At 37.7% G+C, this 68,399-nt stretch overlaps 6 protein-coding genes and 1 long non-coding RNA gene across 16 annotated transcripts; 4 read left to right on the plus strand and 3 right to left on the minus strand.

Annotated features, from left to right (window-relative positions):
- The first annotated feature begins 664 nt into the window (after nucleotides 1-664).
- On the plus strand, nucleotides 665-18,665 carry LOC137959199 (sodium/hydrogen exchanger 8). 7 transcript variants are annotated; one of them, XM_068806559.1, is made up of 25 exons: nucleotides 665-675; nucleotides 770-892; nucleotides 1,086-1,333; nucleotides 3,240-3,290; nucleotides 3,408-3,499; nucleotides 3,897-3,974; nucleotides 4,050-4,207; nucleotides 4,407-4,508; nucleotides 4,604-4,721; nucleotides 6,236-6,288; nucleotides 6,516-6,581; nucleotides 6,913-6,957; nucleotides 8,669-8,724; nucleotides 10,970-11,154; nucleotides 11,394-11,447; nucleotides 11,688-11,795; nucleotides 12,482-12,713; nucleotides 13,037-13,339; nucleotides 14,457-14,554; nucleotides 14,668-14,799; nucleotides 14,901-15,119; nucleotides 15,213-15,416; nucleotides 16,480-16,744; nucleotides 17,758-18,059; nucleotides 18,145-18,665. In XM_068806559.1, the coding sequence occupies exons 3-25, from the start codon at nucleotides 1,141-1,143 to the stop codon at nucleotides 18,469-18,471; spliced, it is 3,441 nt and encodes a 1,146-aa protein (XP_068662660.1). In that variant the 5' UTR covers nucleotides 665-675; nucleotides 770-892; nucleotides 1,086-1,140; the 3' UTR covers nucleotides 18,472-18,665. The 7 variants fall into 7 exon arrangements, with proteins under 7 accessions (XP_068662660.1, XP_068662659.1, XP_068662664.1 ...); XM_068806558.1 differs by lacking the exon at nucleotides 665-675 and having other exon boundaries at nucleotides 695-892; XM_068806563.1 differs by lacking the exon at nucleotides 665-675 and having other exon boundaries at nucleotides 695-892; nucleotides 18,148-18,665.
- Nucleotides 18,666-19,763: 1,098 nt separating this feature from the next.
- LOC137960607 (uncharacterized) lies at nucleotides 19,764-24,003 on the plus strand. Of its 2 annotated transcripts, none has more exons than XM_068808267.1 (10): nucleotides 19,764-20,225; nucleotides 20,317-21,096; nucleotides 21,254-21,437; nucleotides 21,531-21,735; nucleotides 21,852-21,942; nucleotides 22,060-22,205; nucleotides 22,305-22,551; nucleotides 22,656-22,943; nucleotides 23,035-23,236; nucleotides 23,352-24,003. In XM_068808267.1, exons 2-10 carry the CDS (start codon nucleotides 21,085-21,087, stop codon nucleotides 23,834-23,836), a joined length of 1,860 nt encoding a protein of 619 aa, XP_068664368.1. In that variant the 5' UTR covers nucleotides 19,764-20,225; nucleotides 20,317-21,084; the 3' UTR covers nucleotides 23,837-24,003. The 2 variants fall into 2 exon arrangements, with proteins under 2 accessions (XP_068664368.1, XP_068664369.1); XM_068808268.1 differs by having other exon boundaries at nucleotides 21,282-21,437.
- Nucleotides 24,004-24,302: 299 nt separating this feature from the next.
- On the plus strand, nucleotides 24,303-25,391 carry LOC137959938 (uncharacterized). The gene is made up of 3 exons (XR_011114095.1): nucleotides 24,303-24,385; nucleotides 24,511-24,989; nucleotides 25,323-25,391. It is a non-coding gene; the product is annotated as an uncharacterized lncRNA (long non-coding RNA).
- LOC137959937 (protein XRI1-like) lies at nucleotides 25,294-27,200 on the minus strand. Its single transcript, XM_068807363.1, has 5 exons — nucleotides 26,948-27,200; nucleotides 26,696-26,844; nucleotides 26,528-26,597; nucleotides 26,014-26,202; nucleotides 25,294-25,925 (listed from the first exon to the last, which is right to left on the minus strand). Exons 1-5 carry the CDS (start codon nucleotides 27,030-27,032, stop codon nucleotides 25,657-25,659), a joined length of 762 nt encoding a protein of 253 aa, XP_068663464.1. The 5' UTR covers nucleotides 27,033-27,200; the 3' UTR covers nucleotides 25,294-25,656.
- A 2,182-nt stretch (nucleotides 27,201-29,382) lies between these two features.
- Nucleotides 29,383-34,686, minus strand: LOC137960098 (probable potassium transporter 17). 2 transcript variants are annotated; one of them, XM_068807578.1, is made up of 10 exons: nucleotides 34,658-34,686; nucleotides 34,420-34,526; nucleotides 34,149-34,292; nucleotides 33,108-33,330; nucleotides 32,188-32,436; nucleotides 31,772-31,822; nucleotides 31,428-31,688; nucleotides 31,274-31,326; nucleotides 30,815-31,184; nucleotides 29,383-30,551 (listed from the first exon to the last, which is right to left on the minus strand). In XM_068807578.1, the coding sequence occupies exons 3-10, from the start codon at nucleotides 34,260-34,262 to the stop codon at nucleotides 29,698-29,700; spliced, it is 2,175 nt and encodes a 724-aa protein (XP_068663679.1). In that variant the 5' UTR covers nucleotides 34,263-34,292; nucleotides 34,420-34,526; nucleotides 34,658-34,686; the 3' UTR covers nucleotides 29,383-29,697. The 2 variants fall into 2 exon arrangements, with proteins under 2 accessions (XP_068663679.1, XP_068663680.1); XM_068807579.1 differs by lacking the exons at nucleotides 34,149-34,292; nucleotides 34,420-34,526; nucleotides 34,658-34,686 and having other exon boundaries at nucleotides 32,956-33,168.
- A 7,459-nt stretch (nucleotides 34,687-42,145) lies between these two features.
- Nucleotides 42,146-43,440, plus strand: LOC137960299 (protein XRI1-like). Of its 2 annotated transcripts, none has more exons than XM_068807878.1 (5): nucleotides 42,146-42,269; nucleotides 42,390-42,541; nucleotides 42,619-42,706; nucleotides 42,802-42,978; nucleotides 43,058-43,440. In XM_068807878.1, exons 1-5 carry the CDS (start codon nucleotides 42,179-42,181, stop codon nucleotides 43,339-43,341), a joined length of 792 nt encoding a protein of 263 aa, XP_068663979.1. In that variant the 5' UTR covers nucleotides 42,146-42,178; the 3' UTR covers nucleotides 43,342-43,440. The 2 variants fall into 2 exon arrangements, with proteins under 2 accessions (XP_068663979.1, XP_068663980.1); XM_068807879.1 differs by having other exon boundaries at nucleotides 42,167-42,269; nucleotides 42,380-42,541.
- A 10,241-nt stretch (nucleotides 43,441-53,681) lies between these two features.
- On the minus strand, nucleotides 53,682-55,088 carry LOC137960569 (transcription factor MYB52-like). The gene is made up of 3 exons (XM_068808225.1): nucleotides 54,753-55,088; nucleotides 54,168-54,593; nucleotides 53,682-54,058 (listed from the first exon to the last, which is right to left on the minus strand). Exons 1-3 carry the CDS (start codon nucleotides 54,865-54,867, stop codon nucleotides 53,880-53,882), a joined length of 720 nt encoding a protein of 239 aa, XP_068664326.1. The 5' UTR covers nucleotides 54,868-55,088; the 3' UTR covers nucleotides 53,682-53,879.
- Between the last annotated feature and the right edge of the window lie 13,311 nt (nucleotides 55,089-68,399).

A 68,399-nucleotide genomic window follows, 5' to 3' on the forward strand; every position in this document is an offset into this window, starting at 1 on the left:
TACTTTATTTTTATATAATTAATTAATTAGTTAAAAAATTTAAATTACTTATTAATTTATCACAAAATTAAAATCTATATTAATTTATTAATAAAAAAATTAAGTACAACTATCTTAAGAGTTAGTAGATTAACTTTATATAATAAAATATCGTTTTATATAAATTATTGATGGTTAATATTATATTTAATTACTAGTTTAGGAGTGAAAATTTAGATATTACAAATATAAAATTTTGATTAAATAATTTAATATTATAAAAGTAAGCATTTTAAAATTATTGTATACATATATAAATATATATTAATTAATATTATTTTTTATTTTTTTAATAATTTATCACAAATAAAATTATTTTTTAGTTTATTAATAAAAAAGTTAAGTTTGATGCTCCTAGGTAATTTAAAGCCCTCTCATTATGCAGCAGTAGAGTTTTAAGGTGTTCTTTTCTTTCTTTTTTAGTTTGATTATTTTTGTGCTTAGTTGAAGATTCCATAGAGACGATCTGATCTCTTATTTCTGTCTTTTTCTTTTTCAGTGAGCTGTTCGAGACAACTGGTTTCAGCTTCATTCAGATTTAAAAACGAATTTCCTTGTCCAACTATTCGCTTTCAAAGCCCCCACGATATTGTCATCTTCTTGATTAGTTTTCGATGGTTTATTTTGAAAGCTGAGGTGATTGTATCTCATCGACTAATCCATTTCCCTTCCTCTCCAATAGTCACACATGTTCGGTATTTGATTACCTTTTACGTAACTGCTGACACAGATAATCTCATCAACATCTACTTCGTTTAGAAAATCCCCGTCGCAGCGTTGGTCGGCCAGCTGTCCCATCCGCTTCACGTCGATCCTTATTCCGAGTTGTAAACCAGTGATCGCGCCTCCTTTGGTTCTCTTTTACCTCGATCTCGTGTTAAAAAATATTTCTGATCCTTTCGAAAATTTCTTTTACTTCAGAGCGCACCTGCGCGTGCTTTCGGCTTCTCTGAAGCTGCACTCGACTGTTTTTTCTTTTTAAATTTATTGCTGTCTCTGTTTATGATTCGGTTTCTTCTCTTCTTCTGCCTCTCATACTATTTCAGTGGAATTTTCTGAGGACTGCTCTCCAGAGTGAGGATTTTGAGCAACTTCAAGTAAATGACGGCGGTTGTGGAAGGCCCGTTCCCCAACGACGTTACCCGGGAGGAGGAGTCTGCCGATCCTCAGGATGCGGTAATCTTCGTTGGAGTTTGTTTGGCCCTTGGAATTGCATCCAGGCATTTACTTCGCGGCTCCAGAGTCCCTTACACGGTTGCCTTGCTCGTGCTTGGTGTCGCCCTTGGATCTATCGGTTCGTTTTTCATTTTTTATCTTTTTTCTTCTTCGTTTATTTTTTTTATTATTATTTTGTTTATTTGATTGTAAGAATTTTAGATCAACCGGTTCGTTTCATGTCACGGTGTTTTTGCTGGCTCGGAACTGCTTACTTTAAGCCGAACTGGTAATTGTGAGGTGGGCTGAGTCTCATTTTTCAGTCAGTAACCACGAAATTTCATTGCCATTGTTAAGTTGTTGCTGATTAGAGCTAATTACCATCTGCTTGTTATGTTGTTTCGTTCTAAGTTGGTCCTAAAAAATCTATCTGATGCAATAAGTAAGTAATTATGCCAAAAGAGAAATGGAGGTAATGGTACTGGTGAACAGTAACTTAATAAATTCAAGCACTGAAAAGATGAGCTACTTCGTAATCATTTTCTTGGCCAAGTTGCAAAATGGATGAAGTACTTCACTATTTCCTTCAGACGGCATGAAAAGAGTAGTACTCTTACCTTCTCAGGCTTACTGAACAAGACTGCTTCCCTGTGTTGGAATTTCTTGCCTTAACTGGTCTTTGAGTTTTTAGAAAATAAAGGTTAGGTGAGCTGGTTATATAAGACAATTCTATTAAATATAGGCTCAGTTCGTTGGATGGGAAAACTTTCTTCTGCACAGAGAGATTGGCAAACACAAAGAAATAAATGGAATACCTTTATCAGCTGCTTAATATTTCTTGCTCTCATGTAAATTGAAAGGCAAAATTTTGTGCTATTTCCAAAGTGAAGGGATCAGTATACAACTGTTCTCCTATCTTTCTTTTAGGCTTTGTTGCTGGTTTATGTCTGTTCTGTTTCTTATTTCTTTTTAATTTTCTTAAAATAAATTTCTGATTTAAATTAAGTAATTGTGTCTATCCAAAGAAAATGGCCCTTGATCTGGAGAATATCTGCTAGAACTGCACCAACATTGACCACAGCTTCTTGGCCTTCCTGAATTAGTTTCTTCTAGAAGCTGACTAAAGAAAATGCATAATGTGTATTAAAACTATGATTGCACAGTATTTTCTAAAGTGCAGCTTGTCTGACGATATGAAGTATCATTTCTACTCATTGAGACATGCTGATCACATTGTATGTCTTCTTTCATGATGTTTTGGAGTTATTCTCTGACTTTGTTCAATCCATCATTCGATGTTAAATTAAACATGTTTCTGTGGATATACACATTCTTACTGTCTTCTTGTTTAGCTTGTGAGGGTTAACCACTCTCTTGTTGAAATAGTACAATTGTTCTGTACATTTTGGTTTAAGACCTGAACATCGATTACCTCTATGTCAAAAACCAAAATTATGCTATTCCTTACTGAAGACAGGAAAGGTATTACTTACTAGAGAATTAGTCCAAGGAAGTACTTTGAGAATTGGCTTTTCTTTGACTTCTCTTTTTATAACTCCTATGGTGTCGTAATGTTCTGATTGTACTGTGTATGATGTAGCTAGATCTATACTGTGAAAGTTAGAGAATTTTGTGCACAGTTGCTAGAATATTTGCTATCTGCTTCTGCAAGACTTGGTTGTAGAACAGTACGATTTGAAGATTGACTCCATTTCTTACCTACATAACGTTTTGATCTTTACATTGGCATGCATCACAGTTTTATCGTCTTATGTTTTTCACTGCTCCTTGGTTGGCTTACTGAAGGCTTAACTGATTCCTGGGTGTTTACATTTATGTGGTTGAATGCTGAGGTTCATTCTAGTGACACCGGTGCTATAGCTTGAGTACTAAAATTAATTAAAAGAAAGATATCTAGAGCTTCTTTATTATACTTCAGATGGACATCAAAAAGTAAAAAATAAAAAAAATCTTTTTTTTTCTTTTGGTGGTTTTGTTTTCTTCTTTGAATTGTTATTTAACAGTTCTTGTTGTTAATTTTTCAGAGTATGGTACAAGTCATGGATTGGGAAGGTTGGGAGCTGGGGTTCGGCTGTGTATGTTTCTCGTTCATGTTTTATTTGAAAATCATGTATATTATTTCCTTAATTGTAAAAATGTCTTTTCGTTCATTTATATATAAATCTTACATTTTCTGAGGTGCTAACTTACAGGGGCAAACATAAATCCGGATCTCTTACTTTGTGTCTTTCTTCCTGCTCTTCTTTTTGAAAGCTCCTTTGCCCTGGAAGTGCATCAGATAAAGGTTTATCTTCTCATTCTCATTCAACTGCTTCTTGGCTACCTCTAAATCCGTCCTGTTTTTCTTCTTCTGTTTCACATAGTCCTGGGTATAAATATACTACCCATGTCAATAAATGTTAAAAAGGACCAATATGCACTGATTTTCAGTTTTCATGCATATGTATTTGGGAATACTGCAATGCATTATCACTAGGTCTACAAGTTTCTCTGTGTGTTCTATGATCTCACCACATAAACATATTAATCGTATTTGGGAACTTTTCTAGTGTGACATGTCTTGATGTCATGCATGATCATTTTCAAGAATGGAGTAAAGGAATATACCTATAGCACATACATTTTCTTTGATGCTTGATCCAACCTCATCTTTCTTACTGCAAGCCTTTGTATTTGTGTAGAGGTGTTTTGCACAAATGGTAATACTAGCTGGGCCTGGTGTTCTCATATCAACCTTCTGTCTTGGAACTGCTGTAAAGGTATCTTGGGCTTATGTGACATATTCAAGTTACTTTCTGCACTTGGTTATAATTCTGTGAATGAGTATATTGCAGCTTGCTTTCCCATACAATTGGAATTGGAAAACATCCTTACTACTCGGAGGACTTCTTAGTGCCACTGACCCTGTTGCTGTTGTGGCCTTGTTGAAAGATCTTGGAGCAAGCAAAAAATTGAGCACAATAATTGAAGGAGAATCTCTGATGAATGATGGGTATATTTACTTTAACATAATGACATTATCTTTGGTAATCTGTACTGCATCACAAGAACATGGCCTTTATCTGCTCGTATCTGTATTTTTGTCCTTTGAAGAGGGGTGGAGGTGGTAGGACATTAAGGATATGATGATCATATTATCTGCTCAAATTTGGTGTTCATCTAAAGAGTTCAATTCTAATTTTCTTTCCTAGGACTGCTATTGTGGTATATCAGCTGTTCTACCGGATGGTGCTTGGAGAACATTTTAATGCTGGAGACATAATCATGTTTCTATCAAAAGTTTCACTGGGAGCGTATGTACCACTACCTTTTGTTTCTTTCCTCTGTTTTTTGGCATCTTTATGAGTTTGAATGATGGGTTGCATGATGAAATTCTTTCTTTGTTCAGTGTGGCTGTTGGCCTGGCTTTGGCATTGATATCTATCTTGTGGTTGGGGTTTATTTTCAATGACACTGTGATAGAGATTTCACTTACACTTGCTGTGAGCTACATAGCTTATTTCACTGTAAGATCCTATCCCAGATCATTTTTTTAGCCTATAATATGTATTGCATGGTGCCTTTTGTATTTTGATGTGTGCAGCAATTATATAAAACTTCCTGATACACATTTAAATTTGCTGAATTACAAGATTTTCTGGTCCTATGACTTATGTTTTGTTGGAGTATTATCAGAGTCATTAGGAGTCCCCACTTGGCAGGGTCGAGTTTTCCCATGTTGGGAGAGTAGGTGAGGACACCACTCGTGTACCATCTATTACATGAATCTACACCAGAAGACATTCATCCACGGCGAGACCCACCACATTGTGGTTGGGTACCAAGGCATTTAGGATAATTACATGCTATTTTATTTATTTTTATTTTGTATGTCCTTAGGAGTAATTATTTTAATTAATCAAGGGCATTTTTGTCATCAGGGGCGTTTTGGTTATTTTGAAATGGCAACTAGGGTTTATGATTTCTATTTAAACTTGTAATGTTTTGAAATCAGACATTGAATAGTGAATTTGAGGAATTTTCTTCCCCCCATTTCTCTTGGCTCCCCTTTATTCTTCCTCTTCTTCTTCTTCTCCTTCTACTACTTTTCTCTCTTCACCCTCACTGCAACGGACCTTTGTTCACCGTCAAGTTGTTTTTGATTTGTGTCAAGCTGGACATCTATGATCTATTTACCCAACTTGAAGGAGAGTGTTTGTGCTATAGAAGAGTTCCCATTGGAGTAGGAAGTTGTCTCGATAACTAGATTTGATGTAAACTCTGAGATCTTGACGTAAACAGATCGAACCCGACTAAGACAAGGAATGTGGGATTATATGATTTTATGTTAAATGTTTTGAGGGTCAAAATGATGATAAAAGGAAAAAAAAAGATGATTGACCTCTCTTCTACAACTAGTGTTTCTTCGTAATCTCTGTTTCTCTCACTGTCAGTCTCTCTCTCTCTCTCCCTCTTAAGTGAATTCTCCACCCTTAGGACCCCTGTCATTGTTGAGGGAGATTCTCTTCTGGTTATTGGCTGGTTTTGGGATAGATGTTCTCCTCCTTGAATACTTTGGATGATTCATGATGAAATGGTTTATTTGTGAAGATCTTGAGTTAGTTTGATGATATAGTTAGAAGTCCTTAAGAGGGTTGCTGACTCCTTAGCTAGGATATGTGTTTCTCCTTCTCACTTTGTTGAGGGCAGCACTTATCCCATTGACTGAATAGAAATTTTTTGTAATTTTGTTTTGTAAGCCAGGCTTGGCCTTTGTTTTTTCTTTTTTGCTGACTGTTTTAGTCATGGTTGGTTTCTCTTTGTAAATTTTATATTCTCTCCTCATCTCTCCTCTTCACTGTTCTGCTCTCTTCCTCTTGTCTCTTCCCTGCTTCTCCACTGTGGGACTCTAGAATTCAACAGTTCCCATGATTTATTGTTCTCTTTTTATCTGTTTTATACTCTTGTTAAAATAGGTTTACTTGGAGTTATTTGAATTCTTTTTCTTTTCTTCTAATGAAATATTTTCCTTTTGTGATAGGCTCAAAATGTGGCAGAGGTGTCAGGTGTGTTGTCTGTCATGACTCTGGGGATGTAAGTTATATTGGTCTTGGTGAGGTTCCCGTTAGTTGGGTCTATCTTTTCAACCGTTATTTTCCCTTTCCTTTCTGTAACTTTTATTTCTTGACTTGTATGATTCTTTCTGATAATGATGAGAAATGAATCATTAAGAGAGGACAGGCTATTATAATCCTTATTTTTCACTTTTCTTCATCTGGAGATCATATCTATCTGATCTTTTCACATTGCACTTTGCACAGGTTTTATGCAACAGTTGCTAGAACAGCTTTTAAGGGTGAAAGTCAACAAAGCTTGCATTATTTCTGGTATTAATACTATAATATTTTTTTATCACAAATATAAATGAAGAATCTATTCATGTGCTATATTTGATACCTTACTTCCAAAATGTACTATATTTTGTATTGTGAAGATCACCCCGTGAAAAATTATGTTAACTACTTTTTCAAAAACTATATTGTTGATAAGTTCCATGTTACTCTCTTTTTTTTAAGAACCGTGAAATTCATCAAGAAAGAGAACTAGTCAAAGATTTACGTGAAAGTTTCATTAGCATATTTGTTAGGCTTCTATATGAGAACTATTTCTGATCTTTTAGTGGTTCTAATAGATATCTGTCACTTGTTTCTTGCTCAGGGAAATGGTCACTTATATTGCAAATACTCTAATTTTCATCTTAAGGTTGGTATGTGATTGGAATTGCAATTATTTTGCTTGAATCTGAATGACTCTGTAGTGCATCTTATTCAACTGCTGCTTATATTTTTCTTTACACATGGCATTATATGAAGAGGGTATTTGACCTGACGAGGGTGCAGAATGTAGAAATTCATTAAAGACAGTAATTCACCATGTCGTTTGTTTGCACCGATTATCACACTAACATAGTTTTTATGAGAAAAAGTTGCATATGGACGCATCTGCTGTTTTTTAGTTGGTTAGGTAACATGGAGTCAACCCCAGATTGTGTCATTTCTTATTTCTTATCTTTCCAGGATTCTTGAACTTGGTTTTGTATAGTAAGAAAGTGACATTAAATTTCTCTAGCAAGGAAGTCACTGGAGTTTGTGATTATATTAATTAGAGCTTACCAAAATTAAAGTACTTTGAAAAGCACTTTATTCGGCTTTAGACCAGCTTGGCTATTTTGTAGATACAAGGAAACTGTTTTAGGAAATGTTGAAATGTGACTCTTTCTGTACTACTATCTGCTGATCTTTGCAAAATCTGTGGAGGAAATGTCCATTTTGCATTCTTTTTCCTTTATATATTATGTTAGCTTGCTGTCTTCTCTCTCTCTCTCTCTCTCTCTCTTGGGCATCTGGTGTGCCATGCTGGGTGACCCACAAGACACTTGCAGACATGTGCACACATGCTGGGTGCTACTGTCTTATGCAAGTAATTTGTGGGAAACCAAGTGGCGATTAAACATTAAAAGAAGCCTTATAATGAGTGAAGGCCACTGAACCTGTCAGATTACCATTTTATAACTATCATCATTTAGCAAACATTATAAAACAAGTGCATAAATTTTATCCCTGATATTCTTTTGTTCGATAAGATAACATTCAATTTGATCATCTATTTATTTTTTACTTTTTTCCCCAAACAAGGACTTCAAGTTTCAAAGTACTTTGAAAGGACCTAAATTTGGGTTTTTATTTGCCCAAAAGAGGCACTGTGGTTTCAAGTTTCATAGTCAAATAATGGCTTCTTTCATTGTTGACCAGATGGAGTTTTTTTTTTTTTTTGAACTTGTGAAAGTTTTATTAATGGTTCAAAGTCAGTAAATACTAGGAGGGAGAAAGATCAGCCCTCAGAGGGAATGGAGGTCCTGAATACAGTGCCTGAATGGGGAATCCCCTCCTTGGCAAACTTATCAGTTGAGCCATTAGCAACATGCAACATATGCTGCCAAGAAATCTGAAAGGGTCTGCAAATGGCTTTGACTTCATCAAATATGTGTCTAATGACCTGATGGGTTTATGTTTGTGAGAACAGCAGATGATACCCATATTTAAGGATCTTCATTTTATAGAAATGCCATCATTTTATTTTAATTTCTTCACCTAGTTGAGGAAAAAGATTTATTTCCTATTCAATTAAACTTGTATTTAAAAATTGTTTATATTACATATTTATACAATTTTAACCTGCTGTTGACTGCTAAGGTACAGAATCATGTGTTCCATTAGTGACACTCATAGAGAGCCTAACTTGACCTATTCTACAAAATAGATCGAACTTTTGTCCCTTTCTGTAATACTTTGAAACTAAGGGCTCTGCCTTTCAAAGAAAAAATAAAATGAGGCCTCTATTTGGAAAGAAAACCTATTGTTTATTCTATAATTGAATTGAGCATGCAGTAATGACTATTATCTTTTTTTGGCAGTGGAATTGTTATAGCTGAAGGGGTTCTTCACAGTGACAAGCATTTCAAGAGTGACGGTGCGTCTATTTTAAACAAAATGTTAATGTGAGAACAGATCTACACCTACTGAGGCACCATTCTTTGTGAAGATGGCTTATAGGTTGTAGTGGTTAGATGGTTCAAAAATAGAAGTTATAGATGTTGGATGGTTGAAAAATAAAAGTTATAGTGGTTGATTGTCTGCTTATCTGCATAGAATTGATTGAAAGGAAATATAGCAATAGGATAGTCCAAATTCAGTTAGTCCTACTGAAACTGTCATCGTAGCATTGTTACAGCTATATTTTGGATGAGTATAATAATTGTCCTCCTCTTTTGCCACTTTGTTGTGAGTTTGCCCAATGTCATAAACGTAAGAAAAGGAAAATGGAAGAATTTAGTTGGTAAGACAAAAGCTATCAATTATGTAAGTTCTGGGTATAGTGAATCAACCTGCTTATATCTTACTTGCATATAGTGCTTCATGAGGACACATGTATCCCCCGCACCGTGAGGTCTATCCTCTAACCAACATTAGAATATGTACAGACTTGCTTATTCAAGTAACCTGAGCAGCTGGGTTATGGCTGAGTTTGGCATGAACTTTGTGTGGCTAACCACCCAAACTAACAAAGGGGAATAGCTGGGAATAGCCACATAACTAAGTTTCCAATTAAAAGTCAGCTATGGATTATCTAATAAAAGTGACTTACTAACATAATACTTTCCTTGGAATAAAAAAACTAATTAATGTTCCATTTTGTCTTTCTAAACCAGGCATAGAGGATTTTTAAATTTTTTTGTCAATGAAAACATAGAGAAAATTTCAGCAACTAATTTAGGACAGACTTACTAAAGATGGACTTACTAAGATTTGACTTGTTGAATATTGTACCTGTGGGGTATTTTAGACTTTTTATAATGTGTCACTTGTGTTGATATAGAAGGGGGGCAGAGGGGTTGAACTGGATCCTAACTTGTCCCTATCTTCTTGTACATCAACGCTCCCTTCTTTTGCTCTTGTCTTCTTTCTCTCGCTTTCTCACGCTAAAAACAACATACAAAACTTCTTGTAGCTATCAATCTACTAAAATAAAACTTTCTAACTAAAGGTTTTCCCGAATTTAAATGACCTAAGAAACTATTACTGGCTTCAAAGAGCAACTTTCCCATTGTTTGACTTTCCGAAAATAGGAATTCTGAGCAGCTTTCTTCCCTTTCCTTGAGTAAGTTATCCCATAGAATTATCTGTTATATCTACTTCAGTTTTTTTGTTAAAATTTTTTATTTTTATTTTCGTTAAATATAACCAAGAAAAACAGGATGCATTAAGAAAACTCCCAATGGAGAGAAAAACAAGTTGTGACTGAGTATAATCACATGCTGATATGCATTAAAATAAAACAAGAAAAAAATAGATATTGTTAAGGAATAGTCTGAGAAAAAGGCTTCCTAAGGTGGCTAGTCATTTTGGGATAGGGCCTTGGACCTAATTTAACATGGTATCAGAGTCAGGTTCTCATATGTGGGCCTGCACCTAAAAACTATCTACTTGTAGAGTCCCAAAAGAGGGCCTACACCTAAACTATCCACTTGTAGAGCCACAGAAGAGGTCTTACACCTAAGCTGCCTACTCCTAAGTTATCCACTTGTAGAGCCACAAAAAGAGGGTCTACACGTGAGGGAGAGTGTTAAGGAATAGTCCCACATGGATTAATGAGTACAAAGATCTTGAGTTTATTAGTTGGGAAAGAGGTTTCCTAAGTTGGCTAGTCATTTTGGGATAGGCCTTGGACCCAATTTCACATGGTATCAGAGCAGATACTCATATGTGGGCCTGCACCTAAACACTATCTACTTGTAGAGCCACAAAAGAGGGCCTACACCTAAACTATCCACTTGTAGAGCCACAAAAAGAGGGTCTACATGTAAGGGGGAGTGTTAAGGAATAGTCCGAGAAAGAGGCTTCCTAAGGTGGCTAGTCATTTTGGGACAGGGCCTTGGACCCAATTTAACAGATATCATAGAAACAAAAAGTGGCAGTGGACTCTCAAAGAGAGAGGAAGGTGCTGACACCAAGGTGTTGGCGGGAAGCACCCTCCCAAACCAAGGAGATGGTGATGTTGTCAACACATTTAAGGATGTGCAACCAAACAGTAGATAAAGGGTTACACATGTTCTTAATTTCCATGTGCAGGAATCTGATTGAACTTGTGGAAAGGCTGCTAGTTATGAATATAAGGTGAGTTTGTAAGTTTTGGTTGTTTTTGTTTTTTCCTTCAGGGACTTCATGGTGCTACCTCATGCTTCTCTATGTCCTAGTTGTAATATCTCGGACCATAGTTGTAGGAGCATTATATCCTGCTCTGCGTTATTGTGGATATGGGTTAGAGTGGAAAGAGGCTGTTATTCTCGTGTGGTCTGGTTTACGTGGGGCAGTGGCTTTATCTCTATCATTATCTGTTAAGGTAAGTTGTGTTTCTCCTATGGATGAGTTAACTCAAACTGTTTATATTTTTTGTTATTTTCAAGATATTCATCCAGGCCTATCTTGGCCATGAAGATGATTTTTCAATCTAGTAATTTTCTAAGGCCAACTCAAGGTTCTTTTATTATTTCAAGTGAGTAATAAACAAAATTAAAAATTATAATATTGAATTTTCTTTTATTTAATATATTTTACCTTTTCCTTTTTTTTTATTCACAGCGTTCTAGCAGTAAACTGAGTCCATATTATCTTCAACAAGATATCGGAACACTGGTATGTAACTTGTTGTAAGTAAGAATTCAGGGATTTCTTGACTTTCATGAAATTCAAAGCCTATCAAAAGACAAAAGGCGGAGAGATTGGTGTATTTTATGTGCCTGTGGGGCCAATTGATAGGTACTTGTAGGGGAGTAGTTAGGGGGCCTGACAGGCACATGACAATGAGTGAGATTTATGAATGCAGTCAGTTGTTTATCCTGGGTGTAATAGTTGAAACTAACTACTTTTTTGCAGTTTGTTTTCTTCACAGGTGGAATTGTATTCTTGACCCTCATTATAAATGGATCAACTACACAGTTTGTCCTCCATTTTTTTGGTATGGACAAGTTATCAGCAGCTAAGGTTAGCTTATGTCTTCTAGTCTTACCTGGAGGAAAACTTGAGATAAAAATTTTATGAAGACATCCTATTTTAATGTCCAAGTTATCATTATAGGCAAAATTTCTTATTATGATCAATGGATTTCAAGGGTGTCGATGATCTAAATGAGATTCACTAGTTAAAGGCTAACACTGAGTACGGCATGATTGAGTATGCTCAATAGGAACAGTGATACAACACTTTCCCTTATGGCATCTGCAACACTTTAAATGATTAACGTATTGCAATAATTCAGTGTGATTCATACCTTTAACATATCAGCAACTAAATTGAAACTTTTTTCACCTATTTGTCCTCTTCTAGTTATTCTGCTATTCACTCTACATATTTCTCATTATGCTTTGAAGAAAACTATTATTTCCTTAGGTTTTGCTTTTCATCAAGCTTACATGTCCCTTAATGTGCAATAAAATGCCATCCAGGAGAAAACTGCAACAATTTCAAATATCTTTTGGCCATTATTAGAATGATAGAGAAGAATCATATCAATCCTGTTGTAAGTCAATTACATGAAATACCAATATGTCAATTAATATATGAGAATTGCGGTTCTGCTCCATCTGCTCAAAGTATTTTGTTCACTTCAATATTGTAATAACTACGTGTCATCTTTATAGATAAATTAAATTCATTGGATGCAAGTGCAGATGCGCATATTGGATTACACAAAGCATGAAATGTTAGATAAGGCATTAGAGGCATTTGGAGATCTTGGAGATGATGAAGAGCTTGGCCCTGCTGATTGGCCTACTGTGAAAAGGTATATCAATTGTTTAAATAACTTGGAAGGAGGGCAGGTGCATCCGCACGACACGGCGGAAAATGAGAACCATCGGCATTCTATGAATTTAACAGACATCCGAGAGCGTCTTTTAAATGGTAACTATAGTAATTGCTCTTTAGTTATTTTAAATTTTAGCCGTTTAGAGCTTTTTGTCTTTGATTTGGTTTTGTTATTCTAGTTCTATTTTTTTATGCTTGATAGTCCAGTTTGATTTTGTTCATATTTAATATTCTAGTTTAACTTTTTATACTTAATATTCTAGTTTTATTTATTTTATTTTTGTTCTTTTTTTTAGTATTAATATTGCTATTATTGAGGGAGAGGGGAAGTGATAATAATTATGAACTTAAGCTGACGGATATGGCATGTTAAACTGAGGGAGATATGGTTTGTTAAATTGACATGGTTGTTGCTTTAGGTGTTCAAGCGGCTTATTGGGTTATGCTTGAGGAAGGAAGGATAAACCAGACTACAGCAATTTTATTGATGCAATCAGTTGATGAAGCAATGGATTTGGTACCTGATGAGCCTTTAAGTGACTGGAAAGGGTTAAAATCCCATGTTCATTTCCCAAGCTACTATAGATTTCTTCAAATGAGCTTTTGTCCACCAAAGCTGGTAACATATTTTACGGTGGAAAGGTTGGAATCTGCTTGCTATATATGTGCAGCATTTTTGAGGGCTCATCGGATGGCAAGGAGGCAATTACATGAGTTTATCGGTATTAGATCTTCTGGGGCATCTTTGATTATCATTATAACCAGTAGTTTATTAAAAGCATCATGGTCATTTATGTTTATTTACTTAGTGAAATCATGTTTCTTGAGTTTGAGGAAAGAATGTTATATAGATGCATTATGTGCTTCTATGTTTACCAGTACTTTCTTTCATGAACCTTACATTGTAATATTTGGATTTGCATGTTAGGAAATTAGATTTATTTTCTGATGGTAGCTAAGCTTCACATTTTCTTCCTTTTGTACAGTGGTTTAGTAGTGTCCGCTGAGCCTAAGGCTGGTTTTTCACTATGGATAATATATGTAGTTGTCCATCTCATTGCATGGGTTCTTCATTGATAAAATAACAGATTTAAAAGATACTATTATCTTGTATTTGCTACTTGTATTTCTTTTTTAATTACTGTTTTCAGGATTATTGTAACTTGCTGTAAATCAGTTATTCCATCCTTCATGGTATCAGAGCTTTGGGTTTCAACTGCATTTTGAGGAGACTTTCTTTCTTCTTTTCTACAAATGGCTTCCTCTGCAACCTACGTCTACACCTTCTGGTGCTGATGTGAACAACTAAAAATCTTATTTAGAATTTTCCTGCAGAGGCGGATCTGCTGGTGAAAAGAGGAGGAAAAAAGTGTGGGAGCCTATATACCAATCTTCTTTTATCAAAGACATCTGGATTCCACTCAACTCTTGTTTTTTCTTGTGCCCATGGTTTTTCCTTCCCAACGCCTCACATATCTCTACTTTTCAATGTTTGAGTTGGTAATTTGTACTCGAATAGTGCAATTCTTTTATCAATCTGCAGAACGGAATAGGAAGAGATGTTTGCTTTTCAAGCATAAAGAGATTGGTTAGACATGGTCATATTTATGTATAATGAATGCCTATATGAAATTTTAGTCAAAGTTTTCAAGTAAACAAATTTAAACATCTCCTTATGCACGTTCATATTGAGCTTCTAAGAGGTTTCTGGCAACACTGTTGTTATTGTCTTCAAAAACAAAAAGAAAAAAAAAGAAAGAAAAGTTATTTTACTCGTTTATAAAATGCCACTTCTCCTGTTGGGTTTCTTCTAAAGTTTTTCCCCTCATTTGTGTACAGGAAATAGTGAAATTGCTGCTATTGCCATTCGTGAAAGTGAAGCAGAGGGAGAAGAAGCCAGAAAATTTCTAGAAGATGTTCGTGTCACTTTCCCTCAGGTTAGGCCTGTTCTTGTATCTTTTCTGTTGGAATTGATTCTCTATAGAGAAGGTGGTTTTATCTGATATAGTTGAATGGTTACTGTATCACAAAAAATATGTCCTCCTTTCAGGTTCTAAGGGTTGTGAAGACAAGACAAGTAACCTACTCTATCCTAAAACATCTGAGTGAGTATGTACAAAATCTTGAGAAGTTGGGTTTATTGGAGGAGAAAGAAGTCTCTCATCTTCATGATGCTGTACTAGTATGTTGATGTTTTCATATACTGTATGGTGTTTATTTCAGCAGACTTCTCAAATATGAGGATTTTATTAACACTATCTATTGTTGTACTTTGCATGGCAGACTGATCTGAAAAGGCTTCTAAGAAACCCTCCTTTGGTCAAGATGCCAAAAATCAGAGATATGTTGAGTGTCCATCCTCTGTTGGGAGCACTTCCTCCTGAGTTTCGAGAGCCTCTTGAAGGCTCTACTAAAGAAACAATGAAGTTACGAGGAGTTACGCTTTTTAGGGAGGGCTCAAAGCCTACTGGAATTTGGCTTATTTCAAATGGTGTGGTTAGGGTAAGTTTTCAGTGTGGCTAAACCATGAGCAGCTCTCTTGATGTAGACCTTCACTTACAAAATGAATAATGTTTGTCTTACCGTTTTATGCAGTGGTCAAGCAAAATCCTGAGTAGCAGGCACTCTTTGCATCCAATTTTTTCACATGGAAGTACTCTTGGCCTTTATGAAGTTTTACTTGGAAAGCCTTATGTTTGTGACATTGTCACAGATTCTGTTGTCCACTGTTTCTTCATTGAAACTGAAAAGATATTATCATCTCTCAGATCGCCTGAAGTTGAAGAGTTTTTGTGGCAGGTATGGATAATGACCACTGCAGGATCATCCTTCCACTTGAAGAGATTCAGTGAGACTGTTAGTGTAAACTTTGAGCTTGATCATTATACCATGAAACTCAGCTTTAGTAGAATCACAATGACTAAAAGGAAAACCACCTGACAGTCGCAAACCACAGTGTTCCCTCTAGCAAACTTAGGAAAACATCTGGGATTGAGCTCAAGTAACTCTGAGGAGACAAATGATGAAGGGCTCCATCCTTGTACTAGAAAGAGAAGCTGTAATTATAATAGAGCTGGCTAGATGAGTGAACTCCTGAAATTGACTAGCTCAAAAGAGGGTAGGATCATATCTTTCTCAATTACACCACTTTTGAATGACTTTTTCCTGCTAATGTTTTCTTGTCCAAGTGCCTCTTTTGGAAGTATCTGATAAAAGTTGAACAGTTTTTTTTGTTTTCAAGAGGTGACGTATCTGAGAAGTATCAATGTTCTTAAAAGTCTCATAAAAGGGTAACATCCTTATTTTCCACTAGAATTTAAACAAAAAAGTCCTATTTGAAATACAACTTGTTGATGGTTGGGTCTGGAAATGTGTCATCTAAAAGGGTCGTATTTGAAAATTATAATTTCATCCATTACAGTATTTGCTTCAACCAAGAGAGGCAGAAATGGAGCACTTAAGGCTACTAAATAATTTTTGTAAGCAGACTAACCAATTGATTACGTTTTGAGTAATGAAAGAATGCATCCTAAATTACTTCATTGTTTATGTACAATAGTTCCTTTTTGTAGATTTTAATAAAACACCAGAGACTTTTAAGTTTCATAGCCCTTTCAGTCTTTTGTTTCTTATTTTTTGATATTCATACTTTTTATTTTCTTATTACTAGTAGTTTATCGGCTGTATACATTTGTTTACATTTAACTCTTCATCTTCTTTTGAGAGAGATCAGGAGGGAAGTTTGACAGCCCTCCTTTTTTTCCCGGATGTTTGAATTTTAGCAGCATAGCAATTTCAATCTCTTAAACTGGTTATATTCCTCCATTGATTTTCTGGTTATGACTCAGCTTTCCATTTACAGGAAGCTGCCATAGTGGTAGCAAAACTCTTGCTTCCTCAAATATTTGAGAAAATGACAATGCAAGAACTAAGGACTATGATTGTTGAAGGGTCATCAATGACAACATATTTAAGCGGAGAAATAATAGAAATACCGGCCCATGCAATTGGTGTTCTATTAGAAGGTTTTATCGAGGCTGTAAATCACAAGGAGGACCTAATATCATCTCCAGCTGCATTATTGTCTTCACATACAGAAATTAGCTTTTGGAGCGTATCATCTTCAGGTAATATAACGAGTTTAGGGTTAAACATGTAGTTCCTTTTCATATTACATTTATATGTTCCAGTCCAAAGTAAGAGTTTTGAGCAGAGGTGTTCTCTCTCTCTCTCTCTCTCTCTCTCTCTCTCTCTCTGCCAGTTCTTCCTTGATAAACTGATGAAACAGATAGCCAGTTCTTCCAAGATAAACTGATGTAACAGTTCTTCAACTTTTATTCTTAGAGAACTAGCCTAAAACTGGAGCACATACTATAACCATAACTGTTTTCCTAGGTTCTGTAACTTATGTTCATAGTACTGACTGATTATTTCACATGCATTTCTCTTCCTATGTCTTCAAGATCGAAATCTATTTCAGTAATAAAAAGCCCCATCATTCAGTAATGATGAATTACTATATTTACATGTCCTTTTTCTCACAGGTCACTTTAGAATAATTGCAAGTTATATAAGCAGGTCTTTCCTCTCTTCCCATCTATTTCTCTTCTTCCACATCCCCTCTTTCTCTCTCGCTTCCTGCTTCAGTCTAACCTACTGAGGGTTCTCTAAGTTTTACTGTATCTCCAGGATATTTCATGTAACAAGAACAAATGAAATTTAAACCACGAAATCTAAATGTAATTGCTAAATTAGACATTGGGTGCAAGCAGCTTACATGAACCATGTACATATTATGATTACTTTAACCATCAAGAAAAGTTTGATTTGTGAATTAGCACATTATATTGACTATATTTCAGTTTGTGTCAGTAGGTCTAGTCACATGAATTGGATTCTTAGTTGTCTCAGCAGGGGAAAGGGATTGTATCAGACTGATGCAATGCATAATTGCATGTCATAACTAGATGTATTTAGCACGGTACTTGAAATAGTGACTGCGCTGAAAATGGGTGTTCTTCTATGCTGCGTTCTACAATTCCTTGTGAAATGTGGGGTTTTGATGATATCATCATAATCAGTTGCCATAGTGCCATATAACCTACTAGATAATGTGAAACTTGCTATTGGTTGCTCACAGGTGAAAATGCCGCAGTTTTCTGTCATCAAGGATCCTCATATCAGGTTCAAACAAGGGCTAGAGTGATCCTTTTTTATACGAGTCTATTTGAGGCCACTGGGGGACTCCAACGAAGAAAATCAGCTTCCTGGTTGTCACACTCAGTTGACCTCCCAAAGCCTCACAGTAGAGAACATATTGGTTTAATGAGTTGGCCTCAAAGCTTCAACAGTGCACGACTACATCAGACCTCGAGCAAAAATGAAATTCCAGGCAACAGCTTGTCGCAACGCGCTATGCAACTGAGCATCTATGGAAGCATGGTATCCGCACCCTCAATATTTTACCTATTGGTTGGTTTTGTTTCTATCACTTCTGAAATTTAATTTCGTATTTCTTCTGATTCAGCAGATAGGGGACAAGCCATCACACAGTCTTTCATATCCAAGAAGTTATCCAAATGATTCTCGCGCCGATCCATCACACAGTCTTTCATATCCAAGAATTTTACAAAAAAACATGGGCGACCTCCCACTTATGTCTGCTCGGTCCGAGGGAGAAGCTACTTTTCACAAAAGCTTAAGAGCAGGCGGGTTCACCCAACCAGAATCCAATATTCCTCCTGTACCGACAAGACAGAGAAAAGCATCACGTCCTGATGATTACTCAAGTGAGGAATCGGGAGATGAACTCATTGTGCGCATTGACTCTCCGAGCAGACTTTCTTTCCGCTAGATGTCTGGAAATTCATTTCCATCACCGCAGCAAGGATCTTGATATCTGTGCAGCTTTGTGTTTAAATGGAGGAGCTTGAATCTGATCTGAGGTCTTTTGAAAAGCCAAGAATGATTTTAAAAAATGACTGCTCTGGGATGCTGTATTTTGAAGATGCTCTGTTTTCAAATATCGTATCTTAGTCCCAACAAAAACAGTTAAGACGAGAGAGAAATATAAATACTTCCCATAATTTTAAATTTTAACTAAGATCAAACTATAAATATTAAAATGGGGTCTTCTCCTTTAGGCATTGGAAAAGAAGAATAAAATAGGAGAAGGATGGGGAGAGGCCTTCCCCTTAATCCTAGAAATTAGAGCAAATAAGACCAAACGAAAATTATTTTTCTCAATCTCTGTTGTCATTATGAGATGGGCTTTTCTTCGAAAGGGTGCTGGGCCCGTTTTGGAATAAATGTTCACGCGACACGTCGTGCATTATGAGATGGCTTTCCTGCTTTTTGGCCTACGAGTTGAAAAGCTGGCTTTCTGTCGCTTTAATTGCCTTTCTTCTCTTTCAGTCGTTTTGATCGTTCTTTACTTTTTTATCGGTTTTTCAGGCGGAGGCATTCATCAGACTTTTCCGGCAACAAAGAGAGGCGCCGATGTAGAGATGCCATCAGATACCCAATCGAATTTGTTGTAAATTCCAGTGATAACAGCCTCTTTCTTTTGGTTCCGGGTTCCTTTTCAGTTTATCTAAATCTGTTGGCTGCCTGGTGCATTGAGCGAATTTTGAGATGGGTTTAGTGACTTCGATCGTCAGATACAGGAAGAAGATTATTATCCCATTTCTTGTTTCAGTGACCAGTGATGTGTTTGGAATTTTGTTCTGGTTTGCTGGCGTGATGAGAGGAAAGCTCACTGTGCTTTTATGTTCAAATGAGGAAAAGTGTCTGGATATTTTACTGAAGGCTGAAGTCAGTGCACCCATAGTGCTTGGTACGGGATCAGGGATGACTCCGTTGACGTCGACTCGGTGGCTCTACCATTTTGTTACGGACGCTTTCGCAATTCCATTTAGTTTGAGCCCAGCACTCGTTGCCGTCTCCCGAATTTTGCCAGTTCTTTTGGCGTAGTCGCTTATTACCTTTCTGTGAGGCAGCGCCAGAAATAAAAGTTTGTTCTCTCATTTTTCTTCTTTCAAGGACCCTTGGGGAAGATGATCTTGGGATTACAGGGTTGTCCTCCTCCCAGTCACCCTTCAGGCTACCCCTTTGTCGCCAAAGGGTAACTTCTAGCAGACTAACGATGTCCAGTGGCTGTTCATCAGCTGAAATCTACATATCGTTAATCTTTCTCAAGTTGAGGGGGTTGTGTCCCTCTGCTCCTGATCACCAGTGTCCTCAAAAACGACTTGGGCTTTCAGGCAAAATCCGTCTCTAGCCTCTGCCTATCTACTTCCAGTAACTTACTCGAATTCTGAGGAAAATGGTGATCTCGGACTGGGAAGGGTCGATCGAATCGGATATCCGGCGGGTGCTGACTACAAGGAAAGCGTCTGCGACGCGATCAGCGTGGGCATCGACATGGTCATGGTCCCGCACAAATATGAGTTATTCATCTCTGACTTGACGGATCTAGTCTTATCCGGGCGGGTCTCCATGGAGAGAATCGATGATGCTGTGAGGAGAATTCTCAGACTCAAGTTCGCGTCAGGAGTGTTTGATCACCCCTTTGCCGATAGATCACTCTTCCTCTTCGTCGGCTGTGAGGTGGGAATACGATTCTTTTCTCTTAAACAAAAACGATCGATTGAAACAAGAAAATTCAATCGGCAATTCTGGGAATGTTCTGTTTTTGCAGGAACACGGGGAATTGGCAAGAGAAGCAGTGAGAAAGAGCCTCGTGTTGTTGAAGAATGGCAAGAGAGACGGCGAGCCCCCTGCTGTCATTGAGCAAAAACGCCCCCAGGACAACATAGGGTATCAGCGTGCAATAACAAGCCCCCAGGACAACATAGGGTTTACTAATTGAATATGCAAATTGAAATATTCAAGTCGGTTTTAACTCGATCCTAGAACTTCAAGAATGGTAACCCAGAAGTGGTTCTAGCTAGGTGAACCTAATTCAACCAGTTAATTCGCTCCAGGATCTAAAAAACTGCTCTCCCAAATATAAATTTGCACTGAGCAGTATACAATACGAATCGTGATTAACAGACCTCAATAGGAATCCCATGCTTGTCTCACAATTATATTTTCATACAAATCTGTGTAAAGAGACATTTCGTTTATTAATTGAGGGCTGGCGGATGAAACAACAGGTGACTATATGTTTTCTTGAATTTTTTTCTACACTTTTTGATAAAATCTTTCCTTAACAGAGAAGTGAATTTTCTTTTACTTGTTCTTTCCGGCTTTTAGATTAAAAAAAGTGATGAGTTTGTTTTGTCATCTTGCAGCAACGACTTGGATTTATTAACTCAGTAGGCGATCTGCAACTTCTGTAAAACAATTTCAGTAGATTGACCAATTAAACTAATCTTCTGCTCAGTGCATCTGAAGAAGACGACAGAGATGGCAGATATTTTTTTCCTTGGACAAAAGGAAAGATTTGTTGTTGCTGTCAATTATGAGTAATTGGGTAAGCGAAGATTTCTTTTTTTGTTTCCCCCATTTTCAATAAATGGAGACATTAGGTTTCATTAAGACAAGGGCAAGCAATCGAAAGTCGAGTTGCGGAAAACGGAGCTGCCTCCCCATTTTGTTGTTTTATTCTTCTTCATCTTCGTCTTGTCAAGCTCTGTCAATCGATGGCTCAAAACCCAGATGGAGATGCTCTTCCTTACAAGAACTCTCAAGTTTCTATCGAGGCTCGGGTCTCAGACCTCCTGTCTAGAATGACATTGGCCGAAAAGATCGGCCAAATGACTCAAATTGATCGAACCGTCGCCGCCACCAACGTTGTCCACGACCTTTTCATTGGTATTCGGCATCTTTTTCCCTGCTCTTATGAAGAAATCTTCAGTAAAACGCCAACAAAAGGAATTATTTGTCTTGTGGCGTTTTCTTGACCAGGGAGTGTGTTGAATGGTGGGGATAGCGCGCTGCCTCCCTCTGCAACTCCATCAGACTGGGCGGACATGATCGACGGCTTTCAGCGCACGGCCTTGTCTACTCGACTTGGAATTCCCATAATTTATGGAGCAGATGCTGTTCATGGCTGTAGCAATGCTTATGGTACTACTGTTTTCCCTCACAATATCGGCCTTGGTGCTGCGAGGTAGCACACTATCGTTAATCTTTTCTTTAGAATGTTTGGTGCTCTGTCATTCGTCTCTCTTTGAATGCCCTTGTTTTCCCTTAAATTTGTTAATCAAAAACTTTTCGGTGGTTTAGGGATGAGGATTTGATTGTGAGAATAGGAAAGGCGACGGCATTGGAGACTCGCGCCACTGGAATTCACTACGCTTTCGCTCCTTGCATAGCCGTAAGGATGATTGCTCAAGCTCTATCTTCTTTCTGTTTTTCATCTCTTTGATGAATCAAATTTCTTTACAATAATTCCATGCGACTCTGGTTATCTTCATTGATGCTCATTTTGCAGGTAAGTCGAGACCCCAGATGGGGACGGTGCTATGAGAGTTATAGTGAATCCCCTGATATTGTTCAAAGCTTGGGGAAGATAATCTTGGGATTACAGGGTTATCCTCCTCTAGATCACCCTTCAGGCTGCCCATTTGTCGCCGAAGGGTAATTTTTTAACAGAATAATGATGTCCGGAGTCGGTAAATTAGCTGAAATCAATATCTCATCCATAGGAAGTTTAGCGGCTTGTGTTTCCTGAAACAGAGGTAAACATGTCATTGCCTGCGTCAAGCACTTCGCCGGTGATGGAGGGACAGAGGGAGGAGTCAACGAATACAATACGGTGGCGAGCCAATACGACTTCTTCAATATTCACATCCGGCCATATCTTGACGCCATCAAAATGGGAGTCTCCACTGTCATGATTTCCTACTCGAGCTGGAATGGTGTCAAGATGCACGCCCACAAGCTCATGATCTCCACTGTCCTCAAAAACGACTTGGGCTTCCAGGCAAAATCCGTCTCTAGCCTCTGTCCATCTGCTTCCAATCACTTATGGATTACTGGAACAACCGAATTCTGAGAAAAGCATGTTGTGTGGTGCTGCGGTTGCAGGGAATGGTGATCTCGGACTGGGAAGGGGTCGATCGAATCAGATATCCGGCGGGTACTGACTACAAGGAAAGCGTCTGCGACGCGATCAGCGCGGGCATCGACATGGTCATGGTCCCGCACAAATATGAGTTGTTCATCCCTGACTTGACGGATCTAGTCTTATCCGGGCGGGTCTCCATGGAGAGAATCGATGATGCTGTGAGGAGAATTCTCAGACTCAAGTTCGCGTCAGGAGTGTTTGATCACCCCTTCGCCGATAGATCTCTCTTCCCCTTCATCGGCTGCGAGGTGGGAATACGATTCTTTTCTCTTAAACAAAAACGATCGATTGAAACAAGAAAATTGAATCGGCAATTCTGGGCGTTTACTGTTTTTGCAGGAACACAGGGAATTGGCAAGAGAAGCAGTGAGAAAGAGCCTGGTGTTGTTGAAGAACGGCAAGAGAGACGGCGAGCCCCTGCTGCCATTGAGCAAAAATGCCCCCAAGATTCTAGTGGCGGGAACCCACGCAGACAACATCGGTTATCAGTGTGGCGGATGGACCATCACTTGGACCGGTATCCCGGGAAGTATCACCCTCGGTAAGTAAAACTCCAAGAGCAGACAAAAACACCAAATCGGAGAAGAAGAAGAGCAAGGATTTTTCGAATCCTTTTCAGGGAAATAATACGTAGAATTGCTGCTACCATGTTTCAGGCACGAGCATCCTTGAAGGAATCAGAAGTGCAGTCAGCAAAGAGACCGAAGTTATATTCGAAGAGAATCCCAACGACCATTTCTGGGAAGAAAACCGAGACATCTCCTACGCAATAGTGGTGGTAGGCGAGGAGCCGTATGTGGAAACGAAGGGCGACAATTCGGAGCTGTTGATCCCACTCGGAGGCGCGGAGATCATTCAAAGGGTCTGCAGTAAGGCCAGAAAATGCCTGGTGATAATTGTATCAGGGAGGCCAATGGTGATAGAGCCGTATGTGGAGGTCATGGATGCCTTGGTTGCGGCCTGGCTCCCCGGAAGCGAAGCAGGCAAAGGGGTCTCAGATGTTATCTTCGGCGACTATAATTTTGAAGGAAAGCTTCCGAGGACGTGGTTTCGTCGGGTGGATCAGTTGCCCATGAACGTGGGAGACGCACATTACGACCCCTTGTTTCCCTTTGGGTTTGGCCTCCAGATGGATCTTTGATCCCAAAAGGGCTGCACCGATTCCTTTCTCCCAGTTTGCTTTTGTATTGTCAAATTCAGAGTCTCTTATTTGAGACTGTCGATTTGATATGACTTCAAGGGAATAGACTGCAATAATAATAGCTATTCAATGGTGGATGGTCTCCACCTCCCTCCCATCTCATACATGAAACTCTACTTGCCCCTCCATTAGGTCTAATAAACCTCTGAATCGAGAATTAATCGAAACCCGACTGATCAACTGGATGTTACTAGTCCCTCAGTTAAACCCGATCAGTTCAGTTTGAATAACAAGTGATGTGGAAAACCTTCCCCGTCTCTTTCAATGCCGGTGGATGGTCCCTTTCCTAGCTCTCTGTCTGTACAAGAGAGGTTGGGAGAGACAGGCCGAGTGTCCTTCGATCGTCTACTCGTAAGAAGAGATTAATTTAGAAAAAATCGGTCGGAGATTCTATCCCTTTGGCCGTGATCTCCCTTTGCCCCACCATTTTCAATAGAGCGCGCGAGGACTTTAACACATCTTTCCAAATTAGTAGCATTGGATCCCATGGTAGACCTGTTTAACGAATTAGTATTATTCTTCTTTACTCTCTTTCCGTTTCATTCATTAACAAATTAACTTTTCTTCTTCTTTTCTCTTGTTCTTCCCTGTTGTTTGCTTTCCCACATTTGTAGAAATCGGTGTAGATCGAACCAGAGACGCAGGTAATATGGAGGAAGAAGAAGGTCCGGCTACCCAATTCAGGAAGAAGGCGCTGGGGGACCACGGAGCTCAGAAGCGGAAAAAGGAAAATGACCAGCTCCAGAAGAATCTGGGGAAAGCATGCGTCGCGATTCCGGTGACAAAAAGAGAAGCGAAAAGACAGCAGAGAGGGTCCTCTTGTGATTCTGATTCCCTTTTTTGCAGCAACCGAAGAGCCTGTCATACCCTCTTCCCACCCACTGTCATCTTCTCCATTAACACATCTCACGAGATCAGACGGAGGAGGAAGACGGTCATCCCGCCACCTGCTGCCTCAATTCGCACGTACACGTTCCTGCCAAGTTCCCTCTAGTGCTGGTACGATTGCAGCTGTAAAAACTTGTCTGCAGCATTCCTCACAGTCATCGCTGCCAACCACTCCAGAAACTGAGACCTGCAGCCAATTGATTAGGTAATCAAACAATTCGTTTGTTTTTCCAATTCCATTACTGATGAACGCTTTCGTAAACTCGGTATGGGTTTCGGATCAAGTGGGACAACCGACGACCCAACCATGACTTTATGTTTCAGAGCTGTTCTTCTGTATTTCGTTCTGCTCTGTCTCTCGTGCTTCGATTTCCTGCTTGGATTCAGAACCTGGTCGAGGTGAGTGGAACGAAGTAATCCATTTTGGATTAAGTAACAATAGTGGTTGGCGAGACCATAGACTTTTATCTAAATACTCGATTTAAAAATTTTATTTACTTAAATAAGGACTTTTCAAACTCATTTATCAAACTACCAGGTGATATACAGATGATCTTTCGAGCTCCATCCGTCTTCTTCTCTCTTGAATTAATTGTCTACGCTGGACAACCAATGTGGTGGGTCACTGTCCCATGTCTTTCAGACATAATTTCAAATTACAGTGGAGATGAAGAAACTTCAGCAATCGTGGTGGACCATAACCCCCATCATCTCGCAACTCTGCCTCAAAAATTTACAGTCAAAATAGCAGCTCAGGGACGTACAACACTCATGCTTGCAGACAAATGGTGACAAACTGAAACAGTACCAGATATTAATTATTCCCTCTACATATATTTACATAGAACACACAGCCACAGAGCTGAAGATCCTCAACCTCTTGTCCTGATAATGGTGATTGTACCATTGCCATGCGTGTGAACTCTGGTAAGCGCGACAACGGACTTGCCGGAGAGGCCAGGGCCGTCGGGAGAACAGAACGGCAGGCATGCGAATTCCCCTATAGGATGACGAACAGGTCGGTTTGGCCGACGAAGGATTCGTGCGTTTATCTCGTTGAGGGTCACGTCCCCTTCCACCCCTCCTGGCTTCACCCACGCAAATGGGTACACGATCTTCTTTCGACGACGGTCAGGGTTTTCTGTGTGGAGACGATATTAAGGAAATCTTCAGCTGAGGTGGGAAAATTCAGCGAAAGCAGTAGTTTGTGGTAAGAGAACACTACTGACCAGAAGATAATGGCGGGTCTGCTGAATCTGTTGACGGTGCTTTTTCGTCTTTATCTCCGGTCAATGAGCTCTTTTTGGAAGAAGATAAGCAAGAAATGTTCTCTTCTTCTTCTATCTTCGGCGTTGCCGCTGTGACTGGCGTTTTGACGACGTCGATTATGCTGCTGAAGGAGGAATTCGGAGAGTCGTCTGTGATTCGAACAGTATGGAAAGGTCTAAGATTTCGATAACTAAGGATCAATTAAAGAGCAAGGTTAATTTTCAGACTGAAATTATAAACTAATCAAATGCCGGAGATTATCAAAAGCTGAGAGGAGCGTAACTTCGTCATTTGAGTCATGCAATAGCTGCAGCAACTCGGAGATCTCTTAACTTCGTCAGAATTATACTTCAGACCAAGATCTTCGGATGATATTCAGTATTCTTAATTATGATAAGCTTAATCAAACACAAACAAAACAAAGGCTTGTGTAAATCAGAACAAACAGATCCATATTTCTCATCAAGTCGGTACCTTCAAAATTACGTGAAAGTATACTATAATTCGCAAGTGCGTCTTCTGTGTAGTTCAGATTCCAGCAGCTCTGATAGGAAAGAAAGAAACAGAATCGTCAGAGCGACTACACATATGAAACTCAAAGAAAACCTTACAATGTTTTTCAAACAGGGAGAGCAAATTTACTTGAAGAAACTCATCTGGGTCATCCACCGTTTGATCATCTTGAAACAACTGAACCCTTCTACGCTTGCAAGGACTGCTCCACTCAGTTACAGCATCCTGAAGATATCCACTGGTCGAGTCCGAGTCCAACAATGGCGGATTCTGCAAAACTGAAACAAGAAAAAATGGATTAGTTCCAGCAATCTCGTCTCGTCCTCAACACACAAACAAACAAACAAACAAACAAAAAACAGTAAAGAAAGATTCAAGTACCAAAAGACATATCCGCGTTGAAAACTCCAAACGGGTGAAGATCCCAACCGAGAGAAAATGCGAACTGATTGTCGCCGCACTCCATGGCTGCTAGTGGGAGATCTTTGCTCAAACAGAGAGACACGAAATCCGTATATATAACCGGGAATCAAATTATCAATCAATCGATGCCAGAGAGAAAGAAATAAATAATTACAAAAGGTGACATTTCGAGTCTTTCTCGTGATTCGCTGAAGAGATTTTAGGCTTCTTTTTGCATTAAAAAATGACCCACTTCAAGAACAAGCGCTGGCTTCTGCAACGGTGCCTTTATCTTTCCACGCTCGGGCCCACCTTCTGTTGACATGATTAGCCCGATCGAGATCAACGGATGCGGTCAGGATTAAAAGGAGAAGGCCGTGATCGACAGGAAATTCAAAACGTTTCGCCTTTTTTAGCCCTTTTTCCCTGGGCCAGGTGGGCGCTGTCGCTGTAGGTGGATCTTCCATTCTAACAAACATTTTGGCTTCTTTTGGGTACAGTTGACAATATTATTTGTGGGCCTCCTCTGATTACTCAAATGGAGAAGGGCCCATCCGGCCTGGTAATTTGGGCCCCGCTCCGAGCCCCAAATCCTGGAGTGACATTCCGTACCGTCGTCGTTTTGGTCCCGGCTTGCCGACACGCACCAGCCATACGATGTTCCGCCGTGGCTGTGGAAGTCTGACGTGGGAGGCATCGAAGTGCCTACTATTGGTCTCGTGATCGGCGCCTTGACTCTGGGGTGAAAATGGATTAAAATATTTGTCGTTCAAAGGGGGCAGAGAAAGTGTTCGAAGAAAATCCTGAAAGAAGACGAAGTGGACGAAGGAGAGTGCGGCGACGTTGGGTGCGGGTGGGGGACGAGCGCTGTGTGCTTGCTTGCGCAGAGACCGACACAATAATGGCAAATGATATGTCGGAAGGATCCATTCCGCAACCGCGAGAGACGATAATTTCGCCTTGCTCACGGTCGTACAGCGTCGTTGTTAGCTTTTCTTTTTTCTTCTTTTCTTCTCTGACTGTAGACCACGGAGTGAGGACTGTCATTCGAGGGAGAAAGGGAACAACATATTAAAGCATGGTTGAATGCCGAATTCATCCAGAGTTGACACACGACATCGGAAAGTGGAAGTAGTGACATTTTTTCTTCTGTTGATGGTGTCAACTCTGCGACTTTGCGAGAGGGTGGGTGTAAGCAACATCTGGCTAAGTCAGATTCATTCTAAACATTTTATATTGTTTTCGAAGTTCAGAGTTTCAAACTTAATTTTCTAGTTTTTATAGAATGATCATTTGAGTAAAATATGGAGTAGTATTTGCAATTCTCACGTAGCTATCAAGCTTCGTGAACCAGAGATGGTGGGATGTGCCGACAGCCTTTCCTGCTCGCAATTCACTTTTTTCTGGGGCTTCGGGAGCACTGCCTTTTTCCGTCTTCGTTTTCACCAACCCTGCAAAAGAGAAGCGCTGGAAGAAGAAAAAGCGAAGCCATGACGCAGGTCCGCTTTTGCTGGGCTATTTGCTTAAATCTACTGAATCATCAAAGCAATTCTCAGGACCTAATTCGACAAATTTCAAAACTTCCTCTGAAACATTTCTCGGTAACATTTTGGCTCTGCTGGATATCCTTAAATTAAGAAATCCGGGATGATAGAACATGGCCAGGCAGCTATCATGGTAACGTGACTTGCCAACTTTACATTCAGATTTCATCTTGGTCAAATTGAATCCCAGAGTCTTGAGTTTAAAACATGGCTGCTTGAAGTCTGGGAAAGGACCTATCAGCTTTGCATGTCCTAGTTCTAGGCTTGGTCGATTAATAACAGTCACTAGTTCCATCCATCGGTGCCAGCTATTGTGAGAAAGATCTACCCTACACCATTATCATTCAAACATGCCCACCAACTGTGCAAGTTCAATTTAAAAGCAGGTAGCAGAAATAAAGGTTTTGGGAGGTACAAAACCCATATCTTGGAAAGTTACAAGGATCTATCAGTGTCCTCAGAGGGTTTTCTATCATGAAATCTCAGGTCCAAGCCTCACTAGGCCTTTTGGGTTTCAGGTATAGAGAGACATTGTAACAGAGAGACCAAACAAAAGCATGTACAAAGCACAGATAGAAGATAAAGATGGTAAATGTAAGGTCCAACATATTCATTATTAACCTGTTTCAATGATAAGAGTACTAATGGAGTCTCTACCAACATCCAAATTCAGCCAAACATGCACAGTTAAATGCATATAACTTTACATGATCGCATTTCGTAGTTCTAACAAACCATCCAGCTATTTTCAAATAAGAATGCCGCTCCAGCCAGAGAGCATATGACATCTACATGAATGGAATGACTGACGATATTAAACATAAAAGCGCTCCACAATTGAAGAAACTTAATGAACATCAGCCACTATCATCATAGAAATACTTGGGTACTCATAAGACACCAAGATAATATCATAACCTCATCTAACAAATAAATCAGTGTTCAATAATGTAATTACAACTGTACTAACTCTTTTATGACTAAAAGATTGTGTCGTATGTCAACATTGGCTGAAACATGGGATCATGTGAACATAACACAGACACAGGATATTTTCTCTTGATCCATGTCTTAGCTAATGCACATACTGCTATACTTGACCAAACATCAACAGTAAACAAAATTTCCAAATTTTTGTGCAACTAGTTGCTGTATACAAGAACTTGGGGCATGCCCTTGTTGCCGTCATGCCTCATAAAGCATTCCTACCTCTATACGCTGCTGAAGAGGGATTCCCAAAGCAGGCAGAGCTGGCCTACAATTACTGTGAAGAACTTCATAAAATCCAAGAAAAGTCTTGTCAAACAAGCTGGCGTTTTTACCAATATGAAATCTTGTCTTTCCCCGAACATGCACCACTCCCACTCCCTTGGCCTTCTCCAATTCAGATATCTCCGGATCCACAGACAGAGAAAGGGATGATAGCCCATCTGAGGTAGTTTGAATGTGAGCCCGTAAAGCATCAGTAACTTGAGCTACAAAGTTGTCTCCTTCAAGATTCAGTGAATCAGCATATCCATACCGGATGACACACCCATACACCCCTCTAAGACCCAACCTTTTCACAACAATCCTGTCATGTAATGCAACTTTGGCCACCAACAAGAACCTAAGTGTTGTGAATATTGTGACTTCATGCAGAGATCGCATGTTTTTTATGTAATGTCCAAGTACTGGGGTTAGACCATTCTGTATGTTAGTGTAGAAGAAACATAGTCCAGGCACTCTCTGTATTTCAGGTTGCGCCAGAAGGGCCCCAAGGCACTCAATGGTTATTTTATGCTTCATTTCATACTCTACCTTTTTTTGCCTTCCATAGTACCATCCGAACATGATGAAGGTGAGTATCATTGAAATAGCAAAAGGTAGCCATCCACCCTCGGGAATTTTGGTGAAGACTGCACTTACATATAGCCCTTCCAAAACAAAGAAAACAATAAAGTAAAGCCCCACCAAAAGAAGTGGTGTCTTCCATATTATTATCATGACAAGTGTTAGCAGAAGGGTTGTAATAAGCATCACAAGGATGACAACAACTCCTGCAAATGAGATACTGATAACTAGTTAGAAAAATCCTCAAGCATAATTATAAGAAAAACATCTTTTACAGTATTTTTCTGCAGCACTTATTGCAAAAACACCCACTCTGGTAGACAGATAGGATCCTTTACTGGTACTTATACCACATGAATTTCTTAGAAAGCAGTATAGCATGGTCCTACAACCACAGAGCTAGATGTTTGCCCCTTATATTTTCTTTAAGAGAACAGTCCACAAATAGAAGTTAATCAAGTTGGCATACCAAAAGCATTTCCAATATCTTTTCCATCTCCAAAGCCTAGTACAACAGCAACACACAAACCCATGAGGATGAGATTAACTTCAGGAGAGTACACCTGGCCTTCTTTAGAGGAGGATGTGTGCACCACCTTAACACGAGGAAAATAACCAAAGACTACTGATTGCTTGATCACAGAAAAAGTGGCTGATATTAGTGACTGGCTCGCCACAATAGCTGCCAGTGTTGCTACAATGAACATTGGCCAGTAGACAGAATTTGGTACAAATTTGTAAAATCCATCACCGTAATCATTAAGGTTCTTTATCAGATATGCTGTCTGCCCCGCATAAGTGAGAACCAATGATGGGTATATCATAAACATGAATGCTATCTGCCACAGAAAACTAATATGAAAACCAAGCCCTACGTGATAATTATCTGGGAACAATGGAGTAGATGTATATCTAGGCAAATTCACACCTGAATTGATATCCTATTGAAGTGGCCAAGATCGGCAAACATTGCTTCGGAACCTGACAATATGGTGTTGGAAGTGGTATAGAGGTCATTAATATGCCAACCTGACAGTACTTAAACATGATTGTGGTAATAACATATTCTGCAGGTGAAATACCTGTAATGCACAAGACCGTTCCACCTAGCAATAGCCACCCTTCCTTTTGATTTTGCAGAAAGAATTGGTAAATGTAATGAGGTGACACTGCCTTGAATACACTTGGATAGTACTGCACAATACTATATACGCCAATGATTGGAGTGGTGAGAGTCCAAATAGCCATGATTGGAGAGAAAAGAAAACTCACTCGTGATGTCCCAAATTTTTGCATTAAAAATAAAACTATCAGAACCACAGCTGAAAGAACTTCAACAACAGCTGCAAGTTTTAGACATTGGGAATCAACAAAACTACACAATTCCACTTCATATAAAGAAGAAGATATCGATCCCAGTGCTTACATTTACTGATGGAAGGAATAGGTCCCTTCAGTCCATCCATTGCTGATAAAACTGTGAAGCAAGATAACTGGTTAAAGCCAGTACAACTTAAAACTTCTAGAATTACTTTATTCGACATGTACTCCTTTAAAATTATATATATACATACAGAGGGGCACCCACAGATTAGTATTGGCACAATTACCAGCTTACATCACTGAAAGTTCTAATTTTGTGCTATCTATATAACATAGCACTGAGCATGCATTTTGACAGTTGTTCCATAACAAAAAGAAAGATTTTTTAACAAATACATATGGTTGAGCACATTAGAAAATGCCCATAAATGCGGGAAATTTGGCATTTATATCTGAAACTATTTAATTGGGCACCAAACTGTTCATGAAACTGAAATTATGAAGGAGGTAATAACATACCTGAGATTGCAGGTGTAAGGATGCCATCTCCAATTAGCATACACATCCCTAACATTGCAACAAAAAGCAAAGCTCTTCTCGCAAAAATACTTTTTTCAATGACCTTCCCCAATTTACTAGGTGACCCAGTCCCATTACAATGACCAGAATGTTGATGGTTCAACAGGTGGTCTACACTTCTTGTTGAACTTGAAAGAATTCCAACGTTTGCATTTCTACATAGTAATGAGTACATAGCAAAGGTACCACCTGTATTTAGTGTTTGAAATGGCCATAAGCAACCAAGCAGAAGGCTAAATAAAAGTTTCAACAATGACAACAAAATTACAGAGATGTTTACTAGTGATTAAACAGAACTATTTATACTCTTTTTTTTAGAACTATTTATTCTCATTCAGAAGCACTGCATTACACTCCAGTAACAAGAATAAAAAGACAGAACAAAAGTAACAAGAATGTCTAAATAATCAAAACAGTTGAAGCAAAGAGCTTATCTTTTTCTTTTTTGACTTCAGTATTCATAATAAGAAATTATGCAGTTAATTTCGAGAGGCTCCATTAAAAAAATAAAAAATAAAAAATAAAAGGCTCAATTTGAACAACATTGCACCCCTTGCTCTGCAAGACATTATATTTCAGAGGTGTGCAAAATTACACCCTTTACAAGCAACGTCCCAATTGACTGTACAGCAAGCAAAAATGCTAAACTGACCGGAAGTCAGAAACGGTAAAATCATAGAAACAAACGTTACAAACTCAAGTACTCACCATCACCAAGCAATGGTCAAACGGCGGAGTGGGGTTAACACGATTCAAATGAAAATTTACTGGACCTTGAGAACCTTGGACAGACAGGAAGAGGGCAAACCAAGTCACATGAGGGAGTAAAAAAAATAAAATGGCATCTGTGAAAGATATACCTTCTCCTTGATCATCGGCCTTGAGGGCTATGCCTACATACTTGACCCCACCGATAAGAGTAAGAGTCCAAAACATGATACTGTAAATCCCCAAGTAATCATTCTCGGATGGAAATTTCAAGTTCATTGATGGATAAACGTAAAGTGGAGAAGTAACCAAACCACCAAAAACGACCCCTAGAGTCTTGTAAGAAAGAACAATCGTCCTCCAGCCACCATGTTTCTGTACAAGGCCAGAGTAGAACAAAATCTCAGGTTCATGACAAAATCGAAACATGAAAGATTAAAGAATGACTAGACATACGAGACAAAAATGTAGAAAGGGGATATCCGACAACCATTTTTCAACGTAAATGACAATTCAGAAAACTGGATAGTGGATTCAGTACCACGAAGTATAAATTATAAAAGTAAATTTATAAATTTTAACCGAAGAAAAAGTCAACAATATAAATAAAATTCAGGGGAAAGTTTAAGGGGAGATATCTGGGAATTCAAATTAGAAGATCGAAACATTCATTCCAGAATGAGTTCAGAAACAAAATTCAGGGGAAAGTTTAAGGGGAGATATCTGGGAATTCAAATTAGAAGATCAAAACATTCATTCCAGAATGAGTTCAGAAACTCCAGTCAACACTGTATACAAAGGGACGGACTTAAGAAACAAAACAATTGTTTGCATTTTCAACAAACATTCGTCTGCCGTGCCTAAACAAAATAGAACAGAAACGAAATCAGCAAAACGTAAACCATGGCCCATGTTTCCAATAAATAGTAACAAATGCAAGAAATGGTTCGAAAGCCACAATCCAAAACAAAAGTGAGAGGGACAAACAATGCCCATATCCCCATCCGGGCTCCACCAACATCGATATGAAAAAGGTAACCAAATGAATCGGAAAGCTCCCAATAACCAGCACCAGTTCGATTGAAATGAGAAAAAGGGATATACCCCCGCATCAATGAGAAAACAAACCGCATTACCGAAACTCTAAAAACACAAAAGGCATCACGAAGATACGGTACAATGGCTCTACCGACCTTTTCATCAGAGGATAAACCAGGCATGGAGTCGGCACTGGGAAAGCTCTCAAGGTCGATTACAGAGGGAGAAATTGGCTCTTTGGAGGAAGAGAAATCAGCAACTCCTGCCATTAGACCTCTCCGGCTTCTGCACACTCCGCTCTGCAACTTATAGAAATAACAAATTCATAATACTGACGAAGATGGCGCGATTTATAAGTTTATAACGCAGGGGTTATAAAAGAGAAGCATGTCCACAGAACCAACTTCCTCTCCAGTAGAAATTCACCACGTGGCAGACATAGTGGCTGGAGCCGTGCGGTGAACGATTGATCGATGATCTTCTCCACTTTCTGGGTGATTGGCGGAAGTTTTATCGCCGTTCATGCGTCATTCCTGGGGAAGTAGAAAGCGTGGAAAGAAAAGAGAAAAGATCGATCACAGGAAATACCGCTGTAGTGAGTAAACGCGGCGTCACATACACTGGATGAGAAAGAGAGTGATTCTCCTCGATAAAGAGTGCTTACTCTTTTCGTTCCTGCTCAATCGAACCGAGATTAATTCTGAAGCAGAATCTGATGGTCTTTTTCAGAAGGATGATGAAAGCATGGAAAAAGGAAGCAGGAAGTAAGTTGCGAGCAAGGTAAGAACTGCTGATAGAATGGAGTCTCGCGTATGGACTAGTCCAACTCATGAATCTTCAATTTTGGCGACTCTGAGCTCGTTGTTGAGTCTGGTTATGATCACATGGGTCTCTCTCTCACTCTCTCATCCAATTTTTATTTACGTACATAAAATATGATTATTTGTGTGTAGTCCCTTAATTTTCAAATTTATTATTTTCATCGTCTTATATTTAAATTTATTAATTGATCCAAACAAAAGCACTAAAAATGGCAACTAGGGATGGATTTCTCAAAAAACAAAAAAACTCTTATATCGAATAAGATATCGTAATTTTAAAAAAAAAAAATTTACTAAAGTAGCTATTTTGCATCACATTCTTGTACCAATAAAAATTTTCATTACGATAACATTGTGGCACGAATTTAATCATTTGCCACCATTTAGAAGGTTATTTACCTACATAAATCTACAAATTTTGGTAATTTCCATGAACACCAAAGAATTCATGAAATTAGTTAAATACTCATTGCCTTGAAATATCATTAAAAATTATATATTTATGCCCTTAATTACCATCAATTCACTCTAATTTTGACATAAATAGCTTATTCCTATTGGATCTCATCCCTTCATCGGCCTAGTTAACATAATTGCAATATCTAAGTTAGGGTCAAGATTCGATTAGCTAAGCTCAGGAGTTTGCCAGTTCGACGAATAAATTGGTATACTTAATTTAATTAACCAGGTAGCATACCTAGAAGAAAGCAATCACCCAAAAGAGGGGGATGGAGAGGGAGAGGGGTGCAAATAAATTGGTATAATTAATGTAATTAACCAGGTCCCATACCTAAAAGAAAGCGATCACCTGAAAGAGAGAGATGGAGAGTGAGAGAGAGAGTGAGAGGGGTGCCTTACTAACTCAGAAGATGTGCGCATAGGGAAAGTTTATCTTGTTTACCATAGGTTGACTCTCACATTGCTTTGACGAAAACAAAACTTAATTGAACGGATAACTTGCAAATCTAGTATTTCAGATACTTAACCTTCAAAAGCATTTCAAGGTCTAAAACATCAAAACCAAAATAAAGACCTGAAACACAAAATGAAAAACATCTCTTGAAGAAGCACCCAAAAGGAAGAAATCAACGTGAAGATTGAATTTAAACTTCAATAGATAAATTGTCAAACTTAGTCATATTATGTAAGAAAGTTTTCTAACTCCAATTCCTTAAGTACTTGTAAAAATCGGAGTTTTAGGATATTAAATTGCATATACATGTTTAGAATCATCATACATATCATTTAGAAACATGTTAAAGCACTTAGAAAGAAATTCTTATACTTTATAAAGTCATATAATTTTATCTGGCATTGGAATGATCAATCAATCATTGACTATGATCGATCATCCAGAACTGTGCAAATTATAACTATAATTGATTGATCGATCAACTATAATTGATTGATCGATCATCCAGAACATGACCATTTTGTGCTATAACGCATGATTGATCATCCAACATAGATTAATCGATCGTAGCTATCCAGGTAAGCTGAATTAACATAGAATGATCGATCATCCTACAAAGATTGATCGATCATAGTTGTCTAGGCAAACTGAATTAACATGGAGTAATCGATCATCCCACCAGATTGATCAATCAGACAGAACTTTGCTAGTAAGGGACTCCAAGCATGATCAATCAAATAAAAATACATTGATCGATCACACTTGTATTGCACAACCAGGGAGAATCTCAATTGATCAATCAGCCTCTAGCAATGATCAATCATCTAAATTTTTTTGGAGCAATAGTAATGTGTTGATCGATCAATAAGTAGCTATTGTGAAGAAAAAGTAGTTGTTTTGATCGATTGATCAATATATCACTTAACTGTGATCGATTAATCAATTGTCTGATTTTTGCCAATGGGCAAATAACTGTTAGTTTGAGTTAGGAAAGCTATAAATACTACACCAAACCACGAGTAAAAAGGGACATGAGCATTTATTGGCATATATTCAAGCTACCAAGTTTAATCTTGCAAATTACTTTTCAAAAATGCTTTTGAGAGAAAGAGAGTGATCCCACTTTGAAAAAAAATCATTTTTTTCAATCATCCTTGCACACATGATAGTACAAACTCCTTTATTATTTTACGACGTGCTATAAAGGAGTAGGAAGTTTTAAATCTCTCAAGGAAAAACGTCTCTCCAAGTAATAATATATATTTTTCCTTTTCTTTTATGTTATTTGTAAAATATTTATCTAGAACCTGATAATCTAGATAGAAATAGTTAACTAGAGCTAGTATCTAGCAACAATCTTTTGGAGAGATTGGGTTGTATGAAAATCATGTATCGAGTTATACGTGGCGAAAAGAGTCAGAATCTTTTTGTAATCTTCCAGCTATTAGAGCGTAATAGTGAAAAAATTTCCTAATAAGAGTTCTTGGGCGGTATCTACTACTAGGAAAACATCAAGAACAAAAACTTTTTTTGTCTCTATGGTGTGTTACATGAACGTACTTACATTACATTGCTTAATTGCATGATATTTTTTTAAAATTAATTATATTTTTAGGTGAATTTAAGTTAATCGGAGTTCAAATTAAAGTCAGCTTACTAATAATTTTTTATACCTGCGACACTGTTAGTTCTCTATTATTAGTCACATTAATTATTGTTAATTGACCCAATTTCCCCTGTTTTTCTTTTTGTCTCCTGTCATCACTGTCCATGGCTCGAGACAGTTTGCAGTTTGCACTTCACGTTGTAGATTGTTTTACTACACGTGATAATCTGATTAGCCGCCTCTGCCGCCGCTTTCGTGGACTTTTCATCTGCCATTAATCCTGCAAGATGCTTTACTGTGCGACCGCAGTTAGTGAGTTAATTACTTCATTTTGCAATGTTTGGCCTGCACTCGAGAACACAATCACCAAAGTGCAAGTGTAATTAACAGACTTTGAGATGAGTTAACTTGTGAACCCATCGAATTATTGCTTTGGATTGGAGCAGATCAAACCCACTCGACACTCGAGATGTTATAGTTAATTGATGCAGTTTCTGGTAATTTTGGTAAGATGAGTGATGAAGTTCCGTCTCACACAGTCGCGTTCCGGTGGAAACAACGAAGATGAACAGAATTTATGAAGACTGACTGAACAACATAAAAAAAAACGAGATTCTGCTACGAACAAGAAATACATGTTTCAGAAAGCACTGGATTCCTCCATCGCGAAACAGAAGAAGAACCCGCAATCATTCTCGTTGTTCTGTATCTGGGATCCAAATTTCAAACAAAGAAAACCCAAATGCGCGTGTCAGCTAGAAATATCACAGGAAAAGAGAGGCAGAGAGAGGAATAGAATCCTCGCACTTGTCAATCAATCGAAGAATTATTTCTAGCTGACACGGAGCAACAGTAGGAGCACAGCCATCGAACAAATTTTCTTAGGATGCCCTTGAGAACGCCGCCTCTGATGGGAGTCCAGCGAGGAGCGGTGGTGGAAGTGGGCGCCGGACGTGTGAACTTCAACGGTGGTTTAGCTTCAGGTTTCGCCATTGGCAACGGTTCAGAGTGCCGATTTCTATGTCAGCGAGCTATTTAAATACGCTGATTCCACGCGTAAGACTCAGGCTTTCAAAGCTTGTTTACAACGGTGACTTCTATGTCAGCGTGAGTCTTACGCCTGGAAATCTCCTTTACAATTCCAATCCTAATGTTAATGTTAATGTTAAAGTTAGTTTTAAGTGATTTTGGTGGGTGAGGGGCATTCAAATTCTGCACGACAGTTGGTATTGTAATATAGGTTCCTCCACTAGATGAGTTTTTGGTATACTCCCTTTTTCTTGCAATTGTTTGCATCTCAAATAGTTCAATGGTGCTTCAATGACACCTATTCTTATTAGAGGTTGACCTATTTGGACTCGAGCTCGATAACAATTTTAGGCTCGAGACGAGGCTCGGCTCGAAATATTTAAATTAAGCTCGGCTCGACTCGATGCCACCCCTAGCAAACATCCTTGTAATTCTCATATCCACGGTAGCTTCAAAGTTTACATTTAGTGTTGTTGGTAGAGTAACATACTCATATCGTTCTTCCTTGGCACCAAGTACAGTTCAAGCTTTGATTTGTGGCAGTGATTGGATTCGGGTTCTTCACGGTGTAAAGAAAAATCAAAAGGTGAATTTCTTTTATCAATTCTTTATTATAATATTTTTTAGTATATTTTTTAGTTTTTTTATTAAAATTTTGTTTTATGATTACAGCTTGAGAAGAAAAGTGTAGAGATAATACTATCAGCTACATGATTTTTCATGTTTCTCTCATCATGGTAATTTTAATATTTTTAACAACATTAAGTAACTAGTAATGGAAGAGTATTTTGTTAACTGACAATAACTAATTTTATTTTTTTGTTTTTATCATAGGTGGAGATTTTGCTCATGCAGGGACGTATATTATTTTCTAGCATTAAGAGAAACAACTATAGTTTGTAATTTTATAATGGATTTATAGTTTTTATTTGGGTGATTGTAAATTGATAGTGATATTTCATTTAATTTTGTTGTGTTTGATTATTGTATGAAGTTAATTTATAATATTATGCAGTATATGAAGTGTTTAGACTATTTTATGGAGTGTTTATAAAGTGTTTATGCAGGTATTATGTATATTGATTATGCCCAATTTTAAGTAGAGCTCATACCGAATTTTATACAGGTATTATAAACATAGATTATACTCAATTTTAAGAAGAGGTTATGCCTCAATCTTATACATGTATTATATATATAGGTTATGCCTAATTTTATGTAGAGGTCATGCCCAATTTTATGTAAAATGTATGTATAATTTTATATATAATTTATTTGATATATATTTTTTGAAAATTTTTAAATGTATGTTGAGGCTCGAGTTCGGCTCGAAGCTCGGCTCGAGCTCGATAACAATTTTAGGTTCGAAACGAAGCTCGGCTCGAAATATTTAAATTAAGCTTAGCTCGAACATAGGCAGGTTCGGGCTCGGCTCGGCTCAATGCCACCCCATTCCTACCATGTCATTGAATAAATATTTTTAAAAAAATTATAAGATTTTTTACATTAAATATTTATATAATTTTTTAAAACATTTTCTTTTAAGTTTGATTTTTTTAAAATATTTTTACAATATTTTTAAAAATAAATATTTTTGAATTTTTTTTATGATTTTAACAAAAAAATTAAAATAAATGATTATTTTTGAATATTTTAAATATAAGGTAATAGAATGTGTAAGGATAAATTAAATTAAAAAATATTTTAAATCGAAAATAAAATGTGTTAATAGGTAAGAATAATTTTTTATTTAATAAATTACGAATTTTATGTTTTTTATTATAAAAAAAGAAGGTAGAATATTTGTACCAACAAATAAGAAATTTAAAACTAAATTATTTTTATTAAATATTGTATTAAATTAAATAATATCTTAAAGTAAAATAATTAAATTAAGGTATTAAGTAAAATAAAGTTTAATTTTATTTATTTATTTTTTAAAAAAATTATAATCACTTTTTATTTTTTTATTATATTAAATTAAAAAATATTTTAAATAGAAATGAAATGTGTAAGATTTTTTAAAACCAGAAATTAATATTTTAAAAAAATAATTACAAAATAACTTAAATTAATCACGAAAAGAAAATGGGAGAAAATATACAAACCAAGAGGGCGGCATGGCATTTAATGATGTCATCCTACATGGAGGAAGACATGGCGTAAGACTCTTCATGTGTTGATGAGGCATGATGATGTGACACCATGTAATCGGTCAAAACTTATGTGTCACATTTAATTGTACACATGTATAATTGATACATCAAAGTTGGGTATTTATGTAAATAAGTTAAAATTTTATTTATGTTATTAAGTTAAAAAAATTGTTAATATCCTAAAATTCCCAAGAAAATATTAGTGAAGGAAAAGATTGAAAAGGATTTAGTTTGACTTCCCACACAGTTTGGACCTTCGAAACAACGTGTTTTTCAGGCTTAATTCATTTTGGGTGCTGAAAAAATTTCTTTTTTTTTATTTGTGGGTTTTTAAAAGGAAAATTTACTAAATTACCCGTTAACACCAATTAACTACTCGTGAGGGGGAAAATCACACTACTAGCAACTGAAGACTTTATCTTAATAGAGTAAACTGTAATTTAATCGATATAAAACGGCTATATTAAAGAACCTTTCAAGATGGTAAATCCTCCTCAAATGCTCAAACTAAATTCTACATAACAATATTATAGAACAAAAAACAAGTATGCAATTTTGTTGGAATATATGATATAATAAAGGTGACACTGATGTAATTAGTTTATGTTTCTTTTTTCTTCTTCAATCTTATTAGGGTGAAGGGTATACTTATAATATTAGTAGTTTTGATATCTATAAATATACCTTATGGGGGAGGGTTTAGATCAAGTCCATACCCTCCAGTTTTCTTCCAATGGTGTCTATCTCATTTTTCTCCATGGAGTCTTGAAAATTAACAAATTTCTAAGAGCATTAAAATATAAAAAATCTAGATAAACCTACATAATGGGAGAAAAAATTTAGGGTTAATCCGGAAGGTTTCCACTAAGCATAATACACTTTCTTTCATTTAATGCAACAATAAACATTGCTAGGCGCCTCAACCATGACAATTAATTGAATTCAGGCCTTTTCGTGTACATATATATTATAAAAAATAATTATTATTATTATTTTATAGTTGGTTATTATTAAAAAGTAAAAATAGGAAGAATAAAAAAATCTGATAAAAATAGTATGAAGCAAATCAGGAGAAAAGATATATTGCCTGTCAGGGTCCACACCATGTGCTTTGCCATGTCATCTGCCAGGGTGGCAGATTGTTCGGTGGTTCTACCGGCAAAACAACATTTACTCGCATGAGAATAGTACTCGAAATCGCCCAACAGGTGGGCCCTCCCGAGATTATGCCGACAAGAAAAGTGGTCCCATGCGGATAAGTAAAAAGAGAGTTTGTTATCACTGCCACACCCCTACTGTAAAGCAAAAGCTGAATTTTGAATTTCCTCGGCCGTCCTCACCCGTTGCCGGTCCCCACTATGTACATGAAATCAACGGTCAAGAAACAAACACAAATGCGATCTGTTCTGTTGGGCCCATAGATTTTTATTCAAAGTATGAGCCAGTGAGATTACGGAGGAAAAAGACGGAGGAAACCGAAACCCGAGAAAGAGGCAAAATCGTCATCTTTTTTTTTTTTTTTTTTCTCTCACTTCCGTTGACTGACCTGAAACAATCAGCTTAACCTTTCTCCAAGTTGTATAAATGGAAGGCTTCCATGGATGTGAGCTCAACCACACGGTGAAGAAAGCCCCTCTCTTTTACATTCTTCCGAGTTTCGATGATGGATTTCCATAATAGTCTACAGAGTTATCCTCCCCTCGATTGGGATCTTCACTCCTGTGGAATTCTCGATGCAGACATGTCCGCCTGTAAGTTAAAAAGAAACCCTTTCTCTCTCTCTATCTCTCTCTCTCTCAATCTCTGTCGGCTCTGGTAGAACTGTTTTTGTCCTTCTTTGAATTAATTTAACTGGAGACAGTTTTTATCAGTGGTTCAGAGCTCGAGCTTTTTGCCACCTGATTCTTCAACCGGGTATCTTGAAGATGCTGTTTTTCAGAGGAATGATAATTGCAAGAGACGAAGAGTGCTGCTGATCTCTCATGAACAGACGTCGTCACCATGTTCGGAGAATAATCTGAAGGTACGAATTCGTTCTCTTTTTCTCCCTCGACGGCTGCAAATTCCATGTACTTATTCTGATGGGCTACTTAAGAGCAGAATTCTTGGAGATCAGCTTGTGAGGAAGAAGATCTTTACTTCAATTTTAGCTGGCCGATTGGGGAGGATGACTTTAACATTGTTTCAGGTGAATTGATATATAGCTTCTCTTCCACTGCCCGAGGTGAATTCTGTTTGTTGGATTATTATATGAGCGTGTAGAAAATATTTTCTCCGTGGCAGATGACCCTTTTAGCTTCAGCGCTTCAATTAACACTCAGAGTTCTGGTGCAACACCCTCAAAGGAGACGAGTACGAAAACCCAGGAATATCTTTCTTCTCCATCTTCTTCTTCTGACAAAGAACCTGCCGTCGAGATCCCGCCTGACAATGACTACCGGGATTCCTTGTTTCCATCAGGTACTCCTCTTAAGCTGCTTCTTCTTCTTCTTTTTAATGTCCTCACGACTAATAAGTTCTACCCTGAGTAATTCGCTAGAAAGTTCCAAACGCCGCCGGAAAAAAGCCGCGGGACGCAAAGTGGCATACCCATTCGCGATGGTGAAACCCGGAGGCATCGAAGGCGACGTGACCCTGGACCACATAAACGAAAGGATCCTCATGCGCCCCACAAGACCCGTCCGCCACCCCGTCGGCGAATTCGCCTGTCTCCCATGCGTCTCCGCCGGCGGGCCAGGCCTCTCCGGCAAAGACGTCGTCGCCCTCACTCGAATCCACACTCAAGGCAACGGCACCATCACCATCATCCGAACCAGAGGCTGATCATCCCATCTCAAATTCATTTCTTAAATTGTACAAACAGACACTCCAACATGCAACATACGACACTCAAAAACAAATCTCGGAAAGAGCTTTTCTCTTCATCATCTTCGTAGAAAGAAAAAAATCGTGGGTGTCGATGATTAGAAGATAATTCGACTGTGTAATTAATTATTCGAAAACCATCGGTGCATTCAAGCTGTTTAAAACGCGAGTGGGCCATCAAGTAGGTGGAATGGTGGCATCATGAATGCAGCAGAGGAACGATCAACCAACCCATTATGTTCTTGTTTCATCTTCTTGTTCGTCTGTAGAAAAGGTGAAAGGCTGAGAGTCTCTGGTTTCAGGAAGACAGACTTGGCAGTTATAGGAAAGTCTTCCACAGTGGGGACACAGCACACATGCACTGCAATCACTGGGGGCAACAAACATCATTTTTAGCTGCTTTATTTGAATAGAAGAAAGAAGAAGCCTGCGATTTGAAATTTTCTACAGTAAATGCAATATTATTTGAGAGGAGATTGTTGTCGCCTTTTGCGACGGAAAGGCGACGGAATGGGTGGCGAATTAATTAATTGAAGCACTTTGAAATTTTGATTTATCCAAGGTTGTGAGAGTGGAAGAGGCACTCATCGCCGCACGCAGAGGTCCTGCTTTTGTCTATTTGCTTGTGTTGTCGTGTCAGTCTCGTAGATGTCACGAGTCAGGAACTCGGTGATTCAAGGACCGGGTCGATACGGTGTGGCTTAGTGCTATCCTAGTCACCTTTCTCCACGTTTAAAATTTCACAACATCGTGGCATCCGGATTTCTATGGACCCCACTTGGTAACTTTCGTTTATGTTCGTAAAAATTCTAAATTTAGGAGCTGTTAGTAATTCAAAATCCTAATATGAAACTCCGGCGACCAGAAAAGCTAGAAAGAGCAGAAGCAACGCCATCGCTGGTCTGACGTTCTTGCAGGACTGCTGATTGTTGTATTCGATGACGTTGAGACAGCATCATGCTTAGATCAGGGAGGCTGCCGGATCTGCAAGAGAAGTGTAATCATCCGACTTCTTCCATTTTTTCCGGCCATGCACGCGAAACGATGATCAGTCGACCGCTGCTTTATTCTTCTACTATCCGAATTCAGAAATCGAAACAGAAAATCACACGACTTGGGAATTTAAAGGCGAAAGCTGAATTTTTGAAAAGCAGTGATGACGATGAACAGGGAATGTAGTTCTCTGCAGAATCGAATCATTTCGTAAATGTGGCTGACGAGGATGCAGCACGCTGGTTCTTCGTCTTCGAGCACGAACTAATTATAGGCTCGGCTTGTCCTTTTCTCCTCTGTGATGGGGTTGGCTGGGGTCAACCCTGTTGGGTCGGCAAAAATCTGCGGCTCTCTGCAAAAAAAGCCCGGAGCAAATCGCCACTTGAAGAATTAGATTGAGCCATGCATTACCTAGTTCATAAAAAATTGGTGTTAGTGTAGAAAGAATTGAATTGATGTAAGATTACACCATTTCATTTGTTCAACTTTCCTTGCGCAAATTGCGTTGTTTCTCTTCTCCCTCTCCCTCTCCCTCGTCCTTCCTCCAATTTGGCCTCCCTCTCCTCTCCCTCTCGACCTCCGTCGCAGAACACGGGAGGCCGAACCTCTGTCGCATAGCCTCTTAACCTTCTGGCTTCTCTTCTCTCACGGCCTCCCTCTCTTCCTCCCCCCCACCCCCCGGTCGGCCTTCCTCCCTCATCTCGGTCTCCCTCTCGACCTCCGTCGCAGAGCATAGGAGGCCAACCTCTATCGTAGAGCCTCTCGACGTCCCAATTTCTCTTCTCTCTCGGCCTACCATCATAGCATCGCCCCCGTCGCCTTCGCTGTTGCCTGCTGGCCCGTCGTTGAGGAAGATGACGCGCGGGAAGACGATGTTTAATTTTTCCTAAGTTAGGAAAAATTAAACCATCTTCATAATTGGTTTAATTATCCAATTAATTAAACCATTAGTTTTTCATTTTTTAAATATATTATTAATTAATAATATGTAAAATATATATTACGTTATTGATTAATTAATCAATTAATTTATTTATTTATTATGTATTTTTTATTTTGTATTAAAATAGTGAATTTTAATGTTAAACTATATCTTATGTTATTACAAAATTATTTATTTATTTATTATATTCACTAATGTTATTTTAACTTTTTCATTTATTTTAAATAATTTATTCTAGTCACATGTAATTATTGTTTTAATTTATAATAAACTATAATAATTAAGTAATATAATATAATTTTTCATTAATTAGAATATTAATATATTCTAATACTACATGTTAAATCACTTATAAAGTGTAGTAACCATATTTATTTTGGTTAATTATATGTTTAGGTATATATTCTATTTAAGTATATTATAAAAGGTTACTCATTTTCTTATTTATATCATATTTTTCATTTGGAGGCACTAACACTGGAATCTGTTTTCCCCCACTTGAACTCGTCTACACTAACACCCAAAGATGAGTTGAAGTTAAATCAATTCCTTTCACTTCAATTCAATTCTTCACTTCAATTCAAGTTCATTGTGGATTAACCCCCCCTTAGAGAACTTATAGTATTTTTTTAAAGATAAAATATAAACTCCTATTACACTTAGACAATTTGGATTAAAATCTAGAGCTTTTTACCAAAATAACCATTTGAAAAAACTTATTTCTGAAAACAACTACATCATCAACTTATTTTGAAAAATACTCAACTTTGACCGGTCCAATCAAAGGCGACACGTAAGCTTTGACCGGTTACATATCGCCACGTTATCAGAGTAGTATGGTAGATGAACACATTGGCTGTCACGTCATTATTTTTTACACGTCATCTGCCATGTCAATAAATGATAAAATTTTGAATAAATTTTTAAAAAACTCAAAAAATCAAATACATTTTTTATTACCTTATATAAAAAATAATAAATTATTAAAAATCTAAAAAACAATAAAAAAATTAACTCTTACTTATTTAACACCATTTAATATCAATTAAAATATTTATTAATTAAAAAAATTATCATTACACTTTTAATTACTTTATATATTTTTTCAAAATAAAATTAAATAAGTATACTAATTAGATTTAAAATATTCAGAAATTTAAAATATTTATAAAAAAAAATCTAACTCTTACCCATTTATTATGGATTTAAAATATTTATAAATTGAAAAAATCTTACTCTTAAGTCTTACCCATATATTAATGATTTAAAATATTTATAAATTAAAAAAATATACAAAAAATTATTTTAGAGTTTAAAAATAATTTATTTGTATATTTTTTATCACCTTATTTAAATAATAATAATATTTAGAAATTTAAAATATTTATAAATAGAAATTTTTTTAACTCTTACCCATTTATTATAGATTTAAAATATTTATAAATTGAAAAAATCTTACTCTTAAGTCTTACCCATATATTATCGATTTAAAATATTTATAAATTAAAAATATACATTTTAATTTATCTGCAATTGACAAAAATTTCACTAACATAAAATGAAAAATTAAACAGTAAATCACAAAAAAATAATATAGTAATTAAACACCTAAATTCAAATCAACATTATAATTAAACACAGTAATTAGATTCAATTAACAAAACTCCTAAAAAATCACCCTACTAAATCGGCTTCTGAAATTCAAATTCGGGTTTGGAGGGTGAGTAGGGCTTGGTTTTGAGAGAAGGGGAGGGGAGAGAGTGAAATGATAGGGTATTAAGAGAGGGGGCGACAAGAGAGTGAAATGATAGGGTATTAAGAGAAGGGCGACGAAGAGATAAATCATATGCTTCGGTTTTGAGAAAGAGGTGGTGAGATGATGAACAAAGGGGAATGGAGAAGAAGAACGAGAGATGAGGCTGAAATGAAGCTAGAGCGGTTGAGAGGGGGGCATTGAGGGCGAGGGCGAGGCCGAGCGGCGGCAGCAGGGGAGCGGTCATGGCCAAGTGGCGGTAGCAGGGGAGTGGTTGTGGCCGAGCGGCGGCAGCAGGGGAGTGGTTGTGGCCGAGCGGCGGCAGCAGGAGAGGGGGCGAGAGGGAGGAGAGGAGAAGGATCGAGGAATAAAGATTAGAACGAAAAAAATATAAGTGAGGGCTTTCGTGGCGCGAGCTTATGTGGTGAGAGATAACGGGGAAAAATAGGGAAGTTGATAATGACATGGCAGATGATGTGTCAAAAATAATGACATGGCAGTCTGTATGTTCATATGTCATACCACTTTGATGATGTGGCAACACGTAAGTGGTCAAAGCTTACGTGTCACCTTTGACTCTCCACATGTATAGTGGACGGGTCAAAGTTGGGTATTTTTTAAAATAAGTTGATGATGTTGTTGTTTTCAGAAATAAGTTTTTTCAAATGGTTATTTTGGTAAAAAGCTCTAAAATCTATGCTTAGCACCTCAATGAAACCATAAAAAAAGTGTCCATTCCAAAATTACTAACAAATTTAGATTCTTCTTTCAAAACTAATGAACCTAAGATTTTTCTACTCATTTTTCTATTTGGAACAATTCTTTCCAACATATATACAAAGGCTAGTAAGTAGGTAGAAAAATTAAATCCTAGATTTTAGTACCAACCAATACAATCATTTGTAAAAACCGATTTATGTGGTTATCTATCAAATAGTGTAATAACTCTAATTATTAAGGTAGGATTATTCTTCAAAGAGTTGCGTTCAAAAACTCTTAAGACCTTATGCATTTTAGAAATTAGAAGGAGACATAGTGTTGATCTTTTGTAAGTTAGAAAAAATATTCTCACTCTCCTTTTTTTATGTAATGGTTCATTTAATAGTTCATCTACCTCACGAAGCACTATTGTGCGGTTCGGTATAATATTGATAGATGTACCCGTTTGAGAGATTTTTAATAAATTAAAAATATCGGTACGGAATAGAGCTCATCCAAAAGATTCAATTGTAAAAGCATATAATGACAACAAAGCTTTGATTGCTCGATGTACTGGGATGATGTGAAAATAAAATTTAACTGATTGAATTGGAGTTATGATGAAGATGTCGACCACTTGAAGAACAAAATCTCAATTTTTGCACACATCGAATGTTAACTAAGTGGAAGAACCGGAATTAATCCTTACTCGAACTTTTTTAATAAGATGTTGTAGGTTGTACTTAACCTTTACGATGAGATTGAACAATATATCTTGTAAGTAGTTGTTGGTTTTATTTTATATCTTTAGTCCTTGAAAATATTTTTTAATCATTTAGTATTTATGTCATACAGTGAACACAGAAAAGTCCCGCAAAAGGAGGGTACAACCAACTTGGAATGGCAACATGAAGAAAAGTTTGTCGTTTAATTTAAACAAAAGGTTAGTTGTGCCAATCTAGCGTATATAGGTTCACAATTATAGAGTTTATTGCATATTAATATTTTGGATGTCTTTTAATCTATCATAGGCAAAACTGTAGTAGCTTGTGGCCTACTTGAAATGAGTAGTGCTACCTACTATCTTGGAATGGGTCCTAATCAAGCAACAACTACTTGAGTTGCAATTTTAATGGCATGAGCATCTACATTGTAACTTGAAGCAAATTGTTTGACTCAAAACAACGACATCGTTGTAAAGAGGTATTATAAAGATAATTACATTTACTATTATGGGGTTGTAACTAATATAATTGAACTATGGTACTTGGGTAATAATTCTATTTAGGTACTCAATTGCAAATAGTTTGATATAAAAAATAGTAAATTTTTTTTAAAAATATATGACCAGCTTACAAGGGTTAATATCTCATGGACACTATGCCATGATGGCCCTTTTTGCTTTGGCATTTCAAACGGATCAAGAATATCACATGAAGACCCTAAAAATGGTGGTTTGTGGTGCATAGTTCAAAATGTAGTTATGTGAAGTGTATTTCAGGTGTTAGATCAATAATTCTTCACATCTAATGGAAGAATTGTCTACCAACAAGAATTATCAAATGTTAATCTTCATGTTGTCTAAGTAGACGATCATGTTGGGTTATTGTTAAGTTCAAATGCTCCGCTAGATCATATGTTTACAAATTTACATAATGAAGATAATGAAGTGGATGTAAACGAAGAAGACAAGGTTGAGGTAGTAGACAAGTATGATGAAGAACAAAAGGAAGTAGAAGAAGAAAAAGAAGAGAAAGAAGAGATGATCGTGTCCTATAGACACATGGTATGAAAGTTTAATTACTAGTCCTAGTTTATGTTAAATTATATTTTATTTCTAGTAATTTATTTACTTTGTGTATATAGATCCATCCACATCATCTCCATCCATATGCTAATTGACAAGGTGAGCATGCAGCCTGACCAAGGCTCCACTCTTCCTAGTGGAGTTTAGAGATTCGTCTAGAAGGGCATCAAGATCCTATAATTCACTTTTTACTCATTGGGTGGGCCATATTCTTAGGACTCACATGGAGGTGAAGGTGGATACGAACAAGGCCAAAACCGATCAGTTAACTTCTAAGTCTCCCTATATTGAGGTAGATAATACAAGTTACTCAATTAGATTTTTCCTTTTCTTTTCACTAGCTTAAAATTTTAACTTTATAATATTTTTTTATTTCTTTTTTCAAAGAGTTGTTTGATATTGATATGCAGAGTGACGTGGCGCCACGAGCTGTCATGTATTCTATATGGGATATTGTGTTTCAACCGCATCATACTACCATGCACGCTTGGTATAGAGAGCATGGAGCTTACATCATGGCATTGTTCACTCCTTATAAAGGGGTCTCCCTTAAGGACTGGCATTGGCTATGTGTGAACGTATTTCAGGGGGAGATGTTCCATGTGATTAGATATTTAATGATTGTGTTTCAAAGTCTCGACTATTTTTTTATTTTACTCTTGTTTAATTTTCTTTCGTGGAAACATTTTCCAGTAAATGTCAAAAACGTTCGTAAACTAATGGTTCAACATACTACAAGGTCAAAGACTTTATGCGTATCAGAGAGGAGATTGTATGTATTTAACTTGAAGTGTGATTTCTTTCAATTCTACTACTAATGTAATACATTTATATGCATGTGTCCTTTTAAATGTGTAAGATACAAACTGATATGATGTTAAGCTTTTTCAGATTACTCATCAATCAAAGTATGGGTGTAGTGAGGGTTATGAACAATAAATATGTACATGCAATTATAACTTTAACTTTCTTATAAATAATAATTTTATTTTAAGAGAGAATAATTATAATTTTTTGTGTAATTTTTCATAGGAGGAGCTACAACGGTTGGTATGAGTGACACATGAGGTTGATGAGCAGGTTGATGAGTGTGCCATTGTGCATAGTATTCGTGGAGCTAGGTTTGGGTGCGATAAGGGGTTGGGTTTACCACAACTACATGTACTCAGGATGGTGCGATCATCTTCCTCTCAGATGACTGCACATATGAAGGAGGAGTTGCAACATACCAAAGAAACACTGATCCAAAAGTAGGAGCAACTAAGAAATGTACGATGTTGAACTAGTGTCATGCTGAAGAACGACTGAATAATCTATGAAATGACTAAGAAAACAAGATGAAGGCCATAGAGGATAAGATTCATTGATTCTTTCAAGAGATGAAGACTCGTAGTCATCCACCTTCAAATCCTTCCATAGATGGTATATATTGTTTTTATTATTTTTATATAATTTGTAATTTTTTTAAGAATTCTATTGTTTTTTTATTATATACATGTGATTTTATAATTAATTTATTTTTATTTATTATATTTTATTAAACAAGAAAACTATAAATTTCAAAAAAAAAAATTTTAAATAATTTTTATGCTTTCCAACGAAATTAGGAAAACAACATTGCTATATAAACATTAATAAAAATACCTCTGTTAGTGAATTTCCAAATTCACTTGCAAAGAATTGCCTCTCTATCAATGAATTTGAAATTCCTTGGTAGAATTTTAAATCTTTGACAGCGAATTTGAAATTCATTGGCAGAGATTTTTAATTTCTTAGACTTCCATCAACGAATTTGAATCTTGGACTTCCACCAACGAATGATCCACAATATTTTATATCAGATTTCATTTCAGTTCACGGTCAGGTTGATTGGATTAAAGCTTTAACAAAGTCGGATTTAGATTTTGTTGCATTCTGTCCACTGGTTGGAGTAGACTCCTGATCTTCAACCACTCCCAACCAGACCAAACCGACCAATGTGCCAACATTCGGAAACTTTAACAACCACAACCATAGTTTTGCGTTCATGATTGTAAGATCCAGACTCGATCCAATCCCTCTGGACCATCACCCAAATTGACTCATCCCTTCCAAATCCGGTTTGATATAGATTCACACAACTCTGGTTACGATTTGTCGGATCAACCTGGATTTGAAAGAAAGCTGATCAATAACAACTCAGGTCCCTAGTCTCGGTCAGAGAAGCTTGGTCACCATAACGTTTGCCTTCTCCGGAGAGTTAAAGACGCCAAACAGGCTCCTGTTTCTAGGTTTTGTTCAAGAAGACCTTCTGAACTCCCATTAATTGGAAGGAAAATCATTACTTGTTGACAGTTTCAGGTTGAAATGGGGAAGTGATTGACAGAAGAGAAAAAGCTTAGGTTGTGTCTTGGATCATACAGAGACGGGTAACAACCACGCCCCACATCTATGCACAGTTCGTGATTTTATATTCTTTTCTTGAACAGAGAATGTCATCATGCTTTGTAACCTAAGCTTCGTGCTCCTACTGCTGTGACAGCCCTACCGACTACTAATGAAACTTTTGATCAAATCATTCGCTTCTCTTTAAGGCTGCTTCTGGCAGTTTAATAACATGTGGCAGTTAAGAAAGATCTATCAGCTTGCATGTCTTAAGGGGCAATGTAAGTGTTTCAGTGAAGGGTGTCTCCATCTGTTTGTTAGCCACCCGAACTATGCTTCAGAGAGGACTGGTTAGGAGATCGAGCTAGTGCATGCATCGTTATCTGGTAAGAGCTACCCAGATCGCTCCTATGAGCTAATTTCTCAGAAATGATTATAACCAAATTTGAAGGAAAGGCCGAATTTTGATCAGCTGTTCTGAGAGTAAGCAGCAGATGATAGAAGATCCCTGCAGATAGTTGTAGAGTCTATTGATTTAACTGGGTTGAGGTTTCTAAGGTTGGCGTCGATGTTTTGAGGAGAAAGTAAGTGATCGATTTGGTGAGATAGTAATTCTCACAGATGGGTGATACAAGTGCTTCGGCCTGTGTCATTACAATGGTGAAAGGAGATCAATAGAAGGAGATGGAGGCCTTGTTTACATACTGGTCTTCATTATAGCTCCTACAAGAGGATAATTTATGGATTGAGCCTTGAATACAGGTTGCTGCTTTGATATTTAGTGAAAATTAGGAAAACTCTTCCCAAATAATAAATACAAGACATTTTTATCTTTGGATCTATGTAGAACTACTCTAATAATTAGAAATCTTTTCAAGATTACATATCCTCCAATTTCTACCAGATACTACCTTCCTTCCTTCAATAGTATGTCACTCCCATGTAGATCAGACTAAAATTTCGACAATAGTGATGTATCTATAGCACCCCAATGGTTTAGATATGAAAAGCCATCACATTATAAAAGGATAATTAAGCTGAAAGGTTTCTTGACCAATATACCTGCTTCGCTAATGCCGCTTGGTTATTACTTCCTTGGACTAGTTGAGGGTTCTGATTTTGCTTGTCAATGGTGACTGAAAAAATGAACTAGTGTAGTATATAATTATATAATTTTGGGATGGAGAATAATATTTACTGTGATTTTCATTGATGAGGAGACAAATATTTATAGAATTACAACAGTGATTGTAGAAATCATAACTCTTCAGAGTTTGAGTTTGAGTCTATTTGGTACTTGTATTTCGATCTTTATCCTTATCTCTATCATGTAGTTCTTTATGCAATTGGACTAGGTCAAGATAAAAGGACTTCTTTTGTACGAGGATAAGATTGAGAACCGTCCAATTTAGGGTTAATCGAACAGCCTTAACCTTGTCATCATACAGGTGATCGATCAAGAACATTTTGCATGCAATTGAATATCTTAATAACCGTTATTGGGACATAATACAAATATAACGACAATTTAGAAATAACTAAATCGAGCAGAAGAGGTTTCCAAAACCTTGAGAACAAACGTTGCAAACCTGATGTATTATGTGCACTACATTGTGAGACACAAATACTCAAGATAAATAAGGCTAAGAGTGTTTGATAGATAACCAGATGCATTTGATTTATATGGTTTTATTTGCTTGGCAAATTACATCAGTAGGAGATTGAACTCGACTGTAGTTCTTCAGTGTAAGCATTTTCCTAGAAACCCATTTCAAGGAAGCACCAAGGAAACAAAATAAGCATCTTGAAGAAATGGGTCTGTGTTACTGGTAATTACAACTGGGAATTCATTGCTATGGGTTAACGTTTGTGTTTGAAGTGTCTGTATCTGTATCTCTATGGATGTTAAAGTCGAAGTTGATCTGGGTACTGCATGCCTAAGTTTTTCCAACAGATAAGAAGTCTATGAATGGAACACTGGCCTCGCTTTGACGTTTGCCGTCTTCCTCTTCCTGCTTCTGTCCGTCGGTTATCATATTTGGCTTCTGATCATCCTTCTTCGAGTCAGTACTTACATTAAGAAAATCGTAAAATTCGACTGGAGTACTATCTCTATCTGCAATAATTTGCGAAGAAAAACATGGAAGCGTAAGGACCGAGATCCAAGTCTGTCTATTAATGAATCGAAACCAAGATGAATGAATGAATAAATGGAAAATTATTACCATTAGTCATGGTGGGATAAGAGCTGTTGATCCCTGAGCTGAGCTCTGTGAAATTGTAGTGATGACTCTGCGCTTCTGTGTTCTCTACTTTTCCGTAGTATTTCTGCATCAAGTTGTTGAGGTTCATCAACTCGGAGCTTGAGCTTGTTGTTTGTGCAGAGAGGAGGTTCCCTTCCTTGATCAAGGACTGAGCAGCTTTCTTGGCAAAAAATCTTGATCTCTCTCGACATCTTCGAGCCATGATCACGTGCCAATGATTCTTCACCGCGTTATCGGTTCTACCGGGAAAAAGACGAGCTATTACTGCCCATCTGTTGCCGTGGATCCGATGAGAAGCAAGCAGCCTCTCTTCTTCCTCATCTGTGAACGGACTCCGGTTGATTCTCGGATCCAACTGATTAAACCATCTCAACCTACAACTTTTTCCTGCATCAATTTTCCGATGGAATGTCAATTACCGTGAACCTTAATCTATATCTCATCGTTCTCGCTACCTAAGGTTAAGAATTTTCGTTAAAACAGTCCGACCGAAAATTCATGAAAGTAGGAAAGAAACTTTTGCTATATGTGGAAGATGGATTAAACCTGATCTTCCTAGGAGCTTCTCGGCTATGGCGTTCCAGTTATGCGGTCCGTATCTCTCTACTAGTTCCTTAAGCTTCTCGTCTTCTGCAGGTCTCCAATGGCCTCTGGTACACATTTGATCCTAAACAAAACACAAGGAAACAAATACCAGGATCGAGAAGCTAGCAGAAACACAAACGTCAGACACAGGCTTCTTTATCCTCTGCGGCTATCTCCTTTAGCTAAAAGAAACAAATTACGCGATCGGTTTACAGAAGCTAGAAATGGAGACCCAACACCCAGCTCCAGAAGATGAATAAAGGGGACAGAACACACGATTACAAGGTGTTCATCAATTTTTTCTTCTGGATGGTAAGAGGCTTGAGATTGCCTAGAGAGGACGAGGGAAAAAGCAGAAGAGACCGATCATTTAAACAGAAGACAAGAACATTTTCCGTTAGAGGGTTTGGAGAGAGAGGAAGAGAGAGAGAGAGAGAGAGGAGTTGAGCAGTGATTGATGCAACGTCCAGGCTAACAAAGGCTACTTTTGAAATATAAAAGAATATTGAAAAGGAAGATAAAGAGAGTGGAAGAAAGGAGAAAGGTTGCTTGGTAGAGAGAATTTTGTTCTGCTTTCAACATCTATATCTCAAGTTTCTAACCTGCAACGTCTACTTAACCCACCTTAGTTTTTTTTTCTTCCCTCTCTCTCTCTCTCTCTCTCATCTTGAGTTACAAATCGATCAAAAGCCACCTTGTTATGGTTTTCAGAAGCTGCTTTTTCCCTCTTAACAGCAAAACCCTAACTAACAGCAACAGCATATATAAGTTGAACACCAGACATTCGTTAGGTGGGTCCCTGGTATCCCTTGTTGGCCCCGTAGGCCACCGCAGGATTCTCATGGGTCCCCTGTCAGGCCCCATTTGCCTAGGGCAGCTCTAACTGTGAGGTCTCATCTGTCCTCATCAACTCAGTGCAGTCCTGGCTCATGGCCGGAAAGCTTTTAACTTCAAATTTTGATTGGCAAAGGGGAAAAACCGTAAAAAGTTACCAAGATCAAAGCTCATTGATGAGCTTCCCAAGGAAACTGAAAAAGGTTCTTTGAAGTTTTTAAGGAAACTGTTTCCATGATTTCTACCTGCTCCAAAAAGGTTAAGTTTGTCTTTGTCTTCGAGGAGAGGATGATCTATGAAGGCTCTGGTTTTTGTTAGCCTTGACCTAACTAACAGTTTCCTGGCGGAGGTTGAGAGTTGAGATCTGCACGTGGAGATCAGAGCCTGCAGGGGCAGAAAGTCAAGTTGTTCATCATCTGCTACCCTTTTGACGGACTCGGGCTGGTGACCAGCCATGAATGAACAGCGACGGTAGTTTTTTTTTTTTTTTCTGCAAACGGGAAACTGAACCTAAAATGAGGTTTCGATAATTAAGAAATTTTTACATCAGCTGAAACAGTAAACTCACCAAGAATTCAATCTTCTCTTCCTCGTCTCCCCAAGTACTGTAGCTGCAAGCTACTCGTTATCGTACAGAAAAATATCAAGACGGGTTCAGTAGCAGAGAAGTTGCAAATATTTTTGTCAAGTGCAGTAAGAAACCCGAGTCTGCTTATAACCGTTGGCCTACCCTTTCACGACTTGGAGAGGAATTTACTTGAAGAGAAAGCAATGGTCATCTTCCATATGCTCGAAGGAGAAGAGAAGGGGACTCGTAGATAGGTGAGTGTCACCATTTGGCCGTTTTCTCCCTGTAGAAGGATGGGTACCGGTCTCTTTCTTCCCAATCTCTCTCCGTTTTCTTTCTTTTCTAAATGAGGCATGCGCCTTTGTGCCTGTTTCCTTCTTCTTCTTCTTCTTCTTCACCTTCTTCTTCTTCGCCGTTTTTTTTAATGGCTTTCGTCAAAAGGCAGTCTAGCTCGAAAAGTTTATTCTTTTTCCCTCTCGTTTATCTAACCTGATTTTGATTTCCTCCATGTTTAGGAAGCAGGAAAGAACAATATTTAGGTGAGACCCGTTTTGCTCGATCAAATCAACGTTCATATATTTACGCGACGAAGGGACTATGTGCAGAGACTACATCAATGTTTAGATTTCTCTATAAAGAAGAATGATTAAAAACTCTGCAACAAGAAAGAACGAGGCTTCATTAATTTTTAGAAATTAAGAACGATCAACCGGAACTTAACTGTTACTGAGAGAGATCTGTCCTTCTCCATGAGTTTTATTTAGATGTTTCGAATAAAATAATTAAGAGACAGATCTGTGTGGGTCACCTATCTCCTTCTCTCCTGGCGTACGACGTCAGTCATCTCATCGTTCTGCTCTCACCCGATGTCATATTGCGAGATAAAATCCCCTCTGCGTTGATGCTTGACCTTAAAGAATAACAACAAGGAAATAAATTAAAAAAGGGTTGAATCACAATTTACTTCCATTACAGGGATGATTAGATGTAAGAATCAACTCCAAGTTTTCTGCATAATTCCGAGCACTTTTGCATGCAAAAGATGAAGTAATAAATCCAGTAAGAACAAAAGAGGTAATTCAAATGATCTTAAATGATCCAATTAATCATCCAGAATCCATAAACGACACAAACCCACTTTAAAACGTAACTAATAAACTAAATGGTTCTTGTCTGTTCATCGTCTTGCTTCATGCATAATCCCCAACTGAGGAACGAATATCATCTCTGTCTCAGCCTCATAATTCCATCAGTAGACCTACCGTACCTAACCGTGCACCCTTGTCACCTTCTCATGTTGTCTTTGTTCACATTAGGGTTTTCCATTTCTTTATAATAAAATTTCACTGCACTGTTTAACAAATTGCCCAACGACTCAATATCTTTCACATTTAATAACCCAAATTCATCATATAGTTGATGGGATTGTGGAAATTAAGAGAATTAGAAGAGAAATGTTACTCTAGGAGTAACCTAGCTACATAGGGGGTTTGGGGTATTAGGTACATGATAGGGATACATGCTCTTATAGAAGGGATTTTGTACTAACCCTGATGGAATTCAACACCTTTGTTTGCAATTTGTATATATGACAGGTTGAGGGGAAGTATCATTTTCATTTAGGTGGTAATTTGTGTAGATAAATGCTTAAAGAGTAAAACACCTTGTTACAGACAAAAAAAATATAAAAAATGGTAATTGATTCGAGAAAGGGTTGCGTTTAAATTGCTAGTATATACACATCATGAAGTCTTCAAATATCCGATATGGAACTGCACTTAGAGTTTAACAACTGCATTATGAGTCGGAACAAAATTCCGAAATGGCGGTATTCATATTTTTTGGTTTATAAACGTGATTTACGTCATTATCTAAGCCATAGGCTCCACATCAGTTCCATGTTTGAGATGGGGAAGGTTATTGAATCTCATCGAGCGTTCGTTTGAACAAATTGTGCATAAGACAAGTATGTCGAATAAGCTCCCTTTGCTACAAGTCGTCATCTCTTTTGGCAAAAGTGTTGATGAAAACAGTGAAAATATAAAAACCATGATGTGAATTACTGATCTGTCATGATCAAAATTGACCAAATTAAGCATGACATTAGCATATCAGAATTTTTTTTGGGAGAGAGTATAATTAAGAAAGTGTATTAGTTCATTGCCTTAGAAATTAAGGAAGCAAAGCGATATGATTAACAGGCAAATGTTAGTGAGTGCTGACTCCTTCCACTTATAATCAAACTGAATGTTGTTATCAGACTGAGGAATTAACGGTATATAATGAACTTTTGCGAGTGTTATATGCGTGCAGTTGACGGAACATATCTAAGGGTTTGAAAGTTTAAAATGTTCCCATCGACTTTAGTCAAATGGAAATGATCATGAGTGAAGAACTAAGATGAGTATAATACCTATGTTAGGGCTAGTGATTGTGTTAATAGAATTTTTTAACAGTTCCTATTCTCAAAATTCTCCTCCAGGAAAGTAAAATCCTTCTTCTATACATTATTAGGTGCTCTGAATTTGGATAAGAATCCTATCAAAAGAACTCCAGTAGTTTGCAATTCAACAAATCACTTGTTGGTGCTATAAAGTATTCCTAGGCAATGTTTGGTCACAAACTACTCTTAGCTTCAACTGTCAAATAGTTTCAGAATGGAGTTAGATTCTTTTTGTTTCACTTTTCATAGTGTTTCTGGAGCAATGTCTACTTTCAGACTGGTGGTATATGATTTATTGCATTCTAGATGCAAAAGTGGATCCCTGCCAACTTCTTTTAGTATCAAAGCCCTTAATAATCAGATGAAAATGCAAAGAATTTGCTTAAATAGAAGCTCATGAAGAATTTTCTTTAAGAATTTTCTCTTTTTTTTTTCTATATTCTGCTACCATTTCAATCTTTGGATTAGAAATTGTTTCTAAAGAGTTAAAATTCCCTGAATTTTTGTTTTTTCAAAAAGAATTTGTTGTCCCCTCAAGAGGTTTCTTTATCATAGTATTCACTTTTCTTTATCTGTCCATCTAACTATTTTGGAAATGCTCAGCTTTTTTATAAAAAAGATACCGGTGTAGTCAGAATCGATGGTTAAACTGAGTTCGCACCCACAATGGACTGCAAATTCTGGATCGTCTACACGGACGTGTCACATTTCAGGGTAGAATATAAGCTGCAAGTGCAAAACAATTCAAAACAAATCAGGATATCAGGCGCATTAACATCACAGATGGGTAGAAAGAAATACTGGATTAGTATCTGTTTCTATGAGAAATTTTAGTATTGTCCAGGTAGATTTTCCTATGTTTGTATATCATGACCCAAATAAAGAGAGAGAGGGGGACTCACGTCCACATTTCCTGCAAACTGGCTTTTTCTTGATTTTGCAGCGTTTGGGAACGGTGATGGCAACAGCAGGATTGATCCCTGCTTGTTTTGCCAATGGTGACAAGAGAACTGCACAGAGAGATTTGGCTGAAGTGGCGAGCAATACAAAAATTCTCGAGCAGCAAGCAGGAGGGACCTTGGCGGTCTTACTCATGGAGTCAGGCTAGCAGCCGCAGAATTGATGGGAGTTTTCCCACACTCGCCAGCACCAGACGCCAGGTGAATATAACCGTGTGAAGCAAGCAAGATGAGGATCATCGTAACAAGAGGAGCTCTCTTCATTGAGGAGGTCATCTCTTTCTCACAAGCTCAGACCCCAGAAGAATGTTGCTGAGCTCCCTGGTCTCTGCTGGTTATAGATAGCTGAGGACCCCTTTGCTTATGTGGGTTGATTGTGCCTGCACATATAATATAAACATTGCATCCTCAACAAAGACAAAGTTAAACTGCTGATGATGATTTCAATCTTTGATTGGACGGATACGTTGCGAACAACCCACTGCCCAGTGTGAACTGCTGCTCCTTTCTGGTTTCTGGAGACCAATTTTTTACCGTAGAAGCGCGATGGCAGTCATGGAGCAACGATCACCTTTTCTGGGGGACTTTTTTCTATCATGGGACTTTATTGCCTCCATTTTATTTCTAATTCGATTAAAAAAAAAACAGCCTGTCCTGACCCTTCCAAAGCTATCGTGAGATGAATTACTCCCACATTATGTAGTTCATTAGATTAAGGAGTAAGTGTAGAATGAATTACATTTCAAGTGAATCACTTCAATTCATTCTCTAAGGCAAAAATCAGGGAATTTGGATTCAGACATTTTTTCTGAATCATTCGCATGAAGCACGGGACGCGCGTTTCTCCTTCCCCCCCCCCTCAGCCTTCCTCCTCTCCCTCTCGGCCTCCCTCTCCTCTCCATCATCCTAGGTAGCAGCTACTTTGCTCGCTCTGACAATTCTACATATGGCCTGAAAGAGAGAGCTGTGTGATTGGCTCTATAATTGAAATAATGGAAATGCTCTGTCATAACGTAGAGCTTCACTAGCAATGTCGAGTGAAGCTCGCGATTCAGCTGGAACAATGGACCATAATTGAATTTTAGAGCTCTCACCCCCTCCTGCGTCCACCTTCCTCCTCTCTCTCTCGACCTCCGTCACAGAGCACGGGAGGTCGAGCCTCCCAGCCTCTCTTCTCTCTCGGCGTACCGTCGAAGCTCCACCTTCGTCGCCGTACTCTCCCGCCGCTAAGGAAGACGCCGCGCGCCGTGAGGAAGACGAAGTTTAATTTTTCTTAAGTTAGGAAAAATTAAACCAACGTCATAAAAAATAATCTATATTTTTTATTTATAAAATAATTATTTTTATTTATTCAGTATATTCATTTTATAATTATTGTATCAAATTAGTGATTTAATAGTCATAATTAAAATTTTGTTAAAATAAATATTTGATAAATCATTTTGGTTTAATTATCCATTGCTATAATTAGTTAAACCAATGGTTTTAAATTTTGTGAAAATATATTATTAATTAATAATACATAAAAATATATATTATGTTATTGATAAAATAATATATATATATATATATATATATATATTATTTTTTATTATTGTATTAAATTTGTGGTTTTTAAGGTTAAAATATATCTTATGTTATTAAAAAATAATTTATTTATTTATTATATTAGCTTATTGTATTTTTTAATTTTATTTATTTGTTTTTAATAATTTATTCTAGTCCCACATAATTATTGTATTAATTTATAATAAAACTATAATCATTAAGTAATATAATATAATTTTTCATTAAATAGGATATTAATATATTTTAATACTACATGTTAAATCACTTATAAGTATAGTAACCATGTTTATTTTGGTTGATAATCTGTTTAGTTATATGTTCTATTTAAGTTTATTATAAAAGGTATATTATAAAAGGTTACTCATTCTCTTGTTTATATCATACTTTTCATTTGGGGGCACTAACACTGGAATCTATTTTCCAGTGCACTTGAACTCGTCTACACTTACACCCAAGGATGAGTTGAAGTTGAATCAATTCATTTTCAGTTGAATTGAATTTTTCACTTCATTTCAAGTTCATTGTGGACTAACCCCCCAAAAGATAGCGCAACAATCGTTTAACAGCATCCTCATGGTCAGTAGTAGGGCAACGTATAAATTGAGATAAATTATTCACCACATAGGCAATGTCAAGGTAGGTATGATATAAATATTGGAGACTACCAACAATAGTTTGATATTCAAATGGATCAGAGAGTGTTATGCCAGACTAAATTGTGAGTGTAGATGTCGTGGCAAAAGATGCAACTATAGGCTTTGCATTTGTCGTACGTGTGCGAGTAAGAAGATCAGAAATATATTGTCGTTGAGACAGAAGTAATCCTTGAGAAAGAGGAACAACTTCAATTCCGAGTAAGTAAGTCAACGAGCCAAGATCCTTGAGTGAAAATCTTTGAGCAAGAAGTTGGATGAACCTTACCATAGTTTGATCATTGTCTCCTGAAATAATAATATCATCCACATAGACCAGAATATACAACACAACAATACCTATATGAGAGATAAATAGAAAAGAGTCTGCATGAGAGTTGGTTAAGCCTGAGGTGATGAGAAACTGTGCAACTCATGATACCGAGCATGTGGAGCTTGCTTGAGACCCTAGATAGCCTTGAGAAGTTTGCATACACAATGAGGATGATCACAATCAATGAAGCCCAATAGTTGTGCCATAAAAACATTCTCAAACAGGGTACCTTGAGAAATGCATTATTGATATCAAGTTGTTGAAGCGACTAGCCACGACTTACCACAAAGCTAAGAACATCGTGAATAGTGGTAAAGTTGACAACTGGACTAAAGGTTTCATGATAATCAACTCCAGGGTGTTGGTGAAACCTTTTGGCAACTAAGCGAGCCTTGTACCTGCCAATAGAGTCATCAGAGAGATATTTAGTACGAAAAATCCATTTGCAACCAACCAGATTTTGCAAGGGATCCAATGGGACAAGTTTTCATATCCCATTCCTAAAAAGAGCATCATACTCATCAGATATAGCCTGATGCCATTTGGGATCAGTGAGAGTTTGAGTCACAGAAGTTGGTTGACGGTTGACAGATGTAAGAAGTTAGGCTGTGAGGTTTAATTTTTGGATGACCTTGTAAATGTTGTTCTTGAATCTTGTGACAATAACACGGGGAGGGGAGAAAGTGGGTAGAGATTATCGGTGTGGGTCAATCGATGAGGGAGGTGTTTGAATGGGATTAGGTGCAGGGTACTCAAGAAAGACATAGATAAACACTTTGAGTGGCAGAGTACTCAAGAAAGACACAAGGAGAGGAATGAGGACTGAGTTTAGGGGCAGAGTATGGCCTGAGCCACGGATAACAAAGACAACCAAAACTTCAGAGCTTAGAGTAGTTAGGAGAAATGCCAAAAAGTTTGGTATATGGTGAAAAAAGATTAAACATGAGAGTAGGTACACGTTTGATGAAATAGACAATAGTGGAGAAAACATATGACCAATAAGATAGAGGTATGGAGGCATGAGAAAGAAGAGACAGACTTGCTTCGATAGTATGACGATGTCGTCGTTCAGAATACCTATTGTATTTAGGTGTATGTGGAGGAGATGTGAGATGAGAAATGTCATTGGTAGCTAGAAAAGTGGACATTGCTTTATATTCCCCTCCATTATCAGAAGAGAGTGTTTTAATCCATTTACCAAAGAAGTTTTCAACAAAAGATTTGAACCGAATAAATGTATCAAACACATGTGATGTTTGTTTTAGTGGATTAAACTAGATCTACTTTTTAAAGTGATAGACAAAAATAACTTAATATTTGAAATCATCAATAGAATAAATAGGAGAGGTCCAGACATCCGAGAAAATAATGTTAATAGGGGAAGAAGAGACATGAGAGGAGTGGGATAATGATATTTTTTTACTCTTATTGCATTGACAAGAATTGTAATTGAAAGTAAATTTCAGAGGAGGTGAAAATCTAATTGAAAAGTAGAAACAATTTGCCTTAAAATTGGAGAGGACAGATGATCAAAGTGATCATGCCATGCAGACAAAGTGGTCTTGACACCGAAAAAGGCTACTAACGTTGAAGATTGGTTTAAGGACTGCAGCCACTCGTACATACCATTCTTAGTTCAACCTTACAAAAGTGTTGCCCCAGTGAGAAGATCCTTCATGAGAAAAGAAGTAGGTAAAAAATCAATGGATGTATGATTATTTTGACAAAACTGAGAGAAAAATAAGATTATTTTGCATGGTAAGAACACAAAGGATATTATTTTAAGAAAAAGTGTGAGAAGGTGTAAAGAGAGATTTGGAACCGGTATGTGTAATAGGGAGACTCGTGCCATCACCAATCATAATGTCGTCAGTGTCATAAGGAGTGTGATCAAAGAAATTACTTAAGTTAGATGTAACAAGATGCGATGTGCCACTATCCAAGAACCAAGTAGAATTCATAGAAGATGTGGTGGTTGCAAGATATGATTGTGGTTGCCATTGTGCCAAAGGGCATGGTTGCAATTAATTTGTGCGAGGAGATAGCGATGGTAACAATTATGGATATATCTGACAAAAAATAGGACATTGTCAAACAATGTGTCCTTGTGCACGACACCATTGGCAGTGTCCGAGGCAGAGAACAACCATCGACCATGAGCACAAATTTGGATGACAAAGAAAGAATAAGTTCTTGTTGACGAGTTGGAAGACAGTCGAAGTAGAGTTGAGGGTAGGGTGCCTCCTTTTTTTTCTCACGTGCAAGAATGTGTCTTTTTTTTTATTGTTGCATATGTGAGAGTCATACTTGCATTAGCCTTCTTCTTCTCGACCTCCTCTTTAATCAAAAATTCGGATTAAATCGAAGATCGACAAGAAAAAAATAGGAAGAGGAAGAGGGAAAACAAATACTAGGCATCGGCGGCGGTAGGGACAGCGGGACGGCCCTCAGCTGCACAACTGTGGTGACAACAACTTTCAGAGGTTCGACCAGAGTTGGGGGGACAGTGAAGAGCCGAGTTGCAGATGCGGGATGATGAAAGCTCTTTTTGATGGCTGAGTTGCAGTCATCAGGGGCTCCCGAGGCTCTGTCATAGCTCGGCTTTTAGTTAATTTTGTGGTTCACCTCTTGCGGTGTTCCAACAAGGCAGACACAATTCTTCCCTGACGTCCTGCGGGGTAAATTGAAATAGAGGTTGGTGGATCTTAAGAGGGAGAAAACGGTTGAACCTACTATGATACTATACAGAACAAATAGAAAAAAGAAGAATATAATTTACCATATTTTCATTAATATAAAAACATATATTTATGGGATTATAACAAGTATCGTAACCTTTATAATTCTTCAGCTTACATGCCATCACTAGATACAATTTGATTTGAGTTTTGTTGAAAATCAACCCCAACCCACTAAGAAGCCCAACCTATTTGAGCCCAAGGTAAATAAAAGCCCAAACTACGGTAGCTTCTTAATGAAATGTGGAAGGGAAATCAATTAATTGTAGAAGCGTGTAGAAGCAGCAAGTCGTGAAACGAAAAACTGAAAGGGGCAAATTTCAGAAAGAGAAACAGAGAGGAGAAAAGAAATAGGGCATCGAGGGGGAGAAGAACGACAAGCAACACCAGCCAAAGGAGGGCCCAGTTGAGCAGTAGGCAAGTTTCCGCAGAGACGTTCAAGATACCTGGAAGAAGCTTGGTTGTGCAGTGAAAGTTCGCCGGACGCATGGATTTGGAAGGAACAGAAAGAGGACTACTCAGGCAAACCAAAGGAGGTCTTTTCTCTTTCAAGTTTTGAGTTGACTACTCTGTTTTATGTATTTTGTTATGTGGGTGTGTATTTGTTAGATGTGATGGTTTGTTTTCAGTACTTAGACTGAATAGATAAGCAGGTTTATTGTTGTGATTGTTAAATTTTATTCAACAATTGCTATAAGAGCTGGACGGTCATGGATTGTTTTTTTTTTTTGAAGCTATCTTGAGTTGTGAGCAGTAAGGTACTCTGCAAGGTTGTTGGTCAAGCTTGTTCGGTATAGTCGAAGTTATGCCAGCATGATGGGTAACCTTCAAGTAGTTAGAGGAATCAAGAAGCTTAACAACAAAAACTACAATACGTGGTCAACATGTATTGAGTCTTACCTACAAGGTCAAGACCTGTGGGAGGTTGTCGGTGGCAGTGAAGTTACACAACCGGCGGCGGAAGATACCAATGGTATCTTGAGAAAATAGAAAATTAAAGCAGGCAAAGCAATGTTTGCGTTAAAGACCATGGTTGAAGAAAAAATTTTGGAGCACATCCGGGATGCAAAAACACCGAAGGAAGCATGGGACACTCTTGCTACACTGTTTTCAAAGAAGAATGATATAAGATTGCAACTTCTCGAGAACGAGCTGCTATTGATGGCACAACGCAACATGACTCTTGCTCAATATTTTCACAAGATGAAGTTGATATGCCGCGAAATTTTAGAATTATACCCAAAAACTCCTATTGGGTAAACCAAGATAAAGAGAATAATTATCCATGGTTTGAGACCCGAATATCGAGGGTTTTTTGCCACCGTACAGGGATGGCCGACTCAACCATCACTTGTTGAGTTTGAAAATTTGTTGGTCAGGAAGATTTGGCAAAGCAAATGGGAGAAGTCTCGTTGAAGGGAGAGGAGGAAACACTCTACACCAGCAAGAGCAGAGGTACTTTCAAGCGGTACACTGGCAGTGGATCTAAAAAAGATGGTGAAAAGAAGAGGGAAGCTCTCGTCTAGGGGGAGCTTTGAAGAATCATGTAAATAGTAGAAAGTTCGATGGCAAGTGTTACAATTGTGGGAAGATGGGCCACATGGCAAAAGATTGTTGGTCTAAGAAAAAGTCTGTTGAAGGTAATACTGCCACTCACAGTTCTAAGGAGAATAGTGAAGATGGTTGGGATGCTGAAGCGCTATTCGTTATGGGGGAAGAAGAATTAGCTCTCACTGTAACAACACTTGAACAAATTGATTACAAGAATGATTGGATCATAGATTCGAGCTGCTCAAATCATATGATGGGTGATAAACAGAAGCTGCGAAACTTGTCTGAGTACAAGGGAGACTGTGTGGTGGTGACAGCCAATAGCTCAAGATTACCGATAGCTCACATCGGTAAAACTATAGTTACGCCTTGATATAATCCTAACCAAGTGCCACTTCAAGATGTTTATCATGTCCTAAGAATAAGAAAATTTTGTTATATGTGGCTCAATTGACATCATCAGGCCACTATTTTTTGTTCGGTCCCCGAGATGTGAAGGTGTATCGTGATCTCAGAATTTCAGAAACACCGACAATGGAGGGGCGATGATTGGAGTCAGTCTACGTAATGTCAGCAGAGTTTGCATATGTAGACAAGACAATGAAAAATTAGACAGCAGATCTATGACACATGCGGTTAGGTCATATTAGTTATTCCAAACTAAGTGTGATGGTGAAGAAGTTTATGCTTAAGGGGCTTCCTCAAGTAGACGTTCGAACAGACACGGTCTGTGCGGGATGCCAATATGGTAAAACACACCAATTACCGTACGAGAAGTCAAAGTTTAAAGCAAATAAACCATTAGAGCTAGCTCACTTTGACATATTCGATCCTATTAAGCAACCATCAATTAGTGGTATGCGGTACATGGTGACATTCATTGATGACTTCTCAAGGTACATGTGGGTCTTCTTTATGAAAGAAAAATCTAACACATTCTCAAGATTTAAAGAGTTAAGAGAGTCAGCTGAAGGAGAAGTAGGAAAGAAGATTCGTTGCTTGCGCACAGACAACGGGGGAGAATATAGCTCAAGCAATTTCTCTCAATATTTAAGGGAATGTCGAATACATCATCAATACACTTGTGCTAACACGCCACAACAGAATAGTGTAGCGGAGAGAAAGAACCAGCATTTTGCAGAGGTTTGTCGGAGTATGCTACATGAAAAGAATGTACCTGGAAGGTTTTGGGCTAAAGCAATGAGAACTGCAGCCTTTGTGATCAACAAACTTCCTCAACCAAGGTTAGGATTTGTTACACCCTTTGAAAAACAGTGGAACATGAAGCCTACAGTTAGCTATTTTTAAGTATTTGGCTATGTATGTTATGTATTTGTTCCTGATCAATTATGGGGCAAGTTTGATAAGAAAGCTATTAGATGTATCTTTGTAGGATACGATAGCCAGAGAAAGGGGTGGAATTGTTGCGATCCAATGAGCGGAAGATGCTACACTTCACGAGATGTGGTATTCGATGAAGCATCTTTTTGGTGGTCCTCAGAGAAGGAGGTGTTGTCAGACTCAAGAGAATTTGGAGACAAACTACAACAAAAGATGGGGGAGCATACTGTTCAACTCCAACATAGTTCAGGTGAATCAGGAGATCCAAACGGCGATGATGTTGAGCAAAGAGTGACTCAGAGTCCTTGGCAAACTGGCGTGTATCAACAACCAAACGCAGAGGGTGGGCCTAGTGAAATGGAAGAATCAACTCCATAATCTCAACTCCGAAGGTCAACAAGAACACGAAAGCCAAATCCCAAATACGCCAATGCAGCCATAGTTAAAGAAAAAAATATGATAGAACCTGAGACTTTCGAAGAAACATCGCAGAGTTCTAAGTGGAGGACAGCTATGAAAGAAGAGATTGATGCACTTGAGCAAAATTAGGCTTGGGATTTAGTGCCAAAGCCAAAAGATGTGAAACCTATATCTTGTAAGTGGGTTTACAAGATCAAACGTCATCCAGATGGGTCTATC

This window comes from Aristolochia californica, unplaced genomic scaffold (assembly GCF_029961685.1).
Source record: "Aristolochia californica isolate CCGP_79_NKW_82.1479 unplaced genomic scaffold, dmAriCali1.0.hap1 SCAF_3, whole genome shotgun sequence".
In the NCBI taxonomy this organism is placed as follows: Eukaryota; Viridiplantae; Streptophyta; class Magnoliopsida; order Piperales; family Aristolochiaceae; genus Aristolochia; species Aristolochia californica.

Coding starts and splice junctions, on each gene's coding strand:
- LOC137959937 (XM_068807363.1), bottom strand. CDS start 27,032: ATGGAGTGCGGCGACAATCAGTTCGCATTTTCTCTCGGTTGGGATCTT. Junction 26,845..26,947: donor CAACGCGGATATGTCTTTTG/GTACTTGAATCT, acceptor TTCTTGTTTCAG/TTTTGCAGAATCCGCCATTG. Junction 25,926..26,013: donor AGACCCGCCATTATCTTCTG/GTCAGTAGTGTT, acceptor GTCTCCACACAG/AAAACCCTGACCGTCGTCGA.
- LOC137960299 (XM_068807878.1), top strand. CDS start 42,179: ATGATGGATTTCCATAATAGTCTACAGAGTTATCCTCCCCTCGATTGG. Junction 42,542..42,618: donor GTTCGGAGAATAATCTGAAG/GTACGAATTCGT, acceptor ACTTAAGAGCAG/AATTCTTGGAGATCAGCTTG. Junction 42,707..42,801: donor TGACTTTAACATTGTTTCAG/GTGAATTGATAT, acceptor TCTCCGTGGCAG/ATGACCCTTTTAGCTTCAGC.
- LOC137960569 (XM_068808225.1), bottom strand. CDS start 54,867: ATGTGTACCAGAGGCCATTGGAGACCTGCAGAAGACGAGAAGCTTAAG. Junction 54,594..54,752: donor GAAGCTCCTAGGAAGATCAG/GTTTAATCCATC, acceptor AAATTGATGCAG/GAAAAAGTTGTAGGTTGAGA. Junction 54,059..54,167: donor TTATCCCACCATGACTAATG/GTAATAATTTTC, acceptor AAATTATTGCAG/ATAGAGATAGTACTCCAGTC.
- LOC137959199 (XM_068806559.1), top strand. CDS start 1,141: ATGACGGCGGTTGTGGAAGGCCCGTTCCCCAACGACGTTACCCGGGAG. Junction 14,800..14,900: donor ATCTTCATGATGCTGTACTA/GTATGTTGATGT, acceptor TTTGCATGGCAG/ACTGATCTGAAAAGGCTTCT. Junction 15,120..15,212: donor TTTCAAATGGTGTGGTTAGG/GTAAGTTTTCAG, acceptor CGTTTTATGCAG/TGGTCAAGCAAAATCCTGAG.
- LOC137960098 (XM_068807578.1), bottom strand. CDS start 34,262: ATGGCAGGAGTTGCTGATTTCTCTTCCTCCAAAGAGCCAATTTCTCCC. Junction 33,331..34,148: donor GTTTATCCTCTGATGAAAAG/GTCGGTAGAGCC, acceptor GGCCTTGTACAG/AAACATGGTGGCTGGAGGAC. Junction 31,689..31,771: donor TATTCCTTCCATCAGTAAAT/GTAAGCACTGGG, acceptor TAAAACTTGCAG/CTGTTGTTGAAGTTCTTTCA.
- LOC137960607 (XM_068808267.1), top strand. Junction 21,438..21,530: donor TGTCCACGACCTTTTCATTG/GTATTCGGCATC, acceptor TTTCTTGACCAG/GGAGTGTGTTGAATGGTGGG. Junction 22,552..22,655: donor AAAACGACTTGGGCTTCCAG/GCAAAATCCGTC, acceptor CTGCGGTTGCAG/GGAATGGTGATCTCGGACTG.